Genomic DNA, 72,089 nt, shown 5'->3' with positions numbered 1-72,089 from the left:
CAGTGATATTGTCACACTGTTGCCACATCTTTTTTAACCTGGCGTCCAGGGAGATACCAATAAATAATTTTGTCTACCCTGACCGCCATTTTAATTACGCACTTTTTTGTTGAGCACTGCACTCTATCAGTACCACTCGCAGTGAGGACTCATCTTCTTTCAGCATGGGAACTGTTGGCACCGAGCAAACACTACTGAGCTTGGCCAGATGAACACCTGCTGACAAAGTCCTAGATGACGAGGTTCCGCCAATTGGGTGGTCTGATAGGACTCTTTCATTTCTGATGGACCCTCACCGTTAGTTGTGATAGAAGTGTTAGTCAATTTATTGTGGGCACTTCCCTTCTTTTGTTAAGACCTCCTAGTTTATTTCTTGTTATTGAAGTACACTGACTGCCTCTGAAGCACTCAAGGGCTTTGACTTAAGTTGGCGTGGTGGTGGAGACACTAAACCCAATGGAGCGGGGGTGCTGCTCCCAGCTTGGTCCCCAGCAGATCCTTCTGCTGCTGCAGGCGTACTTTTTTTTTTGCTCCCAAAAAACGTGGCGGCCGGCACACCAGCCTCCTTGGTAACTTGCTTCTTCTGCTCCTTACTAGCAACTTTCTTGCTAGAGGAGCTACGGAGACCTTTTTTTGGGGCCATCTTCTTCAGAGCAGGTCAGACAGCAGGCCGCAGTTGCACGAATTGTAGAGTTGTGTGAGGCCAGACGTGACGTCGCGTGACGTTATGCTGCACACACACACCGCTGCAGGACTTCTTCCTGGCACTGGTGGTTCTCTTGAGTCTTGTGCACCTAAAAACAATGGAAGACAGAGGAACATCAGTTCAGTTATACACCCCAAAAAAATCGAAAAAAACCCAGAAAAATCAGCACAATCCCATGCCCTCCATGATGCTTAAATTCAAGACACCCCACAGAAAGACTAGGCACATGCAACACTCACTAGTCACTACCCCTGATGAAAAGGCCACTACAACAGGCCAACACACGAAAATCACAGAAAAATCAGCACAATCCCATGCCATGATGTTTAAATTCAAGACAACCCACAGAAAGACTAGGCACATGCACCACTCACTACCCCTGGGCCCTGGGCATATTGGATGAAAGCTAGGCAAAATGGGTGCAGGCCTGAGAACACTCCCTGCATTCAAAATGGCCCCCTCCATCACAGCACATGGCCAGGGCCTGTAGCAGCACTCAAAATGGCCCCCAACCACATGGCCTGTCCATCCACAACAGGCCCAAAAAACGAAAATCACAGAAAAATCAGCACAATCCCATGCCATGATGTTTAAATGCAAGACAACCCACAGAAAGACTAGGCACATGCACCACTCACTACCCCTGGGGCCTGGGCATAATGGATGAAAGCTAGGCAAAATGGGTGCAGGCCTGAGAACACTCCATGCATTCAAAATGGCCCCCTCCATCGCAGCACATGGCCAGGGCCTGTAGCAGCACTCGAAATGGCCCCCAACCACATGGCCTGTCCACCCACAACAGGCCCAAAAAACGAAAATCACTGAAAAATCACCACAATCCCATGCCATGATGTTTATATTCAAGACAACCCACAGAAAGACTAGGCACATGCACCACTCACTACCCCTGGGGCCTGGGCATAATGGATGAAAGCTAGGCAAAATCGGTGCAGGCCTGAGAACACTCCCTGCATTCAAAATGGCCCCCTCCATCACAGCACATGGCCAGGGCCTGTAGCAGCACTCAAAATGGCCCCCAACCACATGGCCTGTCCATCCACAACAGGCCCAAAAAACGAAAATCACAGAAAAATCAGCACAATCCCATGCCATGATGTTTAAATTCAAGACAACCCACAGAAAGACTAGGCACATGCACCACTCACTACCCCTGGGCCCTGGGCATAATGGATGAAAGCTAGGCAAAATGGGTGCAGGCCTGAGAACACTCCATGCATTCAAAATGGCCCCCTCCATCACAGCACATGGCCAGGGCCTGTAGCATCACTCAAAATGGCCCCCAACCTCATGGCCTGTCCATCCACAACAGGCCCAAAAAACGAAAATCACAGAAAAATCAGGACAATCCCATGCCATGATCCAGCCCCTCCATGATGTTTAAATTCAAGACAACCCACAGAAAGACTAGGCACATGCACCACTCACTACCCCGGGTGAAAAGGCCACAAAAGGCCCAAAAAACGAAAATCACAGAAACATCAGCACAATCCCAAGCCACCCAGCCCCTCCATGATGTTTAAATTCAAGACAACCCACAGAAAGACTAGGCACATGCACCACTCACTACCCCGGGTGAAAAGGCCACAACAGGCCAAAAAAGCAAAAATCACAGAAAAATCAGCACAATCCCAAGCCACCCAGCCCCTCCATGATGTTTAAATTCAAAGCACCCCACAGAAAGACTCAGTGCACCCACCACTGAGTACCCCTGGGCAAAAGGCCCCAAAACAGCCCAAAAATCGAAAATTCCAAAATTGTACTTGCAGCAATTGTAATGCTCCAAACAAACTTACTTGTGAAATTTCTAATCCAAAAGTGATCCAAAGAAAGTCAAAAAGGCCTCAAATCCAAATATCCAGCAGCATCCACAAAAAGTAATCCTTCCCGCTCCAGATCCAAATGAAAAGTGACCAGGAGATGGACAAAGCACTGGGAGGAGCCTGCTGGACAGGAACAGGAAGTTGAAGACTGTGGGGCACTTCCTTCCTCCCACCCCCCCCCCTCCCCAAAATGGACTCCTCGCAAAAAAAGTGCAGGCAAATGTCAACCTAAGGAGTTATTCAGATAAAAATCAGCATTTCAAGAAGGTTTATGCTGCTTGCTGGTGGATTTCTTGTGCAGAATTGCAAATTTTATATTTTCGCGTGTCGAGATTATTGCTGCTTGCCGCATCTCAAAGCTCGCAATTGCGAAGTACAGCGAGACGTGATCACGGCGTACTCGCGTCGTTGGCAAGCCGCGATTACGTAATCGCGCTTGCCAAATTCCCGCGGGATCCCGCAGCAAGATCCAAAATGGCGCCGCACTCGCAAAATATCAAGAAAAGTAACTCGCCAAACGATGATAAACGCCGCGCGCCGCAAAATTGTATCACCAAGAAAAAAAAAATCCGCTGCGTGCGAATTTGCGGATTTTGCGGGAAATTCGCAAATCTCGCGGATTGCGAATTTACTGAAAATCCGCAAAATCCGCGAGCGTAACGGATTTTCCGCCCATACTTAGCACAGTTTACAGATCTTATGGTGAAATATGGCATTGATAGGAGGTCTTTTTTTAAATACCTGCAGATTAGGAGCTTCCTGAGGAACAAACAAGGAGGGCCTGCAGGGTGTGATAGAAATGAAATTATGGAGAAAATACAGGTATGTGCGGATTGCACAATTAGATCTTTTTATGCATGTCTGATGAAGGGGAAAATAGATGATATGGAGAGGTATTGTAATAAATGGGTAGAGAAGCTGGGCATTCCACCTGAAATATTTCAGGAGTCACTTGAATTGGGTCGTACTGTACTGTGCTCAGCTCCCCTTCAATCCCAGCATCATAAAACCTTGTATTCATTATATTTTACCCCAGCGAGAATAGCTAAATGGGGAAGTACTACAGGTATTACCTGCCCGCGCTGTAACTCTCTTGAGGCAGATATTGTACATGTATTTGCTACCTGTCCCCAATTGCATACCCTGATTAGAAATATAGAAGGATTTTTAGATAGGTCACTAGATATTCAAATAACTCTAACCCCCTCATGGCTATTATTGGGGATAGGCCCAGATATGGGAAATACACAGAGAGAATTTATTTTTATGGCTGTTGCAGTATATAGATTAACTATAGCCAGGGCATGGCTTGATAGAAATCCACCAGCTATGCAAAATTGGTTGGCTAATTTATTAGCGGCTTATAATTTGGAGAAACCTATATATGCTCGGAAAGGTATGAGGGGTAAGATGCGAGGATTAAGAATCTGGCAGCCTATAGCCAAGTGGAAAGATAACATGGGCCCACATTAAGACTCTTTATATTAATGTATAGTTAAAAACTGTACTGTATATATATAATGATTTTTTTTTATTATTTGTAACCTATGAATGATATGAAATGTCTAAATGTACAATGTGCACAATTTGGAAAAATAAAAAGATATTTTTAAAAAAAATAGATTAAACTACGATCAAGTCAGACGAAGACCTCAACACAATCTTTAAAAAATCGCTGTCATATTATCATATTCATTGTGTGTGCTATTTTCACATTTTGGCCAGACTCAGCAAGATGTACACTGTTTATTTTATATGAAATAAAGTTCTCGAAGAACTTCCTAGAGGTAACCCTTTTGATACTTTCCAAGCCTCTTCCTGCTAACACACTAAATTGCATTTATTCATGATTGTTTTCTGTTGGTTATGTCACTAGTTTGCTCTGACTCCACCGGATGATAGTAGGTCAAAAGGGGTGAATCAATATTCATGAAGCAGGTTAGGGCTAACACAATAGGGTTATATTACTTTCATAACGCCTTAGCTGCGGCCGTTATTTCGGCGCAGTGCTGGGCGTTCCAAAGAGTGGGCAGGGCCGCGTCGGCCGTTGGCCATTCGCAGCACCAGCCAGGTAGTGCTCCGAACGTTCGGCAGCCGACGGCAGCAGCTATGAGGATAATACTGAAATATGATTTGTTGAAATTATGATATATTTGCTTACACCACGCTGATTTTTCAGTTTCCATCATTTTCTTTGCTGTAATTGACTATATGAATACCTACATTTTTGGGTGAGCTAGATTCTTTTCTGAACCTCTAGGGATGCCACCCAATTTCTTATTGAGTTGCTTCACATTTGAGACTTAATCACTTTTCCTGAGTTTTGCTCATTATTGCATTATTCTTTTACCTAAGGACCTTCATGGCAATTTACTTCTCTGTATTTTAGTTGATTCTATGAGAATTACAGCTGTATTTACATTTTTCTGTTTTCTGAATTTCACTTTAAATTGAAAAAAAACATTCATAGCTTTCCCAAATTTCTAATTTCGATCTCCCTTTATGAGTCAGTCCTATCTCATTAACTTTATTTAAATGATGTTTGAATCTTGTCTCTAGGGACACATTACCTCACAGTCAGGGCCTCTTTAATTATCGCTTGTGTGGCCGTGGTGATATTTGTTTGATTATAGATTTACCTAATTTGCCACATAATCCATTACCTGCTGCATAATCTGCAGATTTTTACAAACACAATTGTTTCTTTCTCAAATGTTTCAAAGTTACTAAAAATGCAGTGACACGTGTTCTGTGCAGCGGTAGGCCCTTTGCAAAGGTTGGGTGGTCACCTTTCTCTTCATTATTGCTATATTTGGGTGTTAACGTGGTACAAATGAGGTGCAGGTAATGCCCAGACAGTATTAGCAAGTTTAAAAATGAAAAAATAATAAAGTAATACTGTCACAAGATGTGCCAGATAACAGCACATCCTATGACTTTGCTTTCCAAATAATTTATTCAACCATGCCGCATAATGTTGCCCTCTCCTACTGCAGAATTTCAGTGGTCCTGCTCATAGTTATTGAGTCGAACGCGGTCTCTGATCCTGCAATTTTGGTACCACCATCAAGCAGATTATTTAAGACATAGGAGACCCACAACTTCTCATCCTGTACCCTGTGCTGTTATTTCTCCTTCCATGCCACACCCTTTACTTTTTCCTCCCATTTGCTGTGCTTCACTTTTCATCCCTATCTCTTGCTTCCTTTGTTTCTTATGCGGACTGTTTCCTCCATGCGGCCAGGTGCCAGCTCTTTAGCGGCTATGGCTCAGAAAGGCAGAGGATAGTATGCATCCACCGCCTTTCTGACCACACTATGGCTGCTTCAGCATGGCATATATGAGTGGCTACCTTCTATAGCTGCTTGAAAATGAGAAGCAGACTGAGGCCTCATATATGAGCCATGTTATGTTAGGTTAGCATCACTTAGTATAGCACAGCAAATCATCTCCAAATCTTGGTGCTTTGCTGAAATATGAGTCCAGCAAAACTAACTAAAACAGACAAGTTTTTAGGAGATTTTTTTTAACTTTCCCAGCTCTGTACACAAGCAAATTTGTAGGAGGAAGTTTATTCCAGTAGAGGGGGGACAGATAGGAGAATGACCACCTGTCATATGCGGAGGTACGAATCTGCAGAATTTGAAGTAGGGCTTTGTTAGTGGATCTCAGCAATCTGGTCAGGAGGTAGTATCGGAGTCTCTTTTGTATGTAGAATGGAGCGGTGCCATTCAATGATTTATGGGTAAGGCAGCACATCTTTAAAAAAGCCTTTTCCTAAAAATTAGCCAATGTAGAGAGTGTAGTACAGGAGCAGAGGCAGACTTGTAATTAAGGCTTGAACTAGAGTTTTCTTAGAGACAGGGGGTAGCTAATAAAATGCCTTTTCAATAATCACAAGGTGGCAAAAAAGGTTCCACATAGGGTTGAGGCATGTTCTTTCAGGTGTCAAGCTTAACATCAAGGTTTTTAACTACTTGTTTTGGGGACGGGGCAAGTCACAGTTCGGATGGCCACGAATCCGACTTCCACAGGTGTTGGGCTTTCCCAAATAGAAGTATTTCAGTCTTTTCTCCATTTAGTTGCAGGCAGTTGTAGAACATTCAAGAAGCTATCTTCCTCATACAGCCAGAGAAGCATGCTATCACCCCTTCCAGATCGGGGCCAAAGGAGATGACCAACTATGTGTCATTGGCATAGGATATAGTCTCTAAGCCACATGTCTTAACAATTTGTACCAAAGTGAGAAAGTAGATGTTGAATATTGTTGGGCTTAGTGTGGACCCCTGCGGAACCCCTTTCCAGACCGGCATGGTACGAGATTTAAAGGGCTTCATAGAGATTGTTTGAGTACGGTCTTTCAAGAAATTAACAAACCATTGGAGTGCTTTGTTGTGCAGCCTGCAAATTAAGATATCATGGGAGACCGTGTCGAAGGCCGCCGTTAAGTCCAAAAGCACGACCTTTGGGGATAGTGTGATAGTATCAGTGATATATACCAGCACAATCTCTGTACTACGACAAGCTATAAAACTCGACAGGGAGTCACGAGTAATAGCATCATTATGTAGGTCAACTTGAGAAGGATCCCTGGGGATCTGAATTTATCAGATGCAATAAAAAAGGCAATTATAAATTACTTTGCAAGAATGATGAACATTGATATTAACGGGAAAACATAACAATGGGACAAAAGATGCAGATTTGGGTGCTAGTAACACCAAAATCTTCATATTCCAGTATTTACCGGGTTTTCCCTACCCACTACATTTCAGCTGGTGTGACCTGTCGAAATTTATTGGGTGTTGAATGCAAGTGTTGCGATTGTGAAGTAGTGTGGCTCACTAGTTAGAGGCGGCAGACCCGAGAGCAGAGGACGGCCCGGGACCAGGGTTCGATTCCCGGCGCGGCAGGTTTCTGGACCAGGGTCAGCGGACTCGATAATTCTCTCGCCTCGGTGCCCACTCTGATCAGCGATCACACTCGGCAACTCTGGGCATTAGCTTGCCTCATCTTCACTAACGGCCCCACCAGACCGCCGGGGATGCCTGGTCTCACCCTGGAGATACCCATTAAGGGACCATCTCTCAGGGAAGCCAGGAAGGGTTTCGCAGCGGTCGAAGCGCCTTGGGACCCTCCGGGTAAGTAGTGCGCTATATAAATGCCTATACATTACATTACATTACATTGTTGTATTTTACCAACAAACTTATAACTGGACAGCTGTGCAAACAGTTGTTTGTACCTAGGTTCGGGATTTTACAAGGCACTGGTAATCGAGGTCTGAGAGTAAGTAGTACTCTGCTTCTGTAGTACATGGGCAGGAATCAGTCATTTAATGTTCAGGAATAACCAGAATCTTGTGAACCTGTGCTTCTTCTACCTTGTAGAAGCAGGTTTCATGAGATTAGCTATCATTGTGGCCAAAGGGGAGAGGAAAAGGGTGCAGGAAGAGGAATGTGAGGGGAGGATGGACCAAAAGAGGTGTAAGAAAAAGAGATAAAAACATTGTGATCCTTAAATAGCGCTTTATACTCACTTCTGTCGCTTCTAAGAGTGTTAAATGGCAGAAGTTAATATTACCAGATACTTTTTAAGGCATGGGCAAAATGAGCAATTGCCCAGGGCCCCATCTTCCAAGGGGCCTCATGGGAAATGTATATTTCTCTCTTTATCTGACCTCTGTCTATTTCCTTGCCTCAAATTCTCTCCCTCTCCTGCCTCCTCTACTTCTCACTCCTCTCTGTACGCTATGTAATTCTAAGGATTTTTGTGATCCTGGGCAAGAGGTATTTCAGACTTTTTTGTTTGACCCCATTTGTTAAAATATTTAGCAACATTAAAAGTTCTTTCGAAAAAAGGGCCCCTCAAAATATGTCTTGCCCATGGCCCTAAAATCCTTAAAATGACACTGAATATTGCTGAAGTTAATGCTCAGTTTAGTGGTCTCAGGAGTATAGGAGTCTTGCCCATAACCTTCAGATCACCGCATTTGTCAGCAGTGCTTGTTCAACTCACTGAGCCATCCTGCCGGCTTCTTGAGATTGAGACATTTTCAGGATAATACAGCACATTTCTCAGCAGGTGGTAAGGTTATAGGTGTGTCAAGAGATACAAGGGGGGCGCGGGTCTATGCGTGCATGTTTACAGAAGTGATCATCTAGATGTTGTGATGAGAACAGAGTTTTTTAAGGCATCTATGAATAGCAAGACACTTCAGAACTAGACCTAATATTGTTGACTGTTGCATTTAACATTTGTGCTGCTTCATGAAGTAAAATGAAGTCCATGATTTAAGGTACAGCGGCCTATCATTCACTAATGCCTCCCTGATCCCAAACATAAAGCAAGATGACAAAAACATTTCCTGCCTATTGCTTGGTTTTTCTAAGGCCCTCCAGGTTCCTGACACTTTGGCAGTTATGCCCTTTATACACAGGCTGGAAAATACTTATTATGCATGTCTTGTGCCAGACAGTGTGCAAGTATGGCCAGAATTAATCACAGTGGAGAACAGGTAAGGCAGAAAACAACATTTCACAGAAAAGGCTAAAGTCCAAATGTTGCTAAAACAGCCAAAGTCCCTCTTTGATAGAATATGTGGCTTTAGGATATGTTCTTTTCTCTGCTCAGTTCCAGGAAACATGCACTGGTTCAATGGGTTGTCAAGTTTACAATATAAATACAAGGAAAAAAGTTAACTGTCAAAAGCGGTGGTGAGTGTTGAGCACCTCTGGTGAATAGGTTGCTGACCATTTTTATCTGTCATATTTAAGAAACAATGTCTCTGACTGGTGGTACAGTCCATCGTCACTATATAGGTGCAGCAAGTGCAGATTATACAAAGGATGCCATGAGTCCGGCCCACGCCAAGACTAAACAAATGGGCCCTCATTTACAATATTTTGCGTAGGGCAGCGCCGGAAGCCTTCCTGCTGCACTGCCCTATGTCAACATAAAAGGATAGGAATGCGCTGTATCATAAGATAGGGTGCATGTCTGTCCTCTTTGACAGCGCTTGCGACAAATGGCTGCCTTGTGCCAACGCAGGCATCCTTGCACCGTGATGCAAGGGTGTCTGCATTTAAATCAGGGTGTTTTTGTGGGGAAGGGACTCTTATGCGGCGCTCACGGGGGGAGGATGAGCCTGTACATGTAAAGGTTAACGTTATGATTTGGAACCTTTGGAATTGATTTGATGCTGATGGAAATTACCTGACTTAATTACCCCTAGGGGTATTTTTGTATTTAGTACGAAGGAACGTACTATTTTACGGGAAGTACAAATGCCATGTTTTTAATATGATCTTGTTTAAGTTTTAACAGTAATTTTATGTATAGGGTATACTTTTAAGGTTGTAATTAACCAAATAAAGTTTTCTTACTGACTGAACTGACACCTTCCTTCACAAAAACAACTCCTATGCCACCTCTGGGGAGGCGTAGGCTTTTGGCTCATTGCCAGGATCACAGCATGTTGGAAGTCTGGGAATGCGTCAAATGCCATGGGTGTTACGGGGGAACACCAACGTTAATGCCAATAACACGGCTCCCATCGCAGTTTGAGGCAACACAGCGACTTGCCTCACAACATATCTACGAGGCCATGAAAAGCCAGGCAGGGTGGCTTTACGTGGCCTCGTAGGTATGTGTAAACCCAGTGCGCCGCTGATACGTCACAAACAGTGATGTTCCTGCAGTGCACTAGGCTTGTAAATAGGCCCCCTGGTCCACAGCAGCACAGCTCATGCACAGCCATGAATGCCAATTCATCAAAATGTCATGTGTAGCAAATGTTAACTTTTGTGCCCTTTGACTCCCATGATATCACAGGAAGTGACAACATTTGACCTCTACAGCCTCGATGAGATCACAGGACGTGACATCACTGAAGTTAAAGGAAGCCTACAAGATGTGCAAGGTTAGTGAAACAATAACTGTTAGCAGATAAAAGGAAACTAGTTTAGCGACCACACATAAGTTAACTAGGGTACTTCCATGAAATGTCAGTGATGCTACTAAGCCATGAGTGTAGCATCACCTACCCAAGCCATAGCTGCAACTGCCCAGACACAGCCTCTAATGCACAAGTGCAGACAACACATGGAGAGGTATTGCCTTAAATAACCAGTGCAGTCTCAGAATTCTGAAATGTAGGCTCAGATGTTCAGTCAGCCTCACATGCACAGGCTTAGTCCGACTGCCCAGTCTAGTCGCCATGTATCAGGATAGCCTCAAATGCACACTGCAGATCCCCCCAGCTCTCTTGACAGCACTAGGGACCAGATATATGAAGCCATTTAGCATTTCTTAACAGGACAAATCGCTATTTTGGTCCATTAAAAAATGCTAAATGACCTTTTCAGATGTACAAAGGGACAACAACTGGTCGCAATTTGTGATTTCTGCCTGGAAGAAATCGCAAATTGCGTCCATGACTTAGGAACCGCAAATAGAGATTACCTATTTGCGATTCCTAAAGTGTATGTACGTAGCATTTTCGAAATGCGAATGGGGAATTTAGGCAATGCTATTACCATCAACTTCAAGTCGATGGTAACCATGCACAAAATTAAAAAATGCATTCAAAAATGCATTTTTTAATGTGACATGAAGCGCACTAATGCCCCTATGGCATATGTGTACTTACATGTGCACTAGGGAATTTGGGCTGCCCTTGGCTTTGCATTTCTTAAAGTGCGATTTCCCATTAGGAAACGCAATTTAGGAAACTCAAACCATTTCCTATTTTGCCCATAGTCAGGAATGCAATGTCATTTCCTATTTGCGATTCTCTAATAGCGAGTCCTACTTTTTAAGAATTGCTATTAGGGAATCTCAAAATTAGTACATATACTTTTGCATTTTTTAATAGCGATTCCTGCTCAGTCGCTATTTAAGAAATGCAAACGGTATGCCTTGTTTATCTGGGGCACTATGTCTAAACACCATCTCATCATTTTTTTTTTTATTCAAGCAAAAGAAAAATTCCCAAAACAGGAATTTATCTCCAAACTGAAAAAAAACGCCCGAGTTACATAGTTTCCTAATTTCTCCCACTGTTTCTTCATTCTCCCATTTGTTGACCTCAGCGTCAAAATCACTTATTCCATTGATCTGTTTTTCCATCCTTTTGATGTTGTCTCCAGGGCCAGACTGAGGGTATTTCCATTGGGCATTTCCTCGGAAGGCTGGAGGGATGGGGGCCGGTCTGAAGTGGTACTGCAATATCGGTTCCTAGTAACAAAAGCAACAAGCAAGCATTTCCACCCTCCCAAGGCCAGACAAGGGCTGGTTCGAGAAAATTGCAGGCCTGCTTTGGGTTCCCAGTCCAGCCCTGGCGGTCTCGCTATCTCCCTTTCCTTGTAGAACTCTCTCCCTCTCCTCTGCCGAGGGCTGACTGTTGCAGAGAAGCTTCGTACAAAGCGAGCACTGAAAGTGCTAATGTAAAACAAATCTCGGCTACAGTTTTGGGTGAACTCACCCCTAACGGTTCAAGAGCCAGAGCAGCAGCATTTTACCTATTTACAAGCCATAAATGGTTGTTTATCATAGGAAGTTTAAATAAATGTGCTATCTTTGGCTTAAAATGTTTCAGAATATGTTGAAATTGCTAAAGTAAAGAACAGAACATAAAACAATAACAAAACAGTGCAACATAATAACCCCTTCCATGCGTCGGGCGGCCCCCAGCCATCCGACGTCACTGTGGGCCTTATATAGAGTTTGGGGGTTTGATGGACCAACAAGCATGCGGTGGCCGTGTGACCACCATATTATGAGTTTGGCAGTCAGACAGCCATAGGATCTCTGCTACCACCGGGGATCCGCCATCCTTGGCGGTCTAGCAGTGTTCTGAGGCCGCAATATGCTGGCAGTGCCGCTGCGGCGCCACCAAGTATATTATGAGTTTCCTTACCGCTGCAGTTTTCATGTCAGTAAGCCCGCCATGAAAAGTGTGGCAGTGAGGAAACTAAAGGGACCATACAGGGCCTCTGAGCCAGGGGATGCATGCAGGGGGGCAGAAGGTGTGCACCGCCTATTCCAGCACGACATGGACTTCACAGTCCGTGCCGTGCTGGAACGTGCTGTGGCATCCCACGGTACTGCCTCTCTAAGGCTTACATATGAGCCTTTGAAAGGCACTGCAGTGGGACTACCTCCCCAGGACCGCCCGACCTGTATTCCCATCAGAATATGGCAGGTGGCCAGACTACGGGTTTGGCGGTCTTGGAGCAGGGCGCTGGTGTGGCAGCCCGCTCCAAGACCGCCAAACAAGTAATCAGGCCCTATATCTTTGTACTTTATGTTGCTCAGAAATTCTTTTACATTAAATTGATTGGATCATTTCAGAAGTTTTGGAAATTTCAAGGTAGACAATACAAAACCGGGAAATTTGGCATTATGTATGGCTTTTTACTTTCCATTTTGAACAGTTAAGAACTGGAAATCAAAATCAACCCTGACAAATATGTTCAAACTAGCCCCACACTGCAGAAGGCCATGAATAGAACGATTTGATATGGCTAGGTCATGGCAGTCCACCGTTATCTCGAAGTAGCTGCCTAGTTTGCATCCCACTTTTATTTATTTATTTGCAACGTTTTATATAGCGCTGGCTAGAACTGTAGGTATCAAAGCACTTTACATGAGGATCGCTTCAGTTACAGATTCCAAAATCACTTCAGTTACAGATTCCAAGTATAGACATAAGAGAAAGATAGACGGAAGGAAACATAATGGGGAGGCGAGGAAAACAATGTCAGATGCCCGGCTGGGTAGGTGATGGCCGAGAGGGTGAACCAGGGCCAAACCCCTCTATAGCTGCATAGGACAGCACCACCGAGCATCGGCAAAGGTTGTTCGGACTCCGGGGTGAGAACAGACGAAAAACATGCTATTACACGATAACATACGTTATTTTCGCGTTACATAGCAAAGACAAAACATCTTATGTAGAATGTAAGGTAGGGGGGAAAGGTAAACAGGGGAAAAAGGAATGCAGATAGCGTCAGGCAGACCAGAGGGGGGAAGGACTTTAGGGGAAACAAGCAGTCAAAGTGAAAGATAGACAAGACCGTGAAGCACCGTTAAGAACAATGTCTGATTTCCGGCTGGGTAAGTGATGGGCGAGGGGGTGAAACTCCTCTATAGCTATATAGGACAGTTCCAACGGGCATCGGCCAAGGTTGTTCGCACTCCGCTGTGAGAACAGACAGTAGAAAAACATAAGATTACACAATAACATAGGTTATTTTCGAGTTACATAGCAAAGACCGGAACGTCTTATGTGGAATAGAAGGTAGAGGGGAAAAGGTAAACAGGGGAAAAGGAATGCAGATAGCGTCAGACAGACCATAGGGGGAAAGGGACTTCAGGGCAAACAAGCAGTCAAATTGAAAGATAGCAAGACTGTGACACACCGTTAAAATCAATGTCCGAAGTCCGGCTGGGTAGGTGAGGGCCGAGGGGGTAAACCATGGCCAGACTCCTCTATAGCTGCATAGGACAACTCCACTGGGTAACTCTAACTTCTGAACTACTGTTCGAGCTCTTGTATCACTGGATCACTGACACACTATTGTAGTAAACAATATTGTTTAGAAAAATATTGTGTCAAAAATATTGTTTACCACAATATCATGCTTCTATACTTATAATGGTGAGTACAAAAATATCAGAAAAATTATCGCTGACACTAATATGGTCCAAAAATTGACAAAAATATATTTTTTATTATATAGGTTAAAGAAGTAAATGTTAAATATTTGAATATATGCATTTAATATACTGTAAATTAAATATATTCAACTAATATTTAATATTGTACATATAAATATATAGGTGTTTGGACAAAATATCAGACTAAAAATATCAAGAGGCAGAAGTATCGGGAAAAAAATATTGTGAATTGTGATGCACAAAGATTGTTGATAAGAATATTGTTTTTGGGGTAAGTAATATTGTTTTTAATTATATTGATGTTTTTAATATCGTTTTCAATAATATCTTGGTAATAAATATTGTTTTTGGTTATTGAAATGTGTTTTAGTTAACATATTAAGTTTACGTGTTACTATAGTTTATGCAAAGGTTATTTAAAAAATATATAGTTTGTATTTTTACGTGATTAAGAATGTTTTCTTTTATTTTTTATAACAATTTGTAGTGTTGAAGTGAGTTGTTGTGTTTAAAGTGGCATAGGGTGGGCAGGTAATTAGTTAATATTAATTATGAATTACTGAATACCTTTTTTTAACTATATGATTGATATTTATAGTGTAAATTATGTAAAATTGATTTATTTTCATTATATGTTATGTCGAGGTGTTAGATTTGTAGGGGTGTAGGATGGGAAGTAAATTAATCAATAATTAATTAACAATTAATTTTCAGTTCAGTTTCAGTTCAGAAATCCTTATTCGGCAATATCCCAAGCCATAAAAGAAAACATTATAAAAGACAAAGGATTTCTGATTTAGTAAAAAATAAACAATATAAACCATAATTTTTAAATGGAAGAGAAAGAAACAAATTTACAGATGTCCAGGTGCAAAAAGCTTATGATATTCAGATCACCGCCCTAGATACAACAATGATTATGTTAAGACAGAAAGAAGCCACATTCTAGTGCCAAATGTCAGTATTTTTAAGAACATCAATAAATATAAAGTGCAGTGGTAAGATATAATACAAGCTCATTTACCAACAATATTTCTAAGTCGAACTGAAGTAGAGATATTTCTATAAACCATCAAACAGATATATTCATCCTTTAAAAGCCGAATATAGTGCAAAGTTGCCTGGCATTTTCTTATATTCAAATATTTTAAAAGTGTTATTAAAAAAGTGTGCCTTGGATTAATGTAGTTATTGCAAAAGAACATAAAGTGCAACGTGCTCGGTGGGAGGAGCCAAGTCAGCATCCGAAATGGTCGCATAGCCGCTCGGCTCCGTGAGCCCTCTCGCCCTGCACGCCCATCCTGCTGTTCGTTCTGAACTACGAAGGTGTATTTGGATAAAAGAAGGAGAGCGTTCCCATACCATCTGCTCCTGAGACTCCTGTGTGCTGTGAATCCGGAGAATTTCCCATCCACGGCTCTGCGGCCCGTGCGGTGACAAAGCCGGGGTGTCGATTGCAGCCGGCAGCCGGCCGCGATTGCAACAACAGCGGCCGCCTCTGGTGGTGGGGAGTCGGTCGGAGGGCGCCGTTGTCTTGAAGTGCCGCTGACGGCAGCATCAGCCCGGTTCCTTCTTGAAGAGCCTTGGGGGCCTGCGAGGCATACTGGAGTCGAGGGGGGTGTGTGGCTCTTGGCCCCCCTCTTCGGACTCCGCGCCCGGACATAACCAAGGATCGCCCCCGAGACAGGCGGGCGGCCCCCAGGGAGTGGTAGGGTCTTTTGTTTAGCCTTTTGGTGACTCTCCCTGGGGAACCCGCCTCATAACTTTGTGCTCCGGGCGTACATTTAGTGGCATCCTGTGCCGAGGCCGGTCCCTACAGTGAGGTGCAGAGGGACGGGGCCGAACTGACAAAGATGGCGGCTGACACCCTCCCTCACGGACCATGTCCCGGTCGGACGGCTGCCGTAGGCGCGGAGCTGGGGTGCTGGCAGCGCATTATGAAGCCCACGCCCAAGGATGTCTTGGCCGCCCTAACGGATCTACGCGAGACCCTGATTTGCACTTCCTGTGACCTGGATCGAAGAATGGCCGCCATTGCTGTTTCGCCGCCCTGTAAGGACGTGGTCCGATTCCAATGGAGTGCCGACGTGCCCGTATCTACTTCCTTGGGGAGGACTCTGGCCCCGCCTGAGTTTTGGGAACTGCCGAGGGACCTGGTTACTTCGTCCTCCCTGGACAGTGCGGTTGTGCACTGAGTGACTCTTTGGGACGCATGCTTAGCCTGAATCTAGGGACGCGACGCTGTTCTTCTTCTCGGGCCGTCCCGACGACACTGCGGCACTTGCCGGACTGTGAGATTTCCTCTTCATGGATAGTATTACTGTGCTTGAACTTTGTGACACTTGCGGGCTTGGTACCGACGCCCTTGGATTTCAGCTGCATGCGTCCTGATGGACTCAAACTGCTGAACTTTTTCTTGGTGTTGTTCGGGCCTGATTCGCTCGGATCCTCCAGATCCTCCACAAAGTACTGTATATCGATTTTCAAGGGGTCATTTGGTGGTTCTGTTGCTAGACGAGGCCAGGGATGATGCATTTTAGGTTTCGGTGGCCCTCACATTAACTGACGGTGCTTTGGGTGTGTTACATTGGGATTGTATTACTGATGTGATTGGTACTTGATGTTCTCCATGATACTCTATTCTGCTTCTGGATCTTCCCTATGTGCAGGGGTGATGGGCGGGGCCAGGCGGCGACTTTGAGGGCCCTCCTCCACTTATGTTTCTTGTCTTTTCTCTTTTTCTTCTCTAAATTTCGGGTTCCAATAGGGCGACAGGCACGCGGCTGGGGGGGGGTAGGCCTTGGTCTTCCGCGGGTGTGCAGGGTGGGGGTAGGGGGGGCGGGGTTTGTTTGTTCTTTGTTTCCATGGCCCTTTAGTCCTTTTTCCTTTTCTATAGTGTCGTCTTCATTCATGGTTCCTGTAACGTGTATTGTTTTGAGAGTTGGGGTTAGGGTTTGTTATCCACCGGATTTGTGCCTACGTTTCTCCTGATTTTGTGCCTTACCCCACTACTTCGTCTGTATTTATACTAATTGTAGATATCCTGATTGCGCGCTGTATTGCAGGACCACATGTGATTGTATGGCACTTTTTCAGTTCTTTATCATTTTAAAAATGAACCTCTATAATCCTGACTTCGGACCTGATCGTTTGCCCACGAGTTGTCTCCTGCTATACATATCGTCCCGGCTTTTGAATTGTTCTGACTCTCTGCATTGATTGCTATACTTTTACTCTGTTTCGCGGCCGGCCGAGAAGGTTGTAGGCCCGTACCTGTAATAGATTTCAAGACTAATAAAGGTTTAAAAAAAAAAAAAAAGTGCAACATGCTCTGCTTTGAATGCGAATCACATGGGCATACATCCAATTCAGCATCTGTATATACATTTGGTGGATTTTAAACCAGTAAGTGTAAGGTTCCAATCCTAAACCTTATAAGATAATATAATTTAACATGACTAAAGTAAAAAGAAAGGTAAGGCTCGGTCCCCATTGAACCCACCAAAAGTGAGTGATCAATTACCCTGCTTTTTCCCATCTCCTGCATGTCTCTTTTCAAATACAAATGCGCCATGTATTCCTTCTTTAACTTGGTCCTCTGTATTTTAGCAATATTTACAGGGTTGTCAAAACAATGTGACAAACCCTGGTCCCTCAATTGGGCTTTAATATAGGAGAGCCAGGGGATTTTGCTTGCCCACTCTAGTTTTAGGCAATCTGTGATAATAGTGCGATTCAAAACCATTTCTTCTTTTGCCCAGATATTGTGAAACAATAAAAGTGGTGCTAGTTGTATTTGAAAGGATAGGGGAGCCACGCCAAGTTCACTGTGACACATGGTTACTAGGGTGCTTTGTGGCACGGTCAGCAAGCGTCTCAAAAACATGTTTTCCAATAGTTGAAGACCTAAACTACTGCATGAACCCCAGAGTCCTGCGCCATATAAAGTAGCAGCGCACGTGCGAGCCTTATAAATCTCAATTATTGCGTTCAAAGGCAGTGAACCTAGTTTTTTACTAAATCTAAAAATAGCTTCCTGATTTTGATTAAAACCCCTAATCCTTTTCTTCATTAGCTGCCGCCATGTGCTTTTTGAGTCAAACGGAATTCCCAAATAAGAAAAAGTGGGCACATGATGCAATTTCTCACTGCCTATAAAAAAAAGTCTTTACAGTGGTTGGATGTTTGCCAAGCACCATAATCTGAGATTTTGCAACATCAGTCTTAAGGCCAAGGTCACTCATAAAATTATTAAAATCAGTTAAAAGACGGTGTAGCCCCACCCCGGTTTGAGGCATTAAAACACAATCATCTGCATATAATAGAGCCGGTAATAACCTTCAACCTATCTGGGGTGCATCTACGTGCCAATTTGTGATAGAAATTTCCAGATCATTTATGTACAGACAAAATAAAAATGGGTCAAGCACACAGCCCTGGCAGACTCCATTGCTCATTTTAATTGGATCAGTGAGCTCCCCACCTGATCCATATCAGACCCTCCCAGAGACTTCCCAGTGCATGGCAGCTAGAAAATGCAAAATCAATGGTTCTATGCTCATCCCAAACATCTTCTCCCAGAGAATTCCTCTCTGCACCCAGTCAAAAGCAGATGTCAGGTCAGGTCCATAAACCCTAAGTAAAGGGAACCCAACTTAGCTAGAGTAGATTTGCCTATGACCAGGTGTAGATTAAGCCACGGTTCGACTGTCCCCAGGCCTCTCCTAAATCCATATTGAATGTCAGAGAGCTTACCATTCTCTAGTACCCAGGCCTCCAATTTTGATAAGATTACTCTGCATTGTATTGGCCTGGAACAAGTCTGTGGGTATGCCGACAGGGCCAGAGGCCTTATTCCTCACCGTCTGACTTAAGGCCCTTTCTACCTCATCTAGAGTCAGAGGTTCCATGCTTAAAGCCCCAAAATTAATATTAATGCTAAAAACAGGGGGTCATATTAGGAAGAACCTAGTTAAAATTATTGCCGTTTTAGCAGCAGGAAACTGCAGCTAAAACAGCGATACTGGGCTTGCTAATATGCTTTATAGAATTTCAATAGAAGCCCAGGTTAGATGTCCTACACATCTAACCTGGGCTTCTATTGGAATTCTATTACGCATATTAGCAAGCCCATTATCGCCATTTTACCAGCCATTTCCTGTCGCTAAAACGGCGATAATTTTAACGAGGATCTTGCTAATATGCCCCAGGATCACTAGTAGTTTTGTTTGAATTTGAGAAATGCTCCACCCAAGTCTCAGGTATAATTACCACACCAATTTTGCCACTGGCATTCGCATTAAAATAGTCCTGATTAATTTTTAATTTTTAATAACTTATTTCATTGATTTTAGTTAAGTAATTTTTAGAATGCTTATTTATTTTACTTATATTTTAGTTAGGGGCTGTTAGGTTAGTAGGAGTCTATGGTGGCAAATAAGTTAATAATTAATTAATAGTTTAATAACAATGTTGTATTCATTATTTACTTACTTTTTTATTATTTAAAATGATGATTAAAGATTTATTGTACTAATAATTTAGTTGTGGGATGCTAGGTTTGCAAGGGTAAAGGGTAGGAAGTTATTTAATGAATAATTAGGTAATTAATAATTAATATTTGTAAATTAATTATGTAATTGAATTTTAAATATTTAAGTTCTAGAATATTAATATTTTATTTGTGAGCTGCTAGGTTTGTAGAGGTTTAGGTAGGAAAGTGACGTAATAATTAACAATGAATTATTATTATTGTTAATTATTTGACAGATTTTTTTAAATATGAAAACTATGGAAAACCTATTTTTTAAGTTATTTATTTATTTATTTATTTATTTAAGGATTTGTAAAGCGCCTGGTGACCCGGAGGCATCCCCGCACTGTGAGACCTGAAAATTGGCTGAGAGGGGAGAATTTTTATTTTTTTTATTTAGGGAAAAGCAGAGTTTTGAGCTGCTTGCGAAAACGCAAGTAGCAGGGTTCCAACCGCACACTGCGGGGAAGCAAGTTCCAGCGTGTGGCTGCCTTTACTGAGAAACGGCGACCTCCAGTACGTGCCCTCCTGAACTTGGGGACATTTGCCAGTCGCTCATTGTCTGAGCGTAGAGATCTTGAGGCTTTGTACGGGGTGACCATGTCTCCTAGGATCGAAGGGCCTTGTCCATTGAGGAGCTTGTGAGCGATGCACATTGCCTTAAACTCGATCCTCTCTCGCACTGGCAACCAGTGGAGCGCCTTAAGTGCTGGTCTGGCAGAGGATCTGGAGGGAAGACCCATCAGCATCCGGGCAGCTGCATTTTGGGTTCGTTGTAGCTTGCCCAGAGTAGCTTCAGGGGCTCCTAAATAGACAGCGTTGCTGTAATCCAGTCGTGCAAGAACCAGTCCTTGAACCAGGAGTTTCCTGGATTGAGGGGGGAGCAGAGGAAGGATCTTGCGGACTGACCGCATAAGTCCAAAACAGGTTCCAGCTGTTTTAGTTGCCTGGGTTTTCATGGATAAGTCCGGTTCAAGCCAGACCCCCAGACTCTTAATTTCTTTCCTGGGGGCGGGCACCTCACCCATGGTATCGGGCCAAACAGATGATGGAATTGCTGACCACTTCTTGCCCATCAGCATAACTTCTGTTTTGGACCCGTTGAGTTTGAGTGAGGATTCGCACATCCAGAGGTGGATTTTCTGGAGGCAGTGCAAGAGATTATCTGGGCATTTATCAAGGTGTGAGAGAGAGACAACCAGTTGCGTGTCGTCCGCATAACTCACAATCTTGATGCCGAAGGGGGCAACTACATCCTCCAAAGGGGCCATATAGGCATTAAAAAGGGTGGGACTCAGTGAGGAACTCTGGGGAACCCCACTTGTCAGAGGAAGAGGGTCAGAACGGGAGTTGCCATCCCAGACCTGAAACGAACGGCCCGACAGGAATGACTCTATCCAGGCCAACGCTGTGCCCCCGAGTCCTGCCCTGGCCAGCCGGTGGAGCAGGACACAGTGATTCACCGTGTCAAAGGCTGCACTAAGGTCCAGGAGGATCACAGCCACTGACCCCCCCGAATCCAAAATGCACCTTGCCTCCTCGATGACGGCGAGGAGGGCAGTGTCCGTACCTTGGCCAGGGCGAAACGCCGTTTGGGACCGTCGCAGCAAGTTGTTGGATTCCAGAAACTGGGACAACTGGGTGTTGACCAGTTTTTCGGCAATTTTGCTGATACCCGGAAGGAGCGAGATCGGTCTATAATTGGCCAGATCTGCGGGATCCAATTGGGGTTTTTTAAGAAGGGCTTTAACTACCGCCCCCTTCCAGCTAGGAGGGACGGTGCCTTGGGACAGTGAGGCATTGATCAACTCCAGAACTGGAGGAACAATCGCAGGAGCGACTGCTTTCAGAAACCTCATGGGAGCAGGGTCACGGGGAGAGCCACTTTTTATCTTGGCCAGAGTCTTTTCGACTTCGTCCGATGAGACCGCCCTAAAAGCATTAAGCTGCGGGCGAGGGACGCCTACTGGACAAGTGTCGGGCATCACATTGTCCCAGCAAGGTAGCTGACTAGGCTGCGGAAGTGAATCTAAGATGTGGGAGATTTTAGAGTCAAAGTATTTTGCTAATTCTTTACTCCTGTCCGGTAGGGCCCTGGTCAGTGGTGGGGGTTGTGGAACCTTTAGGAGTTCTTTGACGATGAGATAGGATTCTCTTGCGGAGTTAGTGGCATTTTTTATCCTATCGTCATAGTAGGAGGCTTTAGAAATTTTCAGAGCAGATTTATATGCTCTCACAGTCCTCCGGTATGAGTCTTTATTGGAGTGGAGCCAATCCTTCCTCCACAGTCGCTCCGCTTTTTTACATTCCTTGCGGAGGGCTCTGAGTTCTAGGTTGAACCAGGGGGCCGAGCCTGTCTTTCCGCTCTTGTCTTCGCAGGTTTTTATAGGTATGATAGAGTCAAGTGAGTCGGAAATCCACTTCCTGAAGTTGCTATCAGCTATAACAGGGTCCCCGGAGGGGGCGGGGGTCGTTGATTCCAGAGCTCTGGCCCAGTCCTTGGTTGAGAGTCTGGATCATGCCCTGTCCTGGGTGTACGTGATGGGCTTGTGGGGCTTCCTAAATTCTCCTGGCCAAAAAAGGGGGACCAAAAAATGGTCTGTCCAGGGGAGGGGGCAAGAAGGTCTAGCCTGGAGGGTACGGACATTTGTAAAAACTGGGTCTAGCAAGTGGCCCTTGATATGGGTGGCTCCGGTACTGGCCAGTTGGAGGCCATAAGCAGCCAATTCTAGTCTCAAGTCAGCAGCGACTGTGTCTAGGGGATCATCAAAGTGGATATTGAGGTCCCCTAGCACAGTAAAGTTGGGTGTAGAGTGGGCAAGTGCTGATATAGAATCTAGTAGGGCGCTGGCAAAGGGGCCAAAATGGCCGGGGGGGGCGATACACCAGAAGACCTGCCAGAGAGGTTGTCGGGGCCAGATGGATGGTAAAATGGCAACTCTCTAAGTCCTTGATGTGAGCATCGCTAATTCTGCATGAGAAATGATCTCTGTGCAAAATGGCCAGTCCGCCCCCTCTACCAGAGGGGCGTACTTGGGACTGGATAAGGAAACCCGGGGCCAGAGCCAAGACCACATCCGAGTCCGAATGCGTTGTGAGCCAAGTTTCCGTAAGAAACAGGATGTCTAGCTCATGGTCCACGAGCAGATGGTTAATAAGCAGGGCGTGCATAGGGAGCGACCTACAATTCAGATCTGCTAATTTCAGGCCAGAGTGTGAGATTGGTGCCTGAGTCAGTTGTAATTTGACCGGGGGGCAGATAACGCAGTTTGTGAAATGTCCGTCTGATTCGTGAACATAATTACATTGTGTGTTTTTTGTAGGTCTAAGACTTAGTAAAGCACGACACGAGTAACTCACCCTATCGGTGTGCCCATCCGGCATGGGTTCTGGCCCTGAGCCCGGTCGTGCGCGGACGGGCGCAGACGGGCTTGCCTTAGGCGCGGCTTTGGCGCGCAAACGGCGCTCCTGCTGCGCTTCGTAGGGATGCACATATTTATAAAAGAAAGGGTGCGTGGCCTCCAGCAATGGGCGTGGCCAGGGGGCTTGGCGCGCGAAAGGCAGCACTGTTTGTTTCAACCCGTCAGCGCTAAAATCCTCTGTACGGTGTTGTTTCCTGCGGTGTGTAGCAAGGGGAAGTGCTCAGGGGTAAGTAACAGTGGATAAAATCAAGTGCTAAACAATTTTATAAACAGGTTAAAAATACGATCAAAATGCACCCGGCTTCCGCCTCAGGCGCTCAGGTATCTTATGGCGCGACTAGCAATTAGGGCGCTTTAAGTATCCTGTGTTGTGGTGGGCGTGGCCTCCAGCAATGGGCGTGGCCAGGGGGCTATATTTTAGGTACAGGCTGCTAGGTTTGTAGGATTATGCTGTGGGAAGTTAATTGATTGCTAATTGAATAACAAATATTTATTAATTGATAATTAAATATTTCAATGAATATTAATAATATAAATTGATAAATTGTTTTTATCTATACTACTATTATAAAGAGAGAGCCCAAACCTTTGAGGCGGGTAATCTCAAGAAGTACAGCACCAATCACAACACCCAATGCAGCATTGGAAAGGGCGGTTGCAACAGATGGACATAGGCTATACAAGTGGCCACCATATACATTACAAAGGTAAAAGAACCTTAGGGGTAAATTAGTCCCTTGTGGGCGTGTTCGTTGTGCTGTTGGCGATGGGCGTGGCAAACAAAGCTTCACAGGACTCCCTTGTGGGCGTGGGCGTTGTGAGAGGGGCATTGACAAACAGCAAACAGCAATATGCGCGGCATTCACGGGGCGCAAGGCGCGCCATTCCCCGTCATTACTGGTAAGCAATATGCACGACATTCATGGGGCGTGAGGCGCGCCATTCACCGTCATTAGTGGTACAAGCGAAAACGGCATTGGAAACAAAAACATTCACGTAACACCATTGTCAGAGGGGCGTGGGAAAAACTTGAATGGGCACAGCATTCACGGGGTGCGCCTCGTGGACGTTGTCACAGGGGCGTGCACAAACACCAATCGGCAAGCCTTACAGGGGCATGGACAAACACCAATGGGCAACGCTTCACGGGCCGCGGAATTGCTACGGTGCTCGGGGGGGGCTCAACACACTCACACTAACAGCGGAGAAAAGAAAACATTACAAAGGTTTCACAAAATATTATTTCACACACACCAATGGGCAAGGCTTCACAGGCAGCGAGATTGCTACGGTGCTCAGGCGGGGGCTTAACAAACTCACGCTAACAGCGGGGAGCACAAGATTCGCTTATTGATCCGGGGCTCAGGCGGGGGATAAAGCCACTCAGCCTACCAGCGGTGATCACACCCGTCGCATTTACCACTGCACAAATTGCTCACGGCCTCAAGCGGGGATTAAGGCGAATGAACGGACCACAACTTTGCAACTAACTTTACCGTCTATGACCAAGTTCAATAAACAGGTACATAACAACGTGTAAGCTCAATCATAAATAACACTCTAAAATTACCTTACCTTTTGTGATACTTACCTAATGCTGCTAACCTCACGGTTTACTTTTTTGCTATGACTACAATGAAAAGGCGTTCAAAGGCACAGTTGATCACACTTTCATTATAAATCACGTATGGGACAGGGAGCGGATTGCAAGTGAAGTGCCTTATGGATGTACAACCCTTTGCACACATTCTATTTCAGCCTCGGACAACGTCGGGACGAGCTGCTAGTTTATCATATATATATATATATATTTGCAAATTAGCAAAGCCTACCTGCTTCGCCCCCAGCTTTTCTAATTTGCATATGGGCTGGTGGGAGGAGCAGGTAGTCCGGAAACAGTACCCAGACATTTGGCAGACAAATATCATGCATTGGAGTAGGTTTATTGATGACCTCTTCATAGTGTGGAAAGGCACGGAAACTCAGTTAGTCAACTTCATAAAGAATCTGCAGCATAATGATTTAAATCTGAAGTTTACCAGCAACATAAGTAGAACTGAGGTTAATTTCTTGGACCTTACAGTCTATATTGAAGATGGTAAACTAGAAACATCTCTCTATCGGAAACCAACAGCGGGAAACACGTTGTTACACGCAAAGAGTTTCCATCCCCAGAACCTGATCCGTAGCATCCCCTATGGGGAAAGTTTACGAACTATACGGAATTGCAGTAATGAAAACAAATGTAATGATGCCCTTGAAAACCTGAGTAGACGTTTTAAAGCCAGAGGGTACACTGCAGAGTGTGTTAACTCGGCAGTCACAAAAGCAAAGAAAAAACCAAGAGAGGAAATCCTTTTTGGGAAAAGTAACAGCATGAAAAGGAAAGAAAATGAAAACAAAAATACTTGTAGAATGATCACTACTTTTAACACTCAGCACACTCAGGTTAGAGATATTCTGAACAAGCACTGGCATCTAATAAGGAGTGATCCTATTTTAGGCAAAATTGTCACCAAAAAACCGTAGTTGACATTCCGAAAAGCCAGGTGCTTCAAGCAGATGATGGTCAGCAATACTCTAAAGCTCCTCTCCCCAAAAAATCAGCTAAATTGTGGCTTATCAAAAAAGAGGGTTTTGTAAAATGGCAAAAATGTAAGGCATGTATTCACGGCAAAAATACCTCGACCTATACGTCTAATCTCTCAGACAGAAAATTTAAAATCAAGGGTCATTACCACTGCAAAACTGACCACGCTGTCTATGTGCTCCAATGCCCATGTGGCTTGAAGTACGTAGGCAGCACCACCCTCCCTGTTCACATGCGAATCTTGCAGCATCTTCGAGCCATCAAAAATGGAGATAAGGCATATCCTGTCGCAAGGTATTTTGACAAAAAACATGAAAGGAATCTGGCAGGATTGTCTTATTTCGTGATAGATGCTATCCAGCAAAATGTCAGAGGTGGGTATTATGAAAAAAATCTGCGAAAACTTGAGTCGATGTACATAATAAAGCTAAATAGTAAGTACCCGGGAGGTCTTAACATGGAAGAAGATCTTCATAGACACCTTTAATTCTCTAGCAGTAAAAACTTTCCGATGTTTGCAGTTGTTTTTAAAAAAAAATCTTTATTTATGGGTGATATTAGGTTACATGTTTAAGGTCCAGGATAGAATGATAGACATGAAATGCGTTGCTTATAGAAACGCCCACTTGGGCTTTATCCATAAAATTGTAGCGGTATAATTCCTATGTAATGCAATGGTATGTAGCGGCATAATTCCTATGGAATGCAATGGTGTATATGAGCATTTGCTCAAAATAGTTTTTCGTCTGATGAAAATTATGGCACTAGTCATTTTATCAGACAGCATTTAAATTGCAATACAATGTAAAAATGGTTTTTTGTAGACTTAAAATGAATTGAAAATGTCTACTAAAATGCATGGGTTGAGCTATGTTTTACCGCTTTTAATACATGTCTCGTAAAAACTACGAGTCTGTTTTCTATGGCAATGGAATTGGAGTTTCATTCACGTGATTGAGCGTCATTGGGCTTTAAGTAAAGCAAACTTTATTCACACTGTGGTGAACAAGCCTGGTGAACAGGCGAAACGCGTCCCAGCAGCCGACTTTTGCAATAAACTTTTGAAAAAGCAGAACATGGCGTTGTCTTCCTGTGCCTGTGTGTAGAGGAGTGTTTTAAATATATATATATGGTACATGGCTTGTGAACTGCAATAAACAATATTTGCCTCCTAGATTGGTGGTCCGTTTTTCCTTCCTGTGGTTGGCGTGGAGGCTTTGACCGCGTACGCAGAGCTGGAGAGAGGGAATCCTGTGCTTATATATATATATATATATATATATATATATATATATATATATATATATGTTAATTAACAATTTTTATATTGAATTTTCCTTTTTTCATACATTCATGGTGTCAATTTACATAATTACTATCCAATTAATATACAATAAAAAAATTGTCAATTAATGAATCATTTTTGTACAATTAATTAATGAACTTCCCTTATGTACCCCTACAATCCAAGTAGCCCATTCTAAAAATACAACTAGAAATAACTATTCCACAACATACATATTTAAAATAATGTAAATATTTAAATAACAATTAATATTCAATTGTTAATTATTACTTAATTATCATCCTACCATAGACCCCTGCAAACCTAGCATCACACAACTAAATGAAATGAAATTAAATAAGTATTCCACAATTTATATACTTAAAACTCAATAAATAATTAATTTACGTATTATTATTAGCTAATTATTTAGTTCATTCATTATTCCTTAATTAACTTCCCCATACAAACCTAACAACCTGCAACTAATACATAAGTAAAATTAATCAGAATTCCATATTTTTCATAATTAAAAATCAATACAAAAATTAATTAGCATTTAGTAACAAATTGGTAATTGATTAATTAATTAACTTACCACGTTACACCCCTACAAACCTAGCAGCCCACAATTAAATATAAGTAAAATAAGTATTCCATAAATTACATATTTTAAAATCAGTTAAATAATTAACTGTTAATAATAAACAGTTAATTAATGTTTACTTATTAACTTCCCACCGATGCACCTACAAACCTTAGAGCCTGCAATGTTGAGGAAAATAAATCAATATTACATAAATCACATAATAAATATCAATCATCGAATTGAACAAAATTGCATGAAATAATCAAAAATTGTTTTTTTTACAATTATACAGTGAAACTGATATTCAAAATTGCACAATTCATAGATGTTTGTTTGGCAATCGACCTAAATATCTAAAAGAAATATTCAAACCCTACAAACCCAGTCGAACCCTGCGCTCCAGTAGTCAGCAACAACTCCAGGTTCCTAGGATAAAAAAAGGTAGGCAGGGAGGGCGAGCCCTGTCCTACAAAGGCCCCATCCTCGGGAACTCAATGCCCCCTGCTCTCAAAAATACAACCCACTTTCAATCCTTCAAGAAGTCCCTGAAAACTTTTTTATTTGTCGCCTGTTAGGTTTTTCCCCCCTTCATCTCACTGTCTAGTTACAAGATTCTGGCTCTTTGGTAATGCGTAAGCGCGGAGATACCCTTTCTGGGGTTGACTTCCTGCGCTATACAAGAACATAAATAAATAAAATAAAATAATATTATTTATAACTATATTACTCATCTCAAAAATGATATTCTTATCAACGATATTTGTGCATCACGATCTAATAAATATGTTGTACAAACACCACAACCCTCTGTTCGGGAGAATGGCCAGTCTTGCCCTCCCACTGGAATTAAATATAAGACTTCAAATGAGTTAGGGGTTGGGAAAGGGATAGAAATCCTTATCAAACACAACTCCTAAATGGCCATCTGGTGCTTGGGGGACTGTAGTGGCATCTGCAGAAAGTAAACAAAACTTGTTAAAGCCTCTTTGCATTGTATGTCTGGGGCCTCTGAGTCAAGGGTCTCAACGAAGCACCCAGGTCTCAAAAGGGAAATGCCAGGGTTGCAGCTATTACCCCTGCTGACTGCCAAATGATATTCATGTGCAGAGCCCTCCATAGTAACCATTATTAGGAGATGGCATCCCGTGTTATGTCCTCACCTCCTCTCAGAGATCATCATAGCCCAGCTCTAGGTGGTCATTTGAATTGTGGGTGTCCATTATTGACCCGGTATCGAAAGGCATAGATGTCAAGGTTTGAGAGCATATGATGTACATTTATTTGAGTTTGGAATTGCAATATCAAAAAGCCAACAAAATGAACAACTACCGAGTGACCATTGTGACTTGTGACTGTGAAGACTGCACCACTGAGGCTTGACCATCCAGTCCCCTTGTTGCTTATCTCCACTAAAATATATTTTGAAATAAAGGTAAATGCAGAAGCCGATGGCGGCGGGTGTAGGAAGAGGAATGGGTTTGTTGATGTGAAAAATGTTTTGATTCAATCTCTGTACTTCCCACCAGTCTATGGGTAGCAGTACAGCAGGCACATTGAAACAGTCCCTTTGTATCCTCTACATGCAGACTCTCTCAAACTCATCTAGTACAACTTTCCGCTTCTACTCCCATTCTTTCTATGTATTATCTCTCTTGCCTGCCGTAGGCCAACACACTCCATCCTATTCAAAATTTCTTGATCTCTCTTGCCTGCAGTAGGCCAACACACTCCATCCTATTCAAAATTTCTTGATCTCTCTTGCCTGCAGTAGGCCAACACACTCCATCTTATTCAAAATTTCTTGAAGGTTATTTCCAGAACAGAATATTTTGCAGGGCACATGGGCTGGGTTCCCATCCCACTCAGTTACATGGTCTCTGTGAAGATGGCTTCTTATCCAATGTATACCAGTTCCGATTAACCTTTTCATTGGAAACTTTAGAGTGCTACAATGGGATGACCTCCTGATCCCTGAAATACGTTGCGGATATTACTCCACAAAAGCGGCAACTTAGTGTATGATCCAAATAAGGGAATTCTCCTGTAATATTGTGTCCATCTATTGAACATTCAAACAGGCTAGCAACAATTGTCCCATATGGAATGCTCCGCTGCCATCTTCAATAAAGATCCTCAGAACTCTTCTGACATCGCATTGGAAAACATCTAGAGTGCTAACTACACAACTAAGGATACCACACTTCTTCAAACCCCACACAAAAACAACAGAAAAAAGAAAGAATAAAACTGAATAAGACATAATACCATAAACAAATACCAACAACAATGTCAAGATACAACTAAGGGAAAGTAAGGAGGAGGGGGAAAAACAAAATCAATAACGTTGTTTTAATGTTTCTTTTTTTTATTTTATTGAGGTTTACAGTGGTATCATCATATAGCATGACATTGCACTGCAGCATGCAGCAATTACATAAGCTGCATGACCTGTATTACAACTGGGTATGTTCACACATGTATCGGACACGTAGGCATTATGTCCAGGTAGGAGTTGTTCATTCGCCACTGTCAGCCGATCTCAACATACATAGTGGATTAGTCTCTCCTCGTGTGAGTCATATAGCGGATAACCTGTCGAGGTGTATGGTGTATCAACTGTTGGAAAGTAACTGGGGGGTAGGTAACAGAACTTGGGGCTGTGTTGGAGGGAAGTCGTGTGTCTAACTATTGGCATGTGTGGGTGTCACCTCATGCGTCCGCGCTCACGCAGCGGGCACTCGGATTGAAATATCAGTACCTATACAGGGAAAACTAGCCCGGTGCCATTAGGTAGTGGGAAGGTGATGGACGCTTGTGCAGGTCTACTCCGTCGGGTCAGGCAGCTGTGTGGGTTGGACTAGCCTGTCCATGTCCCGCTGAAACGTTTCCAGAATCATGTCCCAGTACATAGAAATAGGTATTTTCCTGAGGCCTACAACTTCCTCACGATGTATCGCCACACTTTCTGCTCTAGCCCATGCTAATACAGAGCGTCTCCAAGCATGGGTGTCTGATGCTTTCCACCGCTTTGTGATCAACCATTTTGCTGCCACAATGCCCAGGTCAAGGAATCGAGAAGTGACATTAGTGTTACGGGTTCTACGAAACATGTGTAGCAAATAGGTGGGCCAGTCAAATGGTAGTACTCTGTCAGTGCAGGCATGGAGTAACTCCGCTACCCCTTTCCAATACTCACTGAGGATGGGGCAGCCCCACAGCATTTGTACCAGGTCTGCGCCTACAGCAGCGCACCTGGGGCAGGCTACGTCTATGTGGTGGAAGTATCTGTTGATATTGGCTGGCGTGAGGTACGCACGCTGTGTGATATAATATTGTATCTGCCTAAAGCGAGCATTTAGGGGTTATCTGGACTGGGCCGGCAAGCACCTTCTCCCACTCCTTGTCCAAGAATTGACGACCTAGGTCATGCTAAAACTTTTGTCGGAGAGAGTTCAAACTGAAAGCAGCGTGTAGGGGCAGTGAGGCTGCAAACCATCGCGTCAGGTATTTGCCCCGCCCCATGACATGTAAGTATTGCACAATTATGTGCATTTGCCGCTCTACCTCTATGTCTCCCCACTGCATCGAAGAAGCGGGTAGTGCCATTCACCACCATACTCAGTCTGGCTGGGAACAGCAGGGAATATGGGAGCGCCAGTCCCTCAACTGGTGTTTCACCACCGTGAAAGTGCTGCGCTGCCTCTGCAGCTGTGAAGTGTAGTCCGGAAATACCATGATTGAGTTGAAATTGGCCTTCAGGTCGGGGAGCTTGCGTATTTCACGTAGGACTGTGTCCCTGTCCCTATAGTACAAAAGCTTGAAAAGAAAAGGCCTTTGTCGGGCCCCTAGAGGGCACCTCTGGGCCGACACGCAATGGGCCCTTTCCACTACAAATTCCGGCAATAGTGCTCCCTGGGATAGGATGCCCTGCAGTCAACGCTCCACATATTGTTCTGGGGACTGTCCTTCCACTCCCACCAGAAGGCCCACCGCATGGACATTGTTGCAACAGGAGCGCCCTTTCGCATCTTCGATTCTGTCTTCCAGGGCGTGTTTCGGTCCAGGACGTCCTGCAGAGCTGCTGCGTGACAGTGGGTGACAGGTTTCAGGTCCGATATTGACTGGGCTTGCAGCTGCACCTTCTCCGCTAGTTTATGCTGATCCGCTTTTAAGAGAGTAAAATCTGATGGCCTTTGTCTATGCGCACCTCAAGCGATGTTCTCGTCTGCTTCAGCGCGGTTCAGAGTCTTTTGACCACCGCCAACACGGAGTCCAGCTTTGTCACTAGTGTGGCATTCGGAGTATCACCAGATGCACCAGCGACAACACTTTGTAGGTCCAGATTTGTAGCTTTCGCTGCATTCTGCTGTGTAGTGTTGGGGAGACGGCCCATTGTCAGCTTTTGTGCCAAGAGCATTGATCTTGAGTACTGAGCGACAACACAGCAGCAGGTATCGGGGCACAGCGTGGGTGCACAGTTGGTTCAGGGAGCTGGATGTGCCGCAGTGTGCGCAACAGTCAGTATCTCGGCATGATGCGGTGCTATTCGTGTCCGGCACGGCGTGCAACGGACTTAGAAGGCCCACGTTGTGTCGGTCCTGTTGCAGGTCCACCCCCAGTACTGCAGCTACAAGGTGAAGGGAACGGGTCGCATCCCAAATGTCTTCAGCACCAGTTCTCTGCAAATGGCTTTAGTGTCAAGGTGGGCAGCATACAATTAAGCGAGGGGCCCTTTTTGATCCACCACCCTGTGCACGCCCCAGATGGTGCAAGCTCACAGCTGGTTGTGTTTCCGATCCAACGCTGTGTTCCTGAACGGATGGCGCAGATCTTGCGTATTAACATCAGCTGGCCAGCTGCGCCAATTCATCTTTAGGAAGGGGCAAGTGAAAGGAGAGCGCAGGGCCCTCAAATTAATACAAACTTGTTACTGTAGTTCCCTAAGCAGCAAACCACATCGACCGTGCCCCCATGACCAGGTCTGTGTGGGGCAGCATCTATTCTGGGCCAACTTGCAAACCGCAGGGTCTGGGCTCTTGCAGCTCCTCAACGGCCACCGTTGTGGCAACTTATGCAACTTCAGTTATTGCTCCACAGTGATAAACACTTGATTTCCCCCCCTCGGGTGAGAGTGGTCTGCTTGTCTCCCATCACTGGCACACAGGGCTTACCTTCTGGGGACCCACAGCCGCGCTGGCGATCTGGCCTAGTCTGCAGGAGGGCAGGGTGGTGATTGCATCCCCTCAGAGGGCCCTCCCCCAGGTAGGTTGAGGCCAATGGGGCTAAGGCGTTGCAGCCAGCAACAGGGAATACACCGCTATGAACCGGGGTCTTCTACGCGGCAACGTCCTCGTGGTTCCCCTTTTGCCTACTAGGTCTCACTTGTCCCCTCCTCTAGCAGTCGCTTAGGACCTACCTTATCAAATCGCCGTCTGGAGCTCCCTGCGTGTCATGTCAAATGGCAAGCGGGCCATAGGAGTCCCAGGCAGTTCCACAGCTCACTGCCTGCACATACTGCTGATACTGACGCATCCACGTCGTTGTATTGACGCACTGTGCCCCAGTCGGGGGGCACAGCAGGTCCTGGTCCTCCGGCCGCCGGATGATTGCACCCGGTGCGCCTACCACCGCCAAAGGTCCAGGGGCACGCTGCCGCAGAGTCCAGTAGGCCACCTACTGCCACCCTGCAGTCAAGTCAGCCTCAGAGCTCCAGGATCGTACAGTTTAGACTGGGCCCTCTGCTCCGACACCACCAGAGGCCGGGTCACGAGGCGGAGTCCTCACGCCCAATCGCCAGCAGCTGCGGCACAAAGCCCAGAGGGCCGCCACAGGAGCAGGTGTGCAGTCTTCAACTTCCCTGGGCAGTTACAGGGCCCCTCTACGAGCCGCGGCCTGAGGCCCACGCTATCACTCCCCAGGTAAGCCTCAGATCATACCTCAGTTTTATTAGGGTCTCCGTGCCGGGCGCTGCACTATAGGGGTTCTCAGTCGGCACTGGAGCCAGGCGGACAGCACTTCCCCACCGCAGTTGTGGGCGGATGGGTGGGATGCAGGGTGAAAAACAGGATAATGGAGGAATGCAGTGCAGAGCTTCAGTGAGCCACATCCGCCATGCTTGCTTGCTGGCCACGCCCCGCTGTGTTAACGTTTCTTTACCATTATGATACGACCTAATTCTAGATGCAACCATCCTCCAATTTAGCTGCCCCCCTTGAACAACTTTACCTCAATGGGAAGCTTCCCAATTTCATTTTTTTCTACACATTTCACAACAACTGCAACTCCAACACTCACAGAATGGATACAGGGCTTGTCCCTCCTGGTCTTCATGCCTTCACAATCAACTACCCTCCTAACCTCTCAAATAAAGTTGGCCAAGAAGCACAAACATCGGTTTCTCAAAACCTGACCTGAAACACTTATCTCTGACCTTTACTACTTTGCCAACAAGGGTAAACTAACAAATGACCTTATCTTCTACTCCAGAAAAAGGTCAAGATGGAGGAACCTCTTCTATTCCATGCTTAGTATATTGCATACCAGGAAAATTCTGTATTACCTCAAACTAACAGCTTCGCCCACACCATTCTACAATGTGAATGCCACAATCCCCCTTTACAATAACAGTATTATCATAATTCAAGCCTCGGATGATAAGTTAGCCAAGATGAAAGATATCTTCCCGACCCTCAACACAGAGGTGAATTCTAATTTCTTTTCATCTCCTCATAAATCATACTATTCCAAATGTTATCACTCTCACACCCCTCCTCATGCCTTGGGTGATTGCAACAGCACATGACCCTCCTCACTCCTTCAGCGATCTCTGTTCCATCCAGTCCCCCGGCTTAGTATCACCAGACCCTACATGGTCCACATTACCACTGAATCAAGAGGGTATTGGACCTGCAGCGTCACACACTTCCACGTTCACTACAGGTATACATACTGGGTCCGTTGCTAGGGAATCCCCTCTCGCTTTGCAACTTCTTCCCTCTCCTGGTGAACTTCCTTGCTTGATCTATCCAAACACGCCTTTAGCCCAGTCTATGTCCAGGCTCCTACAGTGAATCCTATCACACCCAACCCAACCTATCAATGTTCTTTCTCATCCCATCCCCCACAAACAAGCCCTGTCACTTGCCATCCACCACTGGCTCCTCTCTCCTTGTTAATTGGGAATCAACAAGACCGCATTGCTTCATACGCTCCCTTTGACTGTCTCAATGCCACCTCTGTCTCCTCAGCGATCCCTCAAGGCCCCCCTACTGGAACTATCCACCCAACCCTTATCCAATAACCAACACTCAAACTGGGCCGCTCGTCTGAATGAGGTCCCTAGTTACTTGGGTCTTCTCATGGAAGAAGTCCAGGAATTGAAGGTCATCACTATCGAAAATCTCCCCCTGCTCAGAACATTTAGCATGCAAGGTGCCGGACCCAGCGTCCTTACTGTCCTTACTGCACACATTTCACCATACCTTGAAAACTTTACCCCTCCCAAATGCCTCCTCCCGCCTCAACGTTGTTTACTTCCTGATAGTCCTTGACTAATCTTGAAAGACAATCAGAGGGCTTGACTAAAACATCAGGTAGGTATTTAACTAAAAACTGAAAGTTCTGTAGTGCTGTGATCCATTTACAAATTCTAGATAAGATTGTCTTGAGTTGCTTACTGCCAAAAACGTCTTGCAAGTGCTAATGATCTAAAACACTTAAAACCTTTGACCACAGAAGAAAGACCTAAACATACTGATGGCCCAAAATGTAGCCAAAGATTCAATTTCAATTGTGGGAAACGTACACTCTGTTACATGCAGACCCCTAGGAGCAAACACAACTCAACTTCTTTACCTGCTCTAATACAGCACCTCTTGCTTTCTCAGTGGCATCCGTTACAAGAATACAAGGAAGGCCTGGATCAAATTGTCTAAACTTGGGTGTTTTATTAAAAACTGCTTAAACAAACACAACAATGTCTGCCTCATGATCCTCTCTCCATTGGAATTGCACTTCTGTGGTAATGTGAAAGCTAGAAGCTTGGAATGTTATGGGGTCTCTGGAGCTCTGTATTCTATCTGCTGTCAGTTGATCAAGTGCCCCTTCATGGATGGATGTATACCTATCAAATAAACCTCCACTTCCTTCATATCAACCTGCTTCATGTCTTTACTGCAATATGATCATTCAGGATTCGATCGGACTCCAAGATCATCATCCTTCCTTCATGCTGTTAATTACACTGAAGAAGGGGCCACTGAGCAATCCGACGTCTTCACAAGTGCAGAACATTTGAGAAGTGCCTACTGATATTGTAATTCACTTGTAAGGGAATATACTAGCTGAGATCTTAATCTCTTGTTATTATCTCTCGAAAATCTCAACATAAGTTTGTTTGTTAGCGACCAGCGCGCTTTGTATAAGTATGTCAGCGATTTGAAGGCTTACGCCCGATATACTTCTTGGTGATCAGAATACTTTGTGCAAGTCTGTCAGCGATTTGCACGCTTTGTGAAAACTCATACTTCAGCAATTTGCATGCTTTGCACAAGCCTGTCAGCGATTTGCACGCTGCCTACACATCCATTCTTTTGTCATTTTATATGCTTTAGAGTTTTACTATTTTTGTCTTTTTCTTTTCTTACTATTTCTCAACTAATAATCAACTATGCAAAGTATGGATGTGTTCTTTCAAAGCGTACTTAGTAGCTACAGATGCAACAAAATTCAAACCAGAAGAAAAGAAGGTTTAATGTATTATCATTAGGGCTCCCGGTTTTATGGTATTTATTTTTTTGCCATTTCCGTCTGTATTTATCCATATTTATTTTCGGGCATTTTGTCTATATTTATCCACATTTATTTTTGCGACAAGCAGAAGACAATGCTGCAGCTAGTATTTTTTCATATTTATTTAAATTGACAATGCACACTTGCATTCGGTTGTTATTGGTCAACACAATACATTCATCGGAAAACTTGGCCATTCGCAGAATGTCCCAAATACGCTTAAAAGTGCTATCACATGCCATTTGTCTCAGAGCCTTGCAGTTTCTGTTATCGGCACAGAGTGCTACATCCTCTCCCCCACTGAACACCATCCTGCCCCACTGAGAGAAACTCACACTCCCTTCAGCTACAACCCAATTGTGCCCCGCTATAAACACCTAGAAGCAATTCAATTCAAACTATCCACTAGACAAGAGTAATTTGCTGTCTGGAAAAAGTAACAACATTCTGGCAAAATTAAACACTCATAGGGAATACAACTTAAAGCTTTGACACTCATTATTCAGAAAGCTAAGGACATGAAAAGAAAAATAGCACTTGACTGGAAAACTCTGTAAGGTGGCGCTAATGTGTTTGGGTGTGAATAAAACCATTCATTCCTGCCGCCGTCATGGAGGCACTGATTCCCGTCATCAACAAACTGCAGGATGTCTTTAACACAGTGGGGGCTGATGTCATCCAGCTGGCACAGATCGTGGTGGTGGGGACCCAGTTAAGCGCGCGCGGCCCCGTGGGCTGGGTGATGGTGGCCTGGTATGGACACACTGTTCAAAGAGACACAGTTTCCTCCACTGCCTGCTGCCCAAAACACAGGCCTCTGCAGAGCACAGGCTATGGGTGTGCAGGCTCTCTCTGACTTTATCACGCCCAGGTGTCGAGTGGTGCGGGCGCAAAACAGAAGACCTGTGAAGTTATTTATCTGAGCTGTTGGTTTAAACCCTTTGAATTCACTTCTCATCTTCGTGACACTGGCAAAATGAGTATCATTGAGTTGTATATTAGTAACACATTATTTTGAGTAATTGAAAGATGCACTTCTGTGTCAGCAATGGTGACATAGCACAATTAACAAAGCACCCCAAAATAATGTGTGAACAGCTTTCAGTATTTTAGGTCTGTGCAACTAAGCCACAAAACTGCATTAAACCAAGAATAAATTCCTAAATTCTCCTACAATTTTATTTGTCTAAATCGCTGGTATGTTAGTGTTCATCCATTGTCAGACTTAATCCCACAAGTGAATGTATCATTATCATGAATGAAAACTTAGCCTACTTAGTAAATGCCAGCTTACTCTTAATCCTTCAATCAATGATAACATTTGTATAGCGCACTACTCACCCGGCGCTTGGGGGAAGGGGTCCGCTACTGCTCGAACAGCCAGGTCTTGAGTTGTCTCCTGAAGGCGAGATGGTCCTGGGTCAGCCGAAGGTGGATGGGGAGGGAGTTCCATGTCTTGGCCGCCAGGTAGGAGAAGGATCTGCCTCCGGCGGTTGCTCTTCGGATGCGTGGTACGGCGGCGAGGTCGAGGCTCGTGGACCGTAGCTGGCGGGTGGGAGTGTAGGTCAGGCGGTCGTTGAGGTACTTGGGGCCCAGGTCGTGTAGAGACTTGTGTGCGTGGGTGAGGAGTCTGAACGTGATCCTCTTGTTGACGGGGAGCCAGTGTAGGTCCCTCAGGGGGCCGGAGATGTGGCTGCATCTGGGGATGTCCAGGATGAGTCAGTCGGAGGCGTTCTGGATGCGTTGGAGTTTTTTCTGTAGCTTGGCTGTGGTTCCGGCGTGGAGGGTGTTTCCGTAGTCCAATCGGCTGGTGACGAGGGCCTGGGTGACCGTCTTCCTGGTTTCGGTTGGGATCCATCGGAAGATCTCGCGAAGCATGCGTAGGGTGTGAAAGCATGATGAGGAGACGACGTTGACTTGTCTGGTCATCGAGAGGGAGGAGTCCAGGATGAAGCCCAGGTTGCGTGCGTGGTCTGTTGGCTTGGGAGCGGTGCCCAGGGCTGGGGGCCACCAGGAGTCATCCCAGGCGGAGGGCGTTGGTCCCAGGATGAGGACTTCCGTCTTGTCTGAGTTCAGTTTCAGGCGGCTGTTCTTCATCCACTCGGAGACGTCTTTCATCCCTTCGTGTAGGCTGGTTCTAACGGTGTCTGAGACATTTATTTTTATATTAAAGAAATGCGTAATCAAACATTAAGCTACCCCTTCCATGACTCAAAACTATTGTGATAGATTATTGTCTAAATAAACACAGGATGGTCTTTGAAACATTTGGAATAACGTGTTATTAAAATAGTCACGTTGTTCAGTTTTCTGTAGATGTAGTATATTCACTTGTGTGGCTTTGTTGTTTAAATGCCTCATTGATTGCTTTCTTAAATGTCACTGTAGCGGTCTGTTAAGTTTAACCCCTTCAGTGCTGATGCCAAAGCCAGCTCGTCATGGGCGTTACCTGCGCTACGCGCATGACGAGCTGGCTTTGTCACGTAACGCGCGATTTTCGAATTTTCAGCACGCAGCGGGAAAACCCGCTAGCGCGCATGCGGTTAAACACATGTTTAGCACTCCAACCCATTGTTCCTTTGCTTGCCATGCCACATTAGTTTGCCAGTGCTTGGTTTTTTTTCGATCCATTTCACTGGGGAATGAATGACAGAAAGGAAAGAACAGTCACAGTTTTCTGCAAGTGAGGAGGAGCGCGACAAAGAGAGGGAGTAAGAGGAAGAAAGTGGGGGGCAGCAGAATTGGGTTTCTTCGCTCCACTGCCCACTCCCCCCCTGTCCACCCCAGGCATGTCTGTGAGAGTGAGATCCCAGCCCGAGGCAAGGGAAGAGAGGGGGGTTGAATGCGGTGTGTGTGAGAGTGATTCACCTCTCAGAGGTGGGGCGCTGAGAACAATGCAGGCCTCCTGGTGCTGGCAGCCGCAGATCATCTGGGAGCTCAAGGCACCTTGTCTCCTGCCACGACCCCCCATTGTGCAGGCACAATGAACAGGAGTAGCAGACATTGTGATAGTGAGATGAGGGGGGCTGCACACAACACAATCCGACGAGCTGAACGGGACAAACAGCAGCGCCAGAGTGAATTATTTAGAAGTGGCTGAGATTGCACTTGAATCTATGTAGCCACGGCCCTAGAATCAGCAAGAGGGCGTGGCGGGGCAACTCTGCAAAATGTGCTAGTATTTTCCTGTGTTTTCCCGTTTTTACATATAAATACAGACAAAGGAAAACATGTTTTCTGTCTGTATTTATATGTAAAAATCTGTTTAAACGGAAAACCGGGAGCCCTAATTATCATTTAGGAGTTGAAGGTCAAATTATATTTGACCATTTACCAGAATATGAAGACCTAGATGGGACGGAACTCAGTGAATTTGACACTGCCATTGGTCAACTTGACAAATACTTTTCAAAGACTAAAAATCTAGTAGTTGATAGATTTAAGTTTTTTACTAGGGTACTAAAACCTTCAAAAAGTATTGACACATATGTCACTGCCCTGAAAGTGTTGGCTGCAACTTGTGAATTTGAATATTTCACGTCACAATTAATCAGAGACCAACTGGTAGTAAGATGTAGTGAATAGCATTCATTACAACGCATGCGTTTAGAACGCATGCCATTACAATGCAAGTCATTAAAATTAAAATTATTTCTGTTTATGTCAACCACATATTTTGGAAAGCTATTCAGACCCTCATTCCTAATACATAATATTGTATTGAGATTCAACTCTTCCTCTTCATCTTCATTCATCACACAATTGACACTCATTTCAGGTTTACTTTTGCACACTTTTCTGCATGCCCATTTTTCTTATAGCAGTTACAAGACTTTTCAACCGCAAAACATCCTTTGAAATTTCCAAGAAAACTGCTGCCACATCTGTAACAATTAGTAAATGTTTTCTTTTTGTGAGCCGCAATTTTTTTCTTCTTATCATTCTCAATAGCATTAACACATTCACTGACACCTGTACTAGACTTGACTACCATTTCCACTAGACCCTCTAATCTCTTGAACTAACTTTTCACATTGTTGTTCAACACTCGATAGTAATAGTGGCACTCAACGTCATGTCAGTTTCCACCCAAAGTCTTTCTTGCACCTTTTTACTTTTAGTTCTCATCATGACATGTTCCCTCTAAACCTGGTCATAAGTTACGGTGTTGATGGAGCGAGGTGGGAAAACACAATTTTGTATACCACTCGTGAAATCATTTCCTCATAACAGTAACCTTTATTAAATGTGTGGTGTGGAAAATATTAACCAACACAGTATAGAATGCAAACACATATACACGTGGGAATACTAATCTGCTTGTATGGCGAAAATATAACTAACTAATTAATGTTGTTGTCGTGATGTAAAATAATGCAACACTTTGAAATAAACAGAAACAGCATAAATGCCGAATAAACTGTGCATGTATTTGTGGCAGAATCCGGTAGATAAGTGAGTATAAATTGCTTATATGTAGCTTATTTGGGGGAGGTAAACAGAATGGTTATATTTCCATAATTAACATTATTTTGTGTTTGTTTCTATGATAGTTCCCATTCTGGCTCGTGAGGCCTACCAAAACATGGAGTCTCTTGATTATTGTGACAGTGAGAGATAATACGCATGCGCAACCCAAGTCCGAGTTGAATGCGAGCTGCTTGTGCATGAACAAAGTCAGTTCAAGGCCAATATGCCCTGGAGGTCCTGATGGCTGCCAAGAGGATGGACGTTTGAGTAACTGAACGTGAGAAAAGTACATGGAGTTGCCAGTTGAGGAAGTGACTAGGCCAAACACTTTCTTAAACAAAGGACCTTTTAAAATTTAGCTGACACAACGGAATTGAATGTTAAAATGATGAGGTGATGCTCATCCACCCCAAATTTGTCCAATCAGAAACCGAGTTTGTGTTGATAGTTACTTTTTAGATAGATAAAGTTAGTGAAATAGTGTATAAAAACCCCTGACTTTACTTAAAATTATGCTTCTCTTAGATTTCTTCCCGAGATGCTGTCGGAATGCTGATTTTCCTGAGATGTAAGATTTCCTTGAATTAATGCTTTATTTCTTTGAGTGAGACTGATCTTTAGATGAGGTTATTAGTTAGGGAAGTTAGGCAAAAATGAATTTTGGTAACTATCTGTCTTTTGCTAAAACTTGTGTTCTGAAATCTAAGTAATAATGTCTTTTATGAATCTTTAAATAATTAAAATGACTATTTGAAATACAATTTTTCCTTTTTAAAATTTACTTTGAATAAAGAAATGATTAAAACGAATAAACTGTCAGACATGCTAAACTTTGCTTTTAATAAAAATTAGATAAATGGAGAATTAAGCTGGTTTTGTATTTTCCTACGCCTAATTTTTTACTAGCAGATTCATCGATCTTAATGGTGGTGTGTCTGAATAAAATGTTTTGTTAATCAAAACCATGGTAAAACTCATTTAAACTGCAGGTGTAAATAGTATAAATATTTAGTTTTGATTTAGACACTCTGCCATGATACAGCAGTTCTCTTTTGTGATTCACTGGTCCATGAAGTAGAATGGAAGCTGTTTTGTGAGTAACTCGCAGTGTTATGGGCCCCAATGATGAGTAGATGTATGGATTTTGTACTTCAGGAAAGGTGACATGGTTTAGAAATTATTTCCGGAGTAGCGCTGCATCAGCAATATAACTTGGTAGTTGCTACAGAATTAGCTAGGATTATGTACAAAGTGATATAAGGGTTTATGTACAGAATTATGACTAATATCTGTTGAGTTTGTATTACGTTATATGTAGTCTGGAAAGGCTTCCGAGGATTGTGGGAAGCTGATTACTCTGTCTGCAGGCAGAGCAAGTGTGGCAAGTCAAGTCGCACATCGCATAGTCTGTTTCAAAAGGTAGTATTGTCGTATACTACAGTGGTATTTGCGCATATCACAAGTGGTTTCATCGCACATCACAAGTTTAGGGACCTTAGGTGTGAAAGGATAAATGTATAGCGAGAGCAGTCTATGAAATTTTAGCTTTCAAGTATAGGGATCATTGTGTATTCTGTTTTAAAACTTATCGCTGGGAGAGTAGTAGGACTTAACACGAGCTTGGAAGAAGGGTAAAGTGGAGGGATGTGCTACTTTATTAATGATAGAGCAATTCTGTGGTAGGTTAAAGGTAAGCACTGCCTACTGGAAATACAGAATTAATCTATGAATGAAGATGGATTTTCCGTATGAATGTGTGTAAATGAAATAGCAATATGCGTTCTTGTGAAACTCTGGATTAGACTCTAAGGAACATTGAGGTCTCTGTATGTGTCTTATTCCTAGAGAAACGGGTTCGTTATTGTTTGACAGAAGGTTAAGGTAGAGGGTTGTGCTACTTTATTGGCGAGTCTAAAATTCTGAGGTAACTATACAGGATACTTGAACGATTGAAAATCTATCACTTTGTTTTAGCGAAACAGACGAATAGAGTTGTTTTGTGTAAGTTACTAACTGATTCAGTTGTATATCTTGTAAATACAGCTTCTCGATAAACCTTGTAAAGGAGGGGTCAGTTGGAGCGCTGGTGACATCAGAAGTGTCGCGCAGGGATTGGTCCTCGTGACCAAGACAGAATAAGGGCTGAATGGTGCATCACGAAAAGCAGCGAAGCTATTGGTTAAGCACTAAGGAGACATACCTTGTTCTAATTGGTGCACTAGTGTAAACCGCGCTGTGATAGGTTGGTGTTACGGAACAGCAACAGAAAAGTATGCGATCTTTTGAAAAACAGGGAATTTACAGAAAAATTGATTACTATTACGAAGAGGAAAAGAAGAAACCTTCATGGTTTAAGAAATTGAAAAATGTGTTTGTAAAGGATAAGGCGATAGTAACAAGAGAGGGAAAGTTACTTCCTCCACCGAAAACGCCTGCTTCCTATATGTTGTCGAAATATGGTCACCATACATGTGTTTGGTTAGAGAATTGGGCAAGGTATACCAGAAATGATGGTGCGTTAGCTTTTCCAGAGGTTGGATCTTTTAATGTGGCAGTTTTACGAAATTTGAGAGAAAGAATGATGAAGCTTGAGCCAAGACCTAGACCGACTCAATTTGAAGCTCTAGTTGAATGGGAAGATGAGATGCATGAAAAACAAGAAAGGTCGGAAAGGCATATCAGACCAAGAGGTAGATTGCGTGGATTATGGGGAGAGACACATGAGAGTAGAATGCGCAAATGGAGAAACGCAGACATGTGTGATGATATGTATCCAGTTAGACTTGTGGATGAACATGAAGGGCGGAAATGTACAGAAAAGAAAAATAATGTGGAAACAGGTTATGGTGATAGTGAATCAGAGGATGCTGTACTGGAAGAGATATTAAATAGGAGACCACCTCCGTATCAACCAGGTTCTTTATGGACTACACCTAATGCTCCATCAGTAGAAGGTAGCATTAATGAAACCCCAAGGCAATTTTCAAATTTTAGAGATGTACCAGAAAGAGTAGAAGTGAGATATAACCCAAACACCTCAATGACAGAAACAAGATTTACTGGTACTCCTAAACAAAATGATGAAAGAGGAAGTGTGAATAGAGTAGAAAACCGAGTTGAGGTACAAACTAGCACTGCTGAGTATATACGATCTACAAATGAATTGACTGAAAAGATACAAGAGCTTACGAAAAATATAGAAGTGGTAACAGTCCCAGTAACAATAGGACCTGTAATCCCAGTGTTTGAGAACCAAAGAATAAGAGAGCCAAGTTTAACAATCCCTTTACAGCAAAGTTTGCAAAAGGTAAAAGAAAATGTTTATCCAGACTTATCAGAAATCAGACAAGCAAGTGATGTAAATCCACCTTATTTGACTTTTAATCAGAGTTCACCCTATAAATATGCAACCGGAGCTACACCTGAAAGGAGTATTGAAAAAATAGATTTGACTCAAACCCTGATAGGTCAGTCGGAACAAGAATTAAGTAATTAGCTTAAAACTTTAAAATTAAAAGAGAATGAACCCAAAGAATTAGATGTCGCCAGATTAAAGGTTGATATGGAAGAATCTTTATTATTGGAACAATTGGGACAGACACATTAAAAGCCTATCAAGATGACAAACTGATGTTCATGTGTAAAAGTATTACTTGGAAAACAAATCTATACAAGATCAGCTGTAAGGATGTGCTAGTGAATTAAATGTAGATTTCAAAAAATGTAAAACGTTGCAAAAGACGTATAGAGTAGACTTTTCAGAAAAAGACATTGAAAATATGAATACAGCTGGAAGAATAACTCAAATAAAAAAATTAATTGTGCTGCTAAGAAAATGGGAAGATGTAAATAAGTGGAGAGTGAAATGGGCAAAGTAGAAAGATGAGGCTAGTGATAAATCTACATTAGTGTTCCCAGTCAGAGAAAAAGAAACAACAGTAAATGAATTTCCTATGAGAGAAATACCAGGAGGAGGATATGTGCATGTTCCTTGGAGTAGACAGGACATACTATCATTTACGAACGATTTCCCCAGATTGAGAGAGAAACCAGTAGAATAGTATCGACAGGTGGACAGATTTGTAAAAGTTTCAAAAGTACTATGGGTTGATCTGGATGGATTATTTGATATAGTTGTACCAGCAGATTTGTGGACTGAGTGTAAAATACCTGTAGATTTTGCCAAGAGAGAAATATCTTTGTGATAAAGTAACAGGTGCTCCGTCACCTGAAGTAATGCGCAAGTATGAACAAGTAATAATATTTTTGAAGAATAAAATTCCACCAAAAGAAACAGATTGGGTTAAAATAGACACAACTACACAGGAACCGAAAAAATCTGTACATTCATTCTATGAAAGATTGTTGTTAGTATTTAAGCAATACAGTGGATATGAAGAAATGAGCGAAAAAGACATGAGGCATTTTGTATATCGATTTGTCTATGGACTAAGGCCAGAAATCGGAGACATGATTGGGAATAGTATGATAGGATGGCAGTCGAGCACTGTAGATGATGTTTTAAGAAAATCCAAATATTGTAGTGAAGAAATCGATGCTAAACAAAAGAAGCTAAAAGAAAAAGCTATGTGGGCACAAGTGAAGGTAGCAGAACACCAAGTAAAAACACTGATGCAAGTCAGGGAAAATTGAAAGGAAATTTCAACAAATCAAAATTGGTAGGGAATATAGAAGAGCTTAAGAAAAAGCTCCCTTGTCATAATTGCGGCAGAATAGGGCATTGGAGAAAAGAGTGTAAGTATCCACCAAGAGTTAATCCCGAAAATACGTAATTGAATCCACAGGTGCAGCATGAGGTAATTCAACAGCAACCACAACAGCAGCAGATAGTTACTCAGCAGTCAGGTGCCACAACCGCCACTTCCATACAGTGTAAATCAGTGCAGAGTCAGGATTCAGTGGAGGCGAGCAGGTAAATAGATGACCTAGAGTGAATGTAAGTCCCCAGTATTGGTTACAAGAGGAAGGTGGGAGTGAGTCGGATGAAAGTTTCTGACGATGCCTGAGAGAGGGAGAAGAGTGTGTGCTTGGAGCCACTCTTGAGGTAGATCAGTCTGGTCCATTTGTAAACGGAAAGGTGAATGATATAGAAATAACTTTCCTAGTGGACACTGGTGCTACCCGTTCTACTGTTAGATCAGTGGAAGTACAAAATCTTCCTCTCGCGGGAGAGCACATCCAAGTTGTAGGTGTAGCTAATAGACAGATTAAAACCTCCTTAACAAAACCAGTTGAAGTAGAAATTGGAAATTTCAAAGACATGCATCGATTAGTGGTGTGTGATAGTAGTCCCGTAAATCTGTTAGGACGAGACATCTTGTGCAAAATGAACTGTGCCATATACTGTTCACCAGACGACATAGAACTGCAAACTCCAGCTGAAGATAGTTTGTATAAAATTACCATGCTCATGATTGAAGCAGAACAAAATTAATTGTTTCCTGTGTTTGATCGAGAGAAAATACCTGATATATTGAAAAAGACAGTGAAAGAAAAGGTGTGGGATTTCACAGGAGAAGAAATAGGATTAATGAGAGATGTAGATCCTGTAAAAGTCTTTATGAAAGAAGGTGTGAGTTACCCGAACATTCCCCAATACAAAACGACAGCAGAAATAGTTGAAGGAATAACACTGGTGATAAACAAAATGATTGAGCAAGGCATACTGAGAGAGATAGAGAGTAGTCCTTGTAATTAACCAATAATGGGATTGGAAAAGCCAAATGGAACATTTAGGATTGTACAGAAAGGTTAATAAAATTGTTGTCCCATGTTGTCCAATTGTACCAAATCCAGCAGTGATTTTATATCAAATTCCCCATGATGCAGAATGGTACACTGTGATCGATCTGTGTAATGCGTTCTTTACAGTTCCAGTGCACCCAGAAAGCCAACCAATTTATGCATTCCGATTCAGAGATCGTATTCTGGCATGGTGCAGAATTCCTCAAGGGTACACTGAAAGTCCATCTATTTTTAATCAGTTGCTAAAGAAATCACTAGAAAGTTTGAGCATGCCTGGAGAATCTGTATTGGATCAGTACATTGATTATCTCCTAGTGGCATTGAAGACAAAAGATGCATGTGTAACAGATACCATTGCATTGCTAAATCATTTAGCAGAGGAGGGACATACAGTGTCTGCATCTAAATTACAATTTTGTCAGAAAGAAGTACAATACTTAGGTCATAAGATTGACAAAGGAATCAGTTACTGTGGAAAGAATTAAAATGATACAGGGAATGCAGCCACCAAAAACGCAAAGACAAGTAAGAATGTTCCTGGGAATGGTAGGTTTCTGTAGACAGTGGATTAGCGGAATTCTCACTGATAGCAAAACCAGTTCAGAGATTAACCAGAGCAGATATCAGAGACCCTATAGTTCTGACTAAAACTGAGATGGAAGCATTTGAACAGCTAAAACCAAGCTTGTGTGAAGCACCAGCTTTAGGGATGCCTGACTATGAAAAATAATTTGAATTGTACTGCAGTGAACGAGAAGGATGTGCATTGTCAGTACTAATTCAGAGACATGGAAAAATGAGAAAGCCAATTGCATATTTCTCAGCTGTTTTGGATCCAGTTGCAAAGGCATTGCCAGGTTGTTTAAAAGCAGTAGCAGCTACAAGTGTAAGTCTAGAACAGAGTGAAGGAATAGTGGTGGGATTACCGGTGAGGGTGTATGTATCTCATTCTGTGGAGATTCTCTTCACTAGGGCAAAAACACAGTATCTGACCAACAATAGGATGACAAAATACGAGAAAATAATTCTGGGAGCAGAAAATGTAACAATCTCTAGATGTGTAAATGGTAATCCTTCTACGCTATTGCCTGATACCATGGAAACTGAAGTAAAAAAAGAGGTTGATCACAAATGCCTAGATGTTCTTGAATACTGTAGCAAACTAAGACCAGACATCAGAGATGAGCCATTGCCTGAATCAGACTATGTAATGTTTGTTGATGGTTCTGTAGTAGGGGATCTCTGTGTATAGTCATAATCTAGTGAATAGTCCCACCCATGTGCGTGGACCCCGGAGCAATCAAAAATAATCTCTTACAGTGTCAAAAAAATGCAGAAATGCATAGACACTTAGGAGAGAATTTAAAGACAGATAATGCAGCCTAAAAAGGCTACACTGTCCAGTACTTCAACTAGAAATTCCACCATAAAATTCACAAAACAGCAAAGCCTGTACAGATTTCCCTTGCTTTACCAGCAAAACCCCTCAGGAATGATAGAGAGAAGGATCTGGACAGACAAGCCCCATAAGCCGCCATTATGTGGCTCAAAACAGGATACTGTGCCTTTAAGAGAACTTTCCAGAACTTCACAGTATCCCAGAATGCCCTGCAGGTCCCTCTACTTTCAGTTCTTTTTTCCGGCTCCTGCAAGCAGGACCCTGGAGCATTGAGCTCTCCCTTTTCAAGGGTTTTGTTGGTGTTTTTTCACCTAATTCGATTTTGTGTACTTTTACAATACTTTGGTGACTTTCTTCTTGGTTTTTTGCACCCTTTTGTTGTCTATAATGCCTGCATTATTTGACAAATGCCCGGAGTGCTCCAGGAAGAAGGCCAAGTCAGACCCCCATGAGGTCTGTATCCTCTGCCTTCCCTCTTCCCACATCCCTGTGGAGTGTGAGATCTGCCAAGGCTTCTCTGGAAGGACCCTGAAGGACAGACTGAAGATCAGGCTTCAGGGACTCGAAGAAAGAAGACTGAAGGCGCAAGGTGGGTCTGGAGGGGCTTCTTCTGCCCATGCTGAGGCCTCTGGGGGGCTCCCCAGGGGCAGGAAGTACAGCACACGTCCCCATTCTCCGTCTGGGTCGGTGGCACCCACCACGACATCGAGAGGGAAGTCCAGGGCCGGCTCCCCATCTCCCCAGGGCTCTGGGTCGAGAAAACGTCGCCCGTCGACGTCGAGGGACTTGCATAGGCCACCGTCGACCCCCGGGACATTGTCCTCATCGTTGTCTTTGACGTCGACGTCGAGCCTTCGGCGTCGGAGGGTCCGGCGTCGGCGCTCGCCGTCGAGGCGACACCGTCGATCGCCGTTGAGAGGCAAGACATCATCGTCGTCGAGGAGATCCTCGTCGTCGAGACCGCCGTCGAAGCGGAAGCGGTCTTCGGCGAGACAGAAACGTTCGCCGTCGAGGCGGAAGAGGTCGCCGTCAAGGCAGAAGAGATCGCCGTCAGGGTGGTCGAGGTCGACGTCGAGGCAGACGAAGTCTACGTCGAGACACTCGAAGGCGACGTCAAGGCGGTCGCGGTCGCCGTCGAGGCGCAAGAGATCGCCGTCGAGACACAGAGGATCGTCGTCAAGATGGTCCAGGTCGACGTCGAGACATGGCAGGCGTTCAACACCGAAGCAGAGGAGACGGTCGACGCCGAAGGGATGCTCGACGTCGAGAGACCGACGTTCGACGTCTGGTCACCGTTCGTCGACGGCCTAGGGCTGTGGGGGGCTCCCCTCAGTCCGGGAAGGATGGTGGGTCACCGGGATCGGTGCACTCGGAGGTGTATACTCCGAAGAAGTCTGTTTCACCTCCTCCTCCGTTACCAAGAGGTCCGCATCCGAAGGCTACTACCCCTCCTCCGCCGAGGTCGGTCTCGTTGCCCAGGCTCCCGACCCCTCCCAAGAAGACTCCTAAATCTAAGGAACCGCATAAGCCCAGGTCGGCCGTCCCGGAGACTCCGGCTGAACGTCCGAGGCCCAGGAGATCGAGATCACGCTCCAGACGGAGAGAACGATTGAGGAGCAGACACAGGTCCTCCACCCGTTCCAGACGGCGCCATAGGAGGCATAGGTCCAGGTCCAGTACGACTTCTAGGACCCGCTCCTATTCTCCTACTTTGTCCGATTCCCCGGACACTAGGGAGTCTCCGATCGACGACATCGGTACATTCCAGGAGGTTCTCCTGAAGGGAGCTGCGAAGTTGGGTATCACGGTGACGGCTCCTACACCTACGACGTCCGTGATATTCGAGACTTTGCACAAGAAGCACCTGTCTCGCCCTCTGTTGCCTTTGGTGCCAGGACTGGTTGAACCGGCGCAAGAGCTGTTTCTTACACCTGCGGTGGTGAAGGCTGCCCCGTCCAGACTTTTGAAGAAATACAGGTCACCGGACTCGGACCCTGCCTTCTTGAGGATGGACCCAGTGCCCGACTCAGTGATAGTGACGGCGGCCAGGAAACAACATTCTACCTCCCCGTCCTCCACCGTACCTCCGGATAAGGAGCGCCGCTGGATTGATTCGGCGGGTAGGAAAGCGTGTGGGACTTCTTCCACCACGATGAAGGCTTCCAGCGACTCGGCATTACTGGGACGATATGACCGTGCGCTTTGGGATTCCATGGAGCAGTTTGCGGACCTGGTGCCGCGTGACAGGAAGGAGGACTTCATGGAAATCGTCAAGGAGGGGATGCTGGTCTCTAACCAGGCCATCAGTGCCGCGGCGGATATCTCCTTGTTGGCTGCACATGGCTACTGCCACGGTATCAACCAACGCCGCCATGCGTGGCTCAGGCTTACGTCGCTCAAGCCTGAGGCGCAACAGCGAGTGGCCAATCTGCTGTTTTCCGGGGACACGCTCTTCGGTAAACACGCAGATGACGAAATGGCCCGGATGAAGGCCGAGGCCGAAACCCTGACGGCTGTGGGCTTGAAGAAGCCCAAAGACAAGAAACCCTACCACCAGTTCCAACGGCGGTTCGGCTCGCAAGGGAAAGTAAGAGGACAGTATTCGGGACAACAGCAGCAGCAACAACAGCAGCAGTTCCAAAGACCTTTCCAGAAACGCCAGAGGGGTAGAGGTGGACAGCAGTCCTCTACCGCGAACAAGGACCCGGCCGGGTCTCGACCCTGAGCGGTTCCTTCCCCGTCATCCGTTACCCGCTCCGGTGGGGGGAAGCATTAAATTTTTTCTGGCAGAGTGGAGAAAAATTACTCAGGACAAGTGGGTGCTGAATATTGTTTGCAATGGATACAGTCTTCGGTTCATCAGCCCTCCTCCAGCGATCCCTCCGGTCAGCTCGCAGTATCAACTGCGCAAGCTCCAGGCGGAGGCCGATATCCTGTTAAGGAAAAGGGCGATAGAAGACGTACCTCTGTCTCAAAGAGGAAGAGGTCTGTACTCCCGGTTCTTCCTGGTTCGCAAGAAGGACAAGAACGAGTTCAGGCCCATTCTGGACTTGCGGCAGGCAAACAAGTGGATTCGCAGAGAAAAGTTTTGCATGCTGTCGTTGCATCAGATTTATCCTCAGTTGCAACAGGGGGACTGGCTTTGTGCCATAGACCTACAGGATGCGTACTTCCACATGCCCATCGCGTACAAACACAGGAAGTTTCTGCGATTTCAAGTCGGCACCAACCATTACCAATACACAGTGCTACCTTTCGGGCTGAAATCTGCGCCCAGGACATTCTCGAAGTGCATGGCAGTGGTAGCGGCACACCTCAGGAAAAAGAAGGTGTTTGTCTACCTGTACCTGGACGATTGGTTGATCAAGGCCTCCTCCTTCTCAGAAGCTCAAGCAGACTTCCAGAAGACGTGCGTTCTCTTGAACAAATTGGGGTTGCACATCAACATGTCCAAGTCTGTCCCAATCCCGGTCCAATGCATTCAATACTTGGGAGCCACCATCAATACGCTGTCAGCAAGCGTGTCTCTTTCGGAGGAGCGACGACGATCGATCCTTCGGAAGGCTCAGGCTCTTATGACCGCTCCATCTACAACAGTGAGGACGGTGTCTTCTCTACTGGGGTCGATGGCCTCTTGTATCTTCCTCACTCCTCATGCACGACTACACATGAGAGCTCTTCAGGAGTGCTTGGAGGACCAATGGGACCAGAGGAGAGGATCTTGGGACGACAGGATACGACTGTCTCTGCATGCTCTTCAGTCTCTGAAATGGTGGTGTTCAGCGGAGAATCTCCTCAGAGGGGTTCCCTTCCACGAGGACATTCCTACTCAGACTATCGTGACGGATGCTTCTCTCCAGGGCTGGGGAGCGCATTTGGGAGACTTACAGATCCAAGGCACGTGGTCTCAGACGGAGTCCACGTATCACATCAATTTCCTAGAACTCAGAGCTGTTCACTTGGCGCTGAAGGCCTTTCATCCATCCTTCCGGACCAACTCTCTGCTTGTACAGACGGACAATACGACCACGATGTATTACCTCAACAAGCAGGGGGGGTCGAGATCGCGCACCCTGTCTCGGGAGGCGCAGACGATCTGGCACTGGCTTCTGGCCAGAGGATTGACGATAACGGCTACCCATCTGCCAGATGTGCAGAATGTTCAGGCGGACGCACTGAGCAGACTGATTCAGGAAAACAAAGAGTGGGTCATAAACGACGACGTACTAGGAGAAGTCTTCGCAAGGTGGGGGACTCCAGACGTAGATCTGTTCGCCACCGCCGAAAACAGCAAATGCCGAGACTTCGCCTCCAGGTACTACCAGCAGGGGACACTGGGGAATGCACTCTGGATCAACTGGTCAAACAGCTTTGTTTACGCTTTTCCGCCCATTCCCCTGATTCCAGCGGTGCTCATCAAGCTGTCGCGGTCCAGAAAACGGATGATCCTGATTGCCCCGGAATGGCCCAGACAGTGGTGGTTCACGGACCTTCTACACCGGTCCATCCTTCCACACATACGGTTGCCGTGCAGGCCGGACCTTCTCTCGAAGTTCGGGGGGCAGATGTTGCACCCCAACCTATCGTCCTTGAGTTTGGCGGCATGGCTTCTGAGATAGTGCAATATGGCCATTTAAATCTGCCCGAAGATTGCATGGACATACTGAAGGAGTCTAAGCGACCTTCCACTCGGACGTCCTACGCTTACAAGTGGAAGAGGTTTTGTATCTGGTGTGTGTCCAAGAACTTTGACCCTACGACGTGCAAGGAAGATGTCATCCTTCCCTACCTTCTACATTTGGCGCGGTCTGGCCTTAATGTTCATTCCATTAAGGTTCATCTCGCTGCATTGACTGCCTACAGGAAAAGCCCTTCACAGACTTCCTTCTTCCAGATCCCTGTGATCAAAGATTTTTTGGAAGGCTTGAAGAAAGTGTTCCCTCCTGTCAGGCTTCCTTCACCTCCATGGGAATTGAATGTGGTGCTGTCCAGTTTGATGAAGGAGCCTTTTGAACCCATTCATAAGGCTTCGTTGCAGCACCTGTCCTGGAAGGCGGCGTTCCTCGTGGCCATTACATCGGCCCGCAGGGTGAGTGAAATTCAGGCGTTGTGTTGTAATGAACCTTATACTGTATTTCATGCTGCTAAGGTTGTTATGCGTACTCACCCTAAATTTCTTCCCAAGGTTATTTCTGACTTTCATGTCAACCAAACTATAACTTTGCCTACGTTTTTTCAGAATCCTTCATCTCCAGCGGAAAGGTCTTTACATTCCCTGGATGTTAGGAGGGTGTTGAAATTTTACCTGGATAAGACCAAAGGTATTCGTAGGTCAGACCAATTGTTTATCAATTATGGATCAGTCAGGACGGGTCTTGCAACCTCTAAGCAGTCCATCTCTAGGTGGATTGTGTCCTGCATACAACTATGTTACCAGAAAGCTAATAAGACCTTAGGAGGTAAGCCTAAGGCTCATTCCACCAGGGGCAAAGCTGCCACGACGGCGTTGCTCCGTAATGTTCCCATTGCAGAGATCTGCAGGGCGGCCACTTGGAAGTCAGTCCATACCTTTGCTAAGCATTACTGCCTGGACACTGATGCCAGGGCAGACGCGCAGGTTGGGCAGGCTTCGCTGTGGAATCTGTTCGCACAATAGTGGCGTAATTTTTGTTCTCCACCGCCGCTTGGTGTGGGGATGGGCTTGCCATTCTATTCACTAGATTATGACTATACACAGAGATCCCCTACTACAGAAGGAGTAGTTTCTGTCCTGTAACTCCAGTTCCGTAGTAGGGGTATCTCTGTTATAGTCATAAGCGCCCGCCCTCCTCCCCGGTGGAGAGATATTCATGTAAGGAATGCTACAGGTCTGGCGTGTTACGCCTTCAAAAAGAACTGAAAGTAGAGGGACCTGCAGGGCATTCTGGGATACTGTGAAGTTCTGGAAAGTTCTCTTAAAGGCACAGTATCCTGTTTTGAGCCACATATGGCAGCCTATGGGGCTTGTCTGTCCAGATCCTTCTCTCTATCATTCCTGAGGGGTTTTGCTGGTAAAGCAAGGGAAATCTGTACAGGCTTTGCTGTTTTGTGGATTTTATGGTGGAATTTCTAGTTGAAGTACTGGACAGTGTAGCCTTTTTAGGCTGCATTATCTGTCTTTAAATTCTCTCTTAAGTGTCTATGCATTTCTGCATTTTTTTGACACTGTAAGAGATTATTTTTGATTGCTCCGGGGTCCACGCACATGGGCGGGACTATTAACTAGATTATGACTATAACAGAGATACCCCTACTACAGAACTGGAGTTACAGGACAGAAACTACTCCTTCCTGTCTGGGAACAAATGAAGGTGTTCTGAGTGAAGCATGTGCAGTTTGCACGGTAGCAGATGTATTGGAAGCATCTTGTCTGAAAGGAATTTGTTCAGTTCAAGTTGCAGAATTGATTGCTTTAATTCGAGCATGTGAATCGGGAAAGGAGATTAAGGTTACCATAGTGGCTGATTGTCAGTATGGATTCAGAGTTGTTCATGATTACCGACAGCTATGGTCCTAAAGAGGATATTTGACTTCTGCAGGATCCCCAATACGTAATGCTGAATTTGTGAGAATGTTGATAGATGCAATTCAATTGCCCGACAATAATGCTGTGGTGAAGTGTGCGGCTCACAAAAGGGGGGATGATTATATCACCCGAGGTAACAAGTATGTAGACTCAATTGCAAAATACTGTGCAAAGAATCTTGCATCCATCAATCGGGACAGGGAAAAAGAACATGTTTCAAGTTCTTCAATGCTAACAACAGTCGTTGAGACTTGGCAGGAAGTGAGGCAAATGCAGGAAGAAGCAGATGAGGAAGAGAAAAATATCTGGTTAAAGGCAGGATGCAGACAAAGAGAGGAAGACAAAATCTGGGTTTACAAAGATGAAAGACCAGTAATGCCCGTTAGCATGATATCAAACATGGCCCGAATGTATCATGGTCAAGCTCATGTTGGAAGAGATGCCATGGTTCATCTATTTAAACAGACGTGGTACAATTCAAAGTTCAGGATAATTGCTGAAAGTCTGTGCCATAGATGTCTGGTATGTCAGCAATTTAATCCAAACAGAAAAACAATTGTGAGTCTGGGAACCATAGGACGGGAGGTAGGTCCATGTACACGAATGCAGATGGATTTTATTGAACTTCCATCTTGTAACCGACTCAGATATGTTCTGGTGATCATTTGTTTGTTCTCTCGATGGGTGGAGGCTTTCCCCACGAGGAGAAATGATGGGCTAACTGTTGAAAAATTGCTTTTACGTGAAATAATCCCAAGGTTTGGATTTCCAGTAACGATCGAAACTGATCGTGGACCCCACTTTCAGAATGAACTTATGCAAATGATCTGTGAGGCACTGGACATTCGTCAGAAACTGCATTGTGCTTACCGACCTGAGGCTTCAGGGCTAGTTGAACAAATGAATGGAACGATAAAAAATAGAATTGCAAAAATGTGTTTAGCAACAGGACTGAAGTGACCAGACGCCTTACCACTTTTTTGATGACATTGAGAAGTATCCCTGACAAAATGACTGGATTGAGTCCACATGAGATTTTGATGGGCAGAGTGATGAGACAAGCATTTGTACCAGTTGATAAGTTGTTGACTATTAATGATGACATCATACTGGTTTACTGCAAAAACCTATCTGATTTGGTGACTTCTGTGTTCCATCAGGTGGGGATGTATGACGTTACCACGCATACTATTACCACACATACCATTACAATGCGGTATTTACAACGCATACTGTTACAACGCATAGCGCTTTGAGGTGCTGGATAGTGGTAAGTATAATTTTATATTCCAACTCCAGTCCCCGTGGACACTAGGGAAGGTGTTGGATATAAAATTAAACTTATTCCCTATCCTAGAGCGCCCCCCAGCGCAATGCGTTGTAATGGTATGCGTGGTAATGCCTGCGTTGTAAGTGTAGTGCGTGGTAAAAAATGCGTGGTAAACGTTGTATACCATCAGGTGGGAACTGAATCAAACACGAAAGAGAAAAATCCAGCTCATGATCTAGTCCCTGGAGATTGGGTACGGATCAAAGTGCATCGCAGAAGAAACTGTTTGGTGCCTCGCTGGCAGAAACCAAGACAGGTCATATTGGTCAGCACCACTGCAGTTAAATATGCTAGAGTGAAAAGATGGGTGCATGCAAGCCATACCATCCGTGTGCCTGAGCCTGAGAATCCAAACGAAGAAGGTGAAAGCACAACTGATTCTGACTCGGAAGGTGACCCAGAAAAAAGTCCAGATATTGAAGATCGACAAGAACGTTGACATCTGGAAGTATCAGAGGCTAGTTCTACGTCTGAAGGAGAAGAAGAAACTGTCACATTACTGAATTCTGAAGATCCATCTGAAGATCAAGAATTGGTGGAGACTGACACCAGTAAGGACACTGAGCAAGGTAAAGATAAAACTGGTGGTCAAGAAAATATTGAAGAACAGTCTGAAAGCTCTGAAAGCAGGAACGAAAATCCTGTCACTGGAAAAGGGGAAATAACTCACGATAAGGATGAGATTCAAAGTACCAGCTATGGAGATGTTCCTAACAGAGTGAAAGAACTGTCAGAAGAGAAAACTAATCTTGAAAAAGAAAAAGACATTGTAAAGTTTGTCATAAATGAAACTGTCGAAGAGACTGAAAATGAAACTGACGACAGTGCAGATGAAACTCCATTAAGAAAAAGTTCAAGAAAAAGGGCTTGGAGAGTGACCACGGAGCCTAAGACAAAAAGAGTTTGTAAAGGACATAATTGGCCAAAAGAGACTGATGGATTGAGATTTAAACTGGTTAACAAAGCAAGAAAACTAGAAGATCAAGTAAATGAAATAACCAGTCAAAAGGAGTCATTGGGAAAAAGAATAGAAGTTGTTCAAAGGCCGAAAAGAGTGAGAAGAACAAATCAGAAGTATAAATCACCTGAGTGGTCCTCTATTGTTCTACCGCCTATTGAAGAAGTGAACAGTAGCCAAGAGAACTTAAGCTGCCAAAAGAGAAAAGTGAGTAATGGACTGAATCACAGTGAAAAATTATAATTGCTCAAAGGTATAATGTGAAAGATAAAACCTGAAATCCTGATAAGAAGGACATTGTAAGTTGAAGGCAAAAGGTGACAAAAGGTCGAAGAAAAATTGTTAGAAAAATCGCTGTGTAAAAAAAAAAAATGTCTAGTAATGATCATAAAACGAAATATTCTATTTTTAGAAAATGGTGCAGATCATGTTTGATATGTACAGGATTACTAATATTGATATGGATAATATTAGCTCTTGTCATTCCTTTTCTGGATAACTTAGTGAAATCAAAACATAATGTGAGTTCAAGTGGACAAAATGTGGAATCAAAGCCTAATAAACAGCATGTAAATAGACCAGAAATGCATCAGGATAGGTCCATCAGTGATTTTACCAAAATCAAATTTTCTAAATTGTTATTTGAATATGTTAAAACTATGGATGCCAGTGACTGCTATGTTTGAGTGAAATTACCTGCATCTGTTTCAGAAGGGGTGACATATCACCATCTTCCACTTTCATATGGTGTTACGTGTAGTGTGATTGCAAGACTGTTTTATCAAACAGGGAACTAGAGAATCAATATTCAAATTCTGGTGAAGTATTTGCTAAGTTAAAAATTGATAGTGCCCTGACTAGAATGAAGCCTGCCAAAGTGATGGGAGAATTATTTTTGGAAACAGACGAATTGAGTCATGAGTATGCCTTCAAAAATAATTTGACATGTAAAATGAGAGTTGAGGAGAAATCATTTCTATATATGGTCAAAATGCAGAGAAAAGGTAAAACATGAGAAATCCAAATATTGGACATTTGAAGATGAAAACATTGATGATAGAAATATAGATACTCCATTGTTAGAGAAATTTTGTATAAGAAGAGACAACACTGTGTATGGCAATTATTTTGTGGGAGCGAGTCAATGTAAAGACACCTATAGAATTTTAGGGGGTTGGGGATTTAAAGGGGGAAAAGATCCAGTTTTCCCTGGTATATATTTTATCTGTGGGAACAAAGCTTACTATAGATTACCGGACCATAGGTGTGGGACTTGCTACGTGGGTCTGGTCTTTCCAAAAATCTTCCATGTAGATAGGGGTAATAATGGAATATGTGAGATAGGTAAACCTTTAAGTCGCAGAAAAAGAGAGAGTGTAATAGAAATAATAGGTGATATTTTTGGAGCACTGATGCCAGCAGTGGGAATTTTGTTCAATGCAAACAGAATTCGAAGATTATCAACAATAGTAGATCATTTGTCAACAGACATAGCAGGGGGATTCTTAATGGTAAATACTGAAATGGTTGCTATGAGAGCTATGGTAATGCAAAATCGTCTTGCTCTTGATATAATATAGCAAAAGAAGGAGGAGTTTGTGGAATTTTGAAGGTACAACACTGTTGCACCTATATTCCAGATAAAAGTCAAAATATTGAAAAAATACATTACAAACATTACAGAGTTGCACAAAGAAATTGAACTACTGGAGGTTGAGGGTGTTCTTGAACGACTTGGTAAAAGTCTTTCAGCAGTTAAACATTAGTTCCAAGAAACAGGTAGTTCAATTATAGGTAAGATTCTAATTCCAGTAACAATAATAGTATTTGTGATTCTAACGATAAGATTATGCTGCATATATAGAAAGAGAAGGAATGTTAGAAAATCAATAAAGAAGGAAATTCAAGAAAGACGAGAAAGAGAAAGAGAAAACTGGGATATAGAGATGGAGGAATTTCGAGAAAAAGTTTTTAAAGAAACCAAAGAAAAGGATACGAAAGTATACAGCATACTAATCTGAAGAGCTCAAAACATGTTTTGTTAAAAATTTGCAAAATTTTTGTTGATATTTGGTGATAAAATCACCAGAGGAGGGAGTTGATGGAGCGAGGTGGGAAAACAAAATTTTGTATACCACTTGTGAAATCATTTCCTCATAACAGTAACCTTTATTAAATGTGTGGTGTGGAAAATATTAACCAACATAGTATAGAATGCACACACATATACACGTGGGAATACAAATCTGCTTGTATTGGGAAAATGTAACTAACTAATTAATGTTGTTGTCATGATGTAAAATAATGCAAAGCTTTGAAATAAACAAAAACTGCATAAATGTGCTTTTTGTGCATGTATTTGTGGAAGAATCCGGAGGATAAGTGAGTATAAATTGCTTATATGTAGCTTGTTTGCTAGGTAATAACTAACAAGGAAACCTTAGTAAGGGGTTATATTTCCATAATTAACATTATTTTGTGTTTGTTTCTATGATAGTTTCCATTCTGGTTCGTGAGGCCTACCAAAACATGGAGTCTCTCAATTATTGTGACAGTGAGAGATAATGCGCATGCGCAGCCCAAGTCCTACTTAAATGCGAGCTGCTTGTGCATGAACAAAGTCAGTTCAAGGCCAATATGCCCTGGAGGTCCTGATGACTGCCAAGAGGATGGACGTTTGAGTAACTGAACGTGAGAAAAGTACATGGAGTTGCCAGTTGAGGATGTGACTAGGCCAAAGACTTTCTTAAACAAAGGACCTTTTAAAATTTAGCTGACACAAGGGAATTGAATGTTAAAATGATGAGGTGATGCTCATCCACCCCAAATGTGTCTAATCAGAAACTGAGTTTGTGTTGATAGTTACATTTTAGAAAGATAAAGTTAGTGAAATAGTGTATAAAAACCCCTGACTTTACTTAAAATTAATGGATACAGAATTGGATGGCTGGGTGATAATTGCGCTGGGCTATGGTAACAACAAATTTCTATATGAACAATAAGGAAAAGCTCAAAAGATAAGGTGAAGGTCATCCATCAACAACCAAACAGGTATAGAAAAATCAATACCTTGTGAATATAAATGCAAAATATATCCTGAGCTATAATAAATAATAAAGGTTCATTTCAGAACAATTGACAAGTTGCATATTTCTTCTTTTTCTTCCTTTATTCAACAGAGAATCTTCTCAACACAGTCTAGCCCCCAAAACGTGTTTCGTCTATCGTGGTATCGACCACAGACTTCTTCAGGGCTAGAATATTATAATACATATGCATCAGACAATTTCTTCCCATTATCTAAAAAAGTCAATTCATTGCATTGATCAGAAAAGAGACCAAGTTTAAACCAAGAAATCGAGTCAAAGTAACCATAACAAGGTGGCCAAGTACACATAATTTAAACAATAATTTAAACAAAAATGTTACTCATTTCTCTTAGTGCCCGAAATGGTGACAAGCAGTCTAAAGACCATAGTGCACAGAGAAGCGTGATGAGTATAGGGCCTCATACAAACCATTCATAGACACCAACCAAGTCTAAAGCGTGAAAAAGAGTGCCAGTCAGAAACCAAGGAGGAACAAAACACCAAAAGTGAAAAAAACAAAAAAAGAGAAATCTTTAAAAAAAGAAAGTATAATGCGCTCACCTATAGCTAGGCTACCAATTCTTGATCATATGACAGAAGTGTCAATAAGTCGAAGCTACGTCTCATGCGATCTGCATAGGTGAATAAACAATACACTGTTTATAATAGTCACCATCTCAGAGTTTAAGAGCAATAGGTTTGAATACTGGTGCATCAATAACTCACTTTAAAGTCCAAGCTTTCCATTCAGCATATCGTAATCCCAAAGTAAGCTCCAAATAAATAAGGAGGAATCAAATAAGCCACCTAATAATCAAAAACAGAGGGAAAAATATATATATATATATATATATTCATCATACAAGCGACCTCGTGCCTTCCCTAATAGTAAGTGAGAGCCATATTCAATACTTGAAATCAATTGTGCACTAATGTTAAGAGCGTTCCGTTATTTCTATGTACGATTACAAGGTAATCTGTGCCTCTACTTGCAACACCAATAGCGTAAAGCAATAACAACCATGAGCGAACCAATCTATCTACCTCACCGGTATTTACACAAAAGGGGAGTATTAATAAACTCCCAAAGCGCCATGGTCACATTCATCCCTGAAGTGATCTAAAATACATCAATACAAACGATAATCAAAATTTAATCATGACCCATTAGTTTAAAAACTCACTACTGGATGAATAAAGCCGTGTGGAACTGCGTTTTCTGAAGAGTACAAACAAAGTCTAATAATCACCCATTTAAAATTAATAACTAACCAAATGACATCGATAAAACTACGATAGCGCCGAGCCTTCGCCCGCTATATATTTTCTAAACGAGAAACACTCAAACACTGAAATCCCTGAACTTACCGAGGACAGAGTAGCGTCCTGTGTGATGAGGTGAAAGCGGCGTCTAGCACTAGGGCCATGTTTTTAAAGTGTTTAAATACACGATTCTAATCCATGAACAATAAAAAGGGACTATCCGTACCAGTTACCTATATTCAGTACCCAAAGACAAATCTACGCGCCATATAAAAATAGTAACATCCAAATGAAAAACGATAAGCAGATTACTAATTTAGCCGTTTCTGATATTTCAACCACGAATTTCACACTCTGCTTACCACTTAACCAACAAAAGAAAATTCCTGTTGGAGAAGTATTTGATCTCTTTTGAAAAAAGAATATCAAGCAAGACATGCACCACATATTCATATACGTTTGTGGATTAAAGATATACCTAATTTGGATAAGACTCTGATGAATCCATTCTACATTTCATTAATTGTTATTTATGTTAATTGTGACATCTCTAATAAGGACTAAAATAAGAAACAATGAGGCATATTCACAAAGAAATGGCGGAGCAAGGCGCTGCAAGAAACTTAGCAGTGCTGCGCCATTTAAAAAATGCAGGGATGTGCTGTACTCAAAAGAATATGGTGCAACCCTGTGTTTTCCCTTATGCTGGTGCTAAAAAAAGCTGCCTAGCGCCAACACAGACATCCTTGCACTGTAGTGCAAGGGTGCCTGCGTTGCAAGGATATTCCCTGCAACGCAGGCTCCCTTTCACCATGGCGGAAGGGTGCCTGTGTTGCAGGGATAATTGTTTATGTACAGGAAGGGACCCCTTCCTGCACAAACAAAATCATTAAAGGCAATACAATTGTTTATGAAAAATATTTGCTCCTTATCTGGGTGAATATCCCATTGTTACAAAACCTAAAATTTCTTTTGAGTGAACAAATGTATTTCACAACAATGTAAAAGAACATTTTAAACAACCTACAATGTAAAAACAAAGCACATGGAAATATCAGTATATCATTTTAAGAATCAACATGGTTCTAACTGCTATACAAATGTCCTTGTCAATCTACTTTTCTACTTATTATCAGCCAAATAAGTAGTAGAACAAAATGTACATCAACCTTTGTGCAAGACCATGACTACTCTTCATGGCAAATTTGTCTCAGACAACCACATATGCCACTCTACAAGTGCATTACAGATAAGGTAGATGTGTACAGGTTAGTTTTCAATAAATCAACAGAAAGATGCTGTGCAAGTCTGTATGCCTGTTTTACAAATAAGTCCTAAAAAGACTCAGACTGATGTGGGCCTCTTTGGTGTAAGCTACGCTGGGGAACATGAATGTTTGAGTTTGAGTTTAAAAGTTTTTATATAGCGCTCTTACACCAGCGGTTTCATGGCGCTGTAACTGGCAAATCTCCACAACGGACAAAGGGAGGAGGACAGGTAACAGGGGACTAAATAAAGATTTTGCTGAAAAAAATAAGTTTTAAGTTTCTTTCCAAACTGGGAATATGGAGTTAGGGATCTGAGCTCTAAGGGTAATGAATTCCAGAGAGCTGGGGCAAGGGTTGCAAATTTTGAACCCCCCCCACTTTTTCCGGCGAAACCGGGGAACTGTCAGCAGAAATTGAGAAGAGGATCGGAGCTCCCTGGCTGGAAAGTAAGGGATAATCTCCGAAGAAATGAAAGCAGGGGCCGTGCCCAGTCGAGCCTGGTAGGTGATAGTCGCAAGTTTGAATTGGACACGTTCCCGAACCGGGAGCCAATGTAAGGTTTTCAGGAGGGGAGTGACATGTGAGGATTTGGGAAGGTTAAAGACCAACCGAGCCGCCTGGTTTTGAATCATCTGCAACCGCCTGAGACTATATGCAGGTATACCTGCATATAGGGCGTTGCCATAATCCAGGCGGGAGATGACCATCACAAGGACGATCAGCTTCAAGGCCTCGAAGGTGAAAAATCGAGAGACCTTGCGGATGGTACGAAGAGAAAGAAAGGAAGAAGAGACCACAGAACTAACCTGGGAGTGAAGGGTAAGGTGAGAGTTATGTTTGATACCTAGGGTTTTGACAGAGGTAGAGGGGACCGGAGGGAGACCAAGGGAAGGGGGCCAAAATAGTGACGTTTCCATTGCTTACATTCAACGTCTACTAAAACAGATTTTGACAGATTTGTTTGTATGCCAATCCCTGAATGAAAATCCATTAAATTCCATTTAAAATTGTATTGGGTGATGCTGTGGACTCAAACTTCTGTCCAAACAATTGATCTGAACATGTGTGATCACTTAGTGTAAGAATGGTAACACAATATATGACACGATGATTCAAAGGTGCACTGTGAATAACAGAAAAATCAGTATGTGTATTACAAACATCATAGCTTCCCGAATTTCATTTGAGGCCGGACTTTTACATGTACTGCTATCATTTTCCATCATGGAGAAACAACAGGATCAGGACACTATACAATTGATTTAAAAAACATCACAGGTTAGACATAAGGTGATAACAATCTTACGTTTGAGCACAAGCTGCTCAAACATTTACAAGACAGTTACCTGTTAATTCTACATCCTAAATTCTGAGTCACTCATTAACCATTTGAAGTAAACTACAAAGGTATTTTAGAGTAGGAGTTATCCCATTCTGCGTGTATGTAATTGTGTGGCCTCATATGTTGATGACATTTGAAGAAAGTTCCTGTTATTAACCTCATCACTGCAGCACGAATTCCGCTGCAGTGCTGAAGATTCCAATCTGGAGTGGTCATGACGGCTCCCGGCCGTCATCAGCACACGCCCACCGCCACTAATGACGGCCGGGAGCCGTCATGAGCATCGAAGAAGTTAAGTTGTATGTTTCATTCTATTATAAATATCAGAAAACTTTAATAGATGTAAAAACAGTTGTACATGCACATCATTTACGATTGCATTTTTTCACAATCCAATTGATTTGTGTTTCCCTGGTGTTTCATGATGACCACAACAATATGATCATTATGACCTCTGAAGGTTCTAAATAATAACATATTTGTGTAACTGTAATGAGGCTAATATCTGAGAAACAGGGATGTCGAGGTGATTAGAAAACACCCTATTTCATTCTTCCCAATACCACACACACACACAAAGTGAACTAAGAAAAAAACTGTTTATTTCAACAGGATTGCCCTGATGTTTAGCAAATTTAAAACAACCACATAGAATATAATTAAAACAGCTCAAATGCATCTTGCAAACAGCAAAGAATAAAATGAGCATTCCAACCATGGTTAAAATATCTAAACACCTAACATCTATGCTCTACTCTGGGAGATCATGATGAAGTATACCTTCCTTGTAGATTTCTTTTGGAGAATCAGCTCAATGTATACCTGTTTATAGCTATAAGCCGTAATTATCAGTAGTCAGTGAGGCTGTGCTTCCTGTGAAAGGCAAACACGCGTCGCATCAGCTCCTTTCCTCCCGGACTTGACTCGATATCAGTTTTCAGCACAAAGCGCGATGCAGCAGCATCTCTGGCTGTCAAGATGTTCTCTGGCAGTATCTGGTGCGATAATCTGGGGCACAGGACCTCTCCTGACAAGTGGTCAAGTGCTGGGCCTTTTATGTGATATGTTATCTAAAATGGGAATTCACCATATCACCTTAGGATAGGTTGGCTTAACCAGGTGTGCATCGAGATGCTAGTCTAAGAAGCATTCTCATAAACAAAAAAGATAAAAATGTGTTTATTCAGACTACACTGTTTTCAGGGGCGTAACAAACGCCCCCGCAGGCCCTGCGGTGCGGTGGCCCCACTCTCTCCAGTAAATGAAGGGGGCCTGGGGCCCGCGGCCCCCCTCAGCTCTTCTGAGAGCTGTGAGAGAGGCTTGCCCAATAGACACAACTGCCCCAATTGTGTCTATTACAGACTGGCAACACACTGAGCTCATAGGGGCCCCTCCACAAATCCTTTCTGAGTTCTTCAGGAGTACCACAGGATTTTACAGGCATACTACAGGAGTACCCCAGGAGTCCTACAGGAGTAATGCAGGAGTAATGCAGGAGTACTACAGCAATACTACAGGAGTACTACATGAGAATTACCAGAGTTCCACCGGAGTTCTACAGGAGTACTACAGCAATACTACAGGAGTACGACATGAGAATTACAGGAGTTCTACAGGCGTACTACAGAAGTACTACAGGTGTACTACCGGAGTACCACCAGAGTTCTACAGGTGTACTACAGGAGTAATACAAGAGTACTACAGCAGTACCCCAGGAGTCCTACAGGAGTACTACAGCAATACCACAGAAGTACTAGAAGAGAATTACAGGAGTTCTACAGGTGTACTACAGGAGTTCATTGGAGTACTACAGGTGTACTACCGGAGTATCATCGGAGTTCTACAGGAGTACTACAGGAGTAATACAGCAATACTACAGGACTTCTACAGGCGTACTACAGGAGTAGCGCAGGAGTTCTATAGGAGTACTACAGGTGTACTGCCGGGGTACCATAGGAGTTCTACAGGAGTACTACAGGAGTAATACAGAAGTACTACAGGAATACTACAGGAGTACCGTAGGAGTTGTACAGGAGTACTACATGTGTACTACAGGAGTACCATGGGAGTTCTACAGGAGTACCACAGGAGCACTACTGGAGCTCTACAGGAGTACCCCAGGAACCCTACAGGAGTAATACTGGAGTACTACAGGAGTACTACAGCAATACTACAGGAGTACTACATGAGAATTACAGGAGTTCTACAGGCGTACTACAGGAGTACTGCAGGTGTACTACTGGAGTACCACCGGAGTTCTACAGGAGTACTACAGGAGTAGTAATACAGGAGTACTACAGCAATACTAGAGGAGTTCTACAGGTGTATTACAGGAGTAGCCCAGGAGTTCTATAGGAGTACTACAGGTTTACTACTGGAGTACCACCGGAGTTCTACAGGAGTATTACAGGAGTAATACAGGAGTACTCCAGGAATACTACAGGAGTACCGTAGGATCAGGGGCGTAACAAACGTCTCCGCGGTGCGGGCAGCCCCACTCTCTTCAGTAAATGAAGGGGGCCCGGCCCCCCTCAGTTCTTCGGTGAGAGAGGCTTGCTTTGCTCTAAAGCAAGCCTCTCTCCATCTAAAGCAGGTGCAGGCTCCCTGACTGAAGAGAAATAATGTATCAACTTACATTGTTTCTCTTCAGTCAGAGCAAGCAAGGCCCAGGATGGAGGTGGGGCCCCAGAGAGCAGGAGGCAGCACAGAGCAGTGCTCAGACTGAGGTTCCGTGACAATTGTAAGTGGTGTTTTCGACTTGCCCAAATATGGTCGAGTCTGGTATCTATGAACCGCAAATGACGAGTTTAGTGGGTGTACGCGTTTTCGCTGTGCTAACCTAAACCGTTCGTCTGTTACGTGGGTTTCTTTATCTGAACCCACGGGTTCCATTTTAGATACGGCATCCATTTTGTTTCTTGCCCTCAAGTAGCCAGCGAACGGACACTGTCCGCTTCGTGACCCTGGGATTCCCAAACTCTTGCGGAAGACACGTGTTCCTTCGAGGGTGTCTTTATGACGAGGGGGATGATACTGTAGGGCAGATGGCCCCGCTCGAGGCTCATCTTGCCGTCCCGGTCTATTGTCTCAGTTGTGGATTCATTAGGCACGTCTCCTTTGATCCTGCAATCGTGTTTCCTGACACCACCCCCTTTACACACTTTTCGATCTGTTCGCTATCTTCGTCTTTCTCTGCACCTGTTTCTGATTCTTCCTTGATTCGTTTACAGCCGAACGGAATGCACTAATGGTGGGAAGATGTACTTTTACAGTTGGGAACTGGCAAATGCTACTGTAATTATGTTCCGGGCCCTGAATACATGAAGGCGACCCCCTATGAAATTTACTGTGGGAACCGGGTTGTAACCTTTTGTCTGTCATGTTATCCTATGACGAAAAACTGTATAAAAGGAGCGATCTACAGATACAATTCGAATCAGGCTCCGTGAACCTACATGCTATGTACTTCTCGTGACTTCTGTGTTCCCTGCAGTAAATAAATCTCGAATCTTTGACGCCGAAGGAAGTGTCCCGTGTCTCTGTCATTTGTACGGCGGAACAGGTAACCCACGAAGGTTTCAGGTGTTATCCCTGGCACCGCTGGGTCTTAGAAAAACCCAGTCCTTCAGTTGGCGCCCAACGTAGGGCTGCATCAGTGGTACCGGTCCAAAGCCCGATGATCGTGAGGAACTTCGTGTGAAATCTCCGAGGGAAGGTGCACCCCGCTTCATCGATCCTGTTGTCGAAATAAGTGGCCCGAAGACTTTTCCGGCTAAGATCCCCACCTCCTGACGGCTGCGACGGACTGCTGCCCTGACTGTAGACCTGTTTTGGCGCCTGGCGTAGACTTTGGTACAGCGAGACGATTGACAGGCCTTCCTGGTGACGCCATTGTTCTTTGAGTTAAGTATTTGTGGGTCGCTCCCAAAATCCTTTGTTGTTGAGGGTGCTTAGTTGTTGCATGGTTCCATTGCATTCGTGGTTCTTGGTATTTTGTTCTTAGTTGTTCATTTGACGTCTGCAGTCGCCAAAAACCGAGGGTTTTTGCACTTTTGCAGGGACATTGTAATCCAATAACCCTTGACGTTTGTGAAACTCGGTTAGTGTGCACGATGCCTGGCCGTAGTACTTTGTTCAGTTGCTTTAGAGGTTGTGGTGCGGATTCCTGGTTGGAGGACTCGTGTCCGATACCTCCGGTCGGAACTCCAACTTACGAATTATACAGTCGACATGGTTTGGGTCCTATCACATTCAATGATTGCTGGGTTCGCTACACCAAAGATGATGGTGTCCTTAGTTGGCCACCTCATGGTAGTTTTGAGGCCCCGATTTTAGATAATCTTGAAGCTAAATTGTTCCAAAGAAAAGCAAGGCCGGCCATGTTTGATTCCTTTTGGTTATGGCGTAAGGAGGCCAAGCAGAAAGAAATCAAGCAGCTTAAACGTAATAAGAGAGAAGGTATCGTTACAACGATGAGAAATGCAGAGCAGTTTCAGCGAGACAAAGAAGAGAAGGAAAAGGACATTTTTGATAGATTGCAGCGCATGACAGTGGATAAATGTTATCCCGTTTTACCGACGGGTACGGAAAAGAAGGGAGAGGAAGCAGTAGAGGACCCTTTGTTGTCCTATCTATTGAAGTCACCACCTCCGTATGCACAGGATACCACAGCTCCTGTGGTTCCTCCTGTCCCACAACCTGCTGTTCCAGCGGCTGTTAATCAGCCTGTCGTTGGCCCTGCCATTGCGAATCCTCTTGTTCCTATTCCTCTACCTGCTCCTGTTCCTACTGCTCATCCGTCTATACTTTCTCAAGCTGTTGTTCCCGCTACTTCTGCTCTTGTAGCTACTCCTACTGCTCCTGCTGCTCCTGTCTTTAGCCCTCATGTTGTTGCTCCTGTACTTTACTCCTCTTCTCCGTCTGTTCGCAGACGCATTCCTAACACTGTCGCTAATCCTTATTCTCCTTTTGGACCGCTTCTTGGGTCTGATGACTCTGATGCTCCCCAACGGCGGAGTCAGCTTCCTGGTGGTAGGGAACGTGATACATTAATCAAAATGGCGCGTAATTGGATTAGATACCCCCTCAAAAATCCCCCGCACATAGTTGTTGAGACGTTCTCTCAATTCAATGAACCAACACAGAGATTTGTGTTTGACGAAATGTGCAAATTCTTACGTGAAGCAATATCTAATGATGAGGTCAACGAAGTACCGGTTGACGTAACTGAACTTCAGCTTCAATTTGCGAGTGGTATACTTGTGGGTAGCAATGTTCGACGTGCTCTTGAGCATCTTCTATCTTTTCGTCCCACTGTGATACCCCGAGCATTGTTCAAAGACGAAACTGAGGAGTGGATGGCAACGCCTGGTCAGTATCCCATGCGTGAAGTTCCACCAGTGTGGATGCCAGGTGATGTTAATGCCGTTCCTATTATTCCGCCACATTTCCAGAGAGTGTGGATACACCTTCCGTGGAAACGATCGGAAGTCTTGCAGGTCAAGCAGACTTTGCCCGACCCTCACAAAAATCCTGCAGGGTATTATAAAGAGTTGTCTCAGTTAGTGGATGCTACGATAATGAATCTTGCCGACATCGATATGTTGTTCGGCAATGTTGTACCGCAACCGGTATGGGCGAAGATTCGTCAGGAAAACCATGTAGCTGAGTTAGGCGGTGACTGGCCTGCCCTTGTGGCGGCTGATGTACGACAAGTCGGTGGGGCTAAGCCTGAACAGCTCATTACCGATCTTCCTCAGAGAATAATTACCCTTATGAAAACGCTTATGCCAGCTATGAAAGTTAACTGGGATAAATTGTCTGCGTGCAAGCAAAAGAAGGATGAGAGCGTCTCCGATTTCTTTACAAGATTTGAGGAGGCATCCATCGATCATAGTGGTCAAGATATGGGTACTGAGGGAGGCCAGAGATTGTTTGTGGATAAATTTGTATCGAATTTGTTGCCTGAACTTAGCAACAAATTAAAAAATTCGGAGAGTGCGTGGGCTGTTTCTACTTCTGCCCAGATATTGGCTGCGGCTCAATATTATGAAAATAGAGAGAAAGAGGAAAACGATCGTGCAGATAAAAAGACGAAAGAACTCAAAACGAAAGTTTTGTTGCAACAAGCATATCCTCCGCGCTCTAATCAAAATGATTCTCAGCAGCGGAATAGAACGCAATCACAGCCTGATAGGTCAAAATCGCGAAATGACTTTTCCTCACAGAGATCTATGCTTGGGTACAATCAGTGTGCCTATTGTAGAAATGAAGGTCATTTGAAATTTGATTGTCCGGTTTTGCGCGATCGGAATAATGGCAATTCATCTAGAGGAGGCCGTAGTGGTCCTCAGCAGGCTTCACGAGGTAGAGGTCGTGGTGTTACGCAGACTCAAAATGATCGTTCTAATAATTCCTCTGATTCTAATAATTGTTTCGATCAGCGTGGATCATCATCAGGTAGATCCGCACAGTACAATGTGGACGATTATTACGTCGATCAGGGTACTGACGACGGTAATTACTAGGACAGCCATAGACAAGGAGAGGGAGTAGTATCAGTTCCGGTTGATCAGAGAGGGCCTTACGTCGCAGTTGCCACCTCGGGCGTAGTTGAGCCTTTTCTGTTGGACACTGGTGCAGCGAAAAGTTCCATCATGCATTCGAAACTCCCTGGCGCACCTTTGTCTGGCTTAACAAATGTTTCCGTTGGATTCTCCGGCGCCCCTGTTAGCAATCCGGTTTCTCGCCCTTTGCCCCTTACAATTGGGCCTCGTGAGCTGCAAGCTCCTTTGATTTTGACTACTGGTTGTGGTGAAAATCTTTTGGGCCTAGATTTTCTGAAACGTTTGTATGCGACTTTGTATTGTTCTCCTGCGGGAGTAAAGCTTACATTGGGTGAGAGAGTAATCTCTCCTATGTACTTGTCCATCGATAAGCTCCCACCGGAATTGAGTTCTCTTCCTGCATCTTTGTGGGCAACGGGTCCCAATGACGTGGGCCTGCTTGACATTTCCCCTTATGTTGTTCAACTGAAATCGAATGTGCGATTACCACGTATTCCCCAGTATCGTATCTCCCTTGATGGTGAGCGAGCGTTGTTAGCGATCATCTATGATTTGATCGAGAAAGATGTTATTGAGGAGACTCGGGGAAACGTGTGTAATAGCCCGGTGTTGCCCATTTTGAAACGCACTGATCCATCTAAGCCTCCTGTTTATCGTTTTGTTATTGATTTACGGGAGGTGAATAAAATTGTGATTCCTCAGTTCCCTGTGGTGCCTGACATTACGGCTTTACTGACTCTGATTCCAGCATCTGCGTCCTGGTTCTCAGTGATCGATCTGAAGAATGCTTTCTTTAGCATTCTGATTGCTGAGGAGAGCAGGGACCTTTTCGGTTTCTCTTTAGGTGGCCGCAGCTTTAGGTTTAAACGCGCTCCTCAGGGCTACTGTGAGAGTCCATCGATATACAGCCAAGCCTTGAAGAGCCAACTTGATGCGTTTGTGTTGCCGGCTGGTGCGGCCTTGATCCAATATGTCGATGACTTATTGGTGGCTGCGGACACACAAGAGATTTGTAAACTTGCTACGGTATCGTTGTTACAGCATCTCTGTGACTTACATCATAAGGTGTCACCTTCTAAACTGCAATATTGTTGCCAAGAAGTAACCTATCTAGGTCACTTATTGTCAAAGGAGGGAAGAAGGTTGACCCCAGAGAGAATTGCAGCGATCGCTCGAATGACTGTGCCAACAACTCAGAGAGATGTGCGTGCCTTTTTAGGTATCACGTCATACTGCAGGCAATGGATTCCAAATTTTTCATTGCTAGCGAAACCATTGGTAGCTCTTACGTGCAAGGATGGTCTAACTCCTTTGCCATGGACGGAAGAATGTCAGAAAAGTTTTTCTGAACTGCGTGATGCGTTGTGTTCGGCCCCTGTGTTAGGTACTCCTGACTACAGCAAGCCGTTTACACTATACGTTCACGAGAGGGAAGGTTGTGCGTTGAGTGTTTTGACGCAACAATTTGGCGGTAAGCAGCGTCCATGTGCATATTTTCCCTCGACCTTGGACCCAGTAGCTAGAGCATTGCCGGGTTGTTTGAGAGCAACAGCGGCAGCTGCGGTGTCCATCCGACAATCTGCAGGATTGGTCATGGATAATATGCTTACGGTGATGGTTCCGCATGCAGTTGAC

The sequence above is a fragment of the Lissotriton vulgaris genome, chromosome 6 (assembly GCF_964263255.1).
Source record: "Lissotriton vulgaris chromosome 6, aLisVul1.2, whole genome shotgun sequence".
Taxonomy (NCBI): Eukaryota; Metazoa; Chordata; class Amphibia; order Caudata; family Salamandridae; genus Lissotriton; species Lissotriton vulgaris.
The sequence above is the reverse complement of the archived record's forward strand: the minus strand, read 5'-3'. Positions refer to the sequence as shown.